This window comes from Pinus tabuliformis, chromosome 2_1, assembly GCF_031772625.1.
Source record: "Pinus tabuliformis cultivar Carrire ecotype Pingquan chromosome 2_1, CPIR1, whole genome shotgun sequence".
Classification (NCBI taxonomy): Eukaryota; Viridiplantae; Streptophyta; class Pinopsida; order Pinales; family Pinaceae; genus Pinus; species Pinus tabuliformis.
Genome location: NC_142299.1, coordinates 698,318,384 through 698,390,472, shown reverse-complemented (window position 1 = coordinate 698,390,472; position 72,089 = coordinate 698,318,384). Strand labels below are relative to the sequence as shown.

The following is a 72,089-nucleotide window of genomic DNA, read 5'->3' as shown; positions in this document are numbered from 1 at the left end:
GTGTTTGGATTTTCATTGGAATGCTTAATGTACCACATCAGTGCATGATCCTGCAGAGCGCTGACCAGCATTGCTTTCTTTATATTATCATCTGTGACTCCCTGCGCTTCCCATACAGCCTTTACCACAAACCAAAACTGGTTCGAATCTTCGTTCCCTACTCCTTTGAACACCGAAAAAGTTATTGCGCTCGCCATATTGAACTGTGGTGGTGGCAGAGGTGGTGTGGGTGAAGATGGGGGTGAAGATGGTGAAACTGGTGGTGGTGTAGGTGGGGGTGGTATGCACAGAATTCATTGCTTTATCAAACTGATCACACTTCTTGGTCAAACTTTCGCGAGCTCTTCCTTGCTTTCCCGCAGAGGTGAAATCAAGGGGCTAGACTCTAGTTCTACGCTACCTTCATTTCTGTAGATCCTCCCACTCCGCATAGCCCCAAATATCAATTTATTTGCATAACCAACTTTCACACAGTAGCATTTTAATCCAAGTGTTCAAAGATTTAACGTACTTACCTCGTGGTCCTTTAAGGAAGCGTCATTCTGCCTCACTATAGCTGACTGAAGTACCTACTGTGAACTCCGTGATAAACCCTCTTATAATTCGATCGAGCCAATGGTCCATAACATGTGCGATCTTATCTTCCAATGCTTCTAGTCTGCGCACCAACTCTGGAGTCCACACAATAGGTTTGTCGAGCCTGCACCTTCCTTGACTGTCTGCTAGCTTCGTGATCCACTTGTACAACTCAGAAGGGAAGGATGCAAAGAAAATTTCATGGATTTCTGTATACAAGTAGCAATCTAACCACTCTTCCTTTGATAACCATAGATTCCTATTTTCCTGTGTTGCGAACTCGTGAATCTTTCTGTCCAACCACTCTTCAATTCCTTTCTTTGTCGAATTCCTGTGATACGACATCCGACATCTCTTATGCAGATCTCAATCCGGGAAAGGGAACCATTTGTTGACTTATTGGGGCCTAACCCAGACTCAAAGTTGAGTTAGCCAAACAAATCCCAGTACTACTGGCCCTTTTGGCAATAGTCTGTGAAGTGCAAATTGAGGTCTCACCTGAAGTAGTATGGAAGGGTGCTAGAACTAGGTTTCCACACCCTAGAGATGTCTGATGAGTTCAAGTGGTCTGTGATTTGACCCTGCATGCATGTTGCTTCATGCACTCTCCCATACCTCGCAGCCCGATATACTGCCTTCACGTAGCCCTACTTAGGGGCCGAATGCTATGCTTCTGCATTAATACCCAAGACCTTACTGGTATTTCAAGGTTACTTGATTAATTTATCCTACTTACTTTCTTTAAGTTATACTTAACAACATAAACCATTCATACAGGTGCGCACAATAAATAAACAATATACATGCAAATTATATCAAACATGCATTAACCCAAGAACAGATACACATAATTATGATAAAAAATATCTTTATTAATTCCTTCTTTGGTTACAAACTCAACTTCGCCTTGTGCACTCAGCTGCAGGGGTCCACGCACTCAGCTATGAACTACTAGGCCTCTGCACACTCAGCTGCAGAGCCTTCTCCTACTCTATGACCCAAAGACACACTTCACTCAGTCACTTAGACTCTCTTCCTATCTCTCTACTACTCTATCTTACTTTACACTTAGAGCCTCGCTCTATTTATACAATCCCATGGTCCGCGGACCATGGGTAGGTCTATCCAGCTAACATTGCATTACAAAACTAGGGCGGACAACCCTGTGACTCTATCATAATTTTTGCGCTCCGCGCCCGCAATTCGCGAAGCTTTACAAAAAGATTGAGTAAAAAATTGGGCTTTGAGCCCCAAAACATGTCTTGGGTGGGATTACATGCCCAACAATAGGGATTAAATGTTCCAATTCAAATCAGAGAGTAGCCTCAAACCAATGAAGAAATATGACCAAATCAAAGACATGGTGCTTCATTCATAAAAATTGCATGGTATATTTTAATTGAAAGGCATCAAGATCAACCTCACCAGATTAGTTGTGAAAGGCTTTACAGGAGTTCAAGTAACACCTTTCAGGACTTTACTTGACCAACTTTTAGAATGTTTCCTTCCAATTCAAAATCATTAAGCAACCTCACAAGTCAATGAAGAAATATGGCCAAATTAAAGGTGTTATCTTTCATTCCCAAAAATTATATAGTTTATCCTGACTAAAAGGAAATAATATTAAATTTATTAATTGGTTCTAAAAGGAATTACTCAAGTTCAAGAAATACATTTCAAGACTTTTCCTTACTACCTTCAAGATGGTTCTCTACAAAACACAATAAGGCCATTTTATAGCATGATTTTTTCTAGTCAAATCAACTATGGACAACCAAAAAAGATTGTTGAGTTTTGAGTACTACTATTATCAAAACTACTTGAACATAACATAAAATATGTTAAATGAAACAACAAAAATGACCATCCTCTATGTTATACCACTAACTGTTTTATATGCCATAACATATGAATGTCCATTTATGTACATAAGGTTGGGTAGAAACTTATGATATTCCTCTAACCAATGCAGGAGAAATTAATAAAGTTTATCAAGTTGTAGAGAAGTCTTCATATTCTAAAATTAGAAATTCATATATGCTTGTGATAGATTCATACTGTAAGACCTTTATGAGTAAAGTGTATGGATTTGAAATAATGTTCACATCTCTAGTTACATAGTCTTCTTTTGTATTGGAGTATGAAAATCCTGTCCTAAATAGAGAGTTGGGAATGATAATGCTAGACACATGCAACTGCAAAACATTTTAGGGTAGATATCTTAAATTCATTTCACATCTCATAACCAAACATAGTGTTTAAAGATAAAGCTTGCCAACTGTAAATGAAAAACCTTTCATTGTAGATATTAAAACTATTTTGTGTGCCACCATTGGAACAAATACACCAACATAAGAATATTTTGTTATGTACAATGGATTGGATATAAGCATGAAATATTCCTCTAACAACTTCAGGAGAGATTAATAAACCTTATTAAGTTGTAAATAAGTCTTCAAATTCTGAAACAAGAGATTCAAATATGTGTGTGATAGACTTGGAGTGTAGGACCTTTATGATGTAAGAACTTTATGAGGAAAGCATATAAATTCAAAATTTTCTTAACATCTCCAATTACATAGTCTTCTGTTGTATTGGAGTATGGAAATCATGTCCCCACTAGAGAGTCGAAAAAGATAATTCTTGACACATGCAAATGCCAAACATTTCGTAGTAGATATGGTAAATTAATTTCACATTTCATGACCAATATTAGTCTTCAAGGAGAATTCTTTCCAAATGCAAATGCAAAGTATTTCAGAATAGATATTAGAAATTCATTTCACATCTCATGACCAAAAATTAGTCTTCAAAGGATTGTGTAAGATTTACTCAAGTTTCTTTATGGAGGAATAGGGTAAGGCTAAAACTTTTACAATAAGTGTCACTTAAAGATGACCATAAATATGTAGATTTCATGCCAGACATAAGTAAATGACTCTTACTCTTTGCGTGCTCAAAATAATAATGGTCAGTGAAAAGTTGCTTTCATGGGCAGAAAGCCTCAAAATTGAGAAGGAACTTATGGTATACACAAATCAATAAAGAATAACTATTTAAAGAAATAAGATTCTCTCTCCATGATCAAGAAGCATACTAGTATATCACTTAAGAAAAAACTGACCATAAGGACTATTCCAACCAATATATTCATAAAAATGGTGTCTGTTGACTATTTATAGTAATTTCCTGCGTCATTTGGGCCCCCATTACCCCATTCCTTCTTTACAACAACTTCAACTGTGACTTTAAGGTGAGAGACCATATACTATAATACAAGGAAATCCAAACTAGTTAATAATGGGAATTGACTTGAATGGATTAAATGGCTTAATAAAAACTTAAATAACAACTATATGTGTATATATATATATATATATATATATATATATATATATATAGCATCTATACATATGCATATATATAAGTTATGCATATGCATATATATCAAAAAGGTAAGATGCAACTCTACTCTCTCGAAAGTAATTTATTAAAAAACTTTTGTCTATACCTTATCATTGCATTGAAATGTTCCAATTCTCGGGAATCACCACGTACAATTACTCTCAAGATAAGATGGATACTACAAATCTCTTGCAATGTCCATTCCCACTTGAATTTTTGTATTATCATGGACATATTACACCCATGTTAGACAGATTTTTATTTATAGGTTCAAATCATGAACTTACTTTGACATAAAAAAAAAGAATGCAACTCAAACAACTCCCGAGTAGATATATAGAAGGGTTTATGTAGTGACCGAGACTATATTTTTCAATAATCTTCACAATTACCACCGAGGAATTTCTAACGAAAACTTTGAAAAAATATCATTACCAATGTTTTTCTACTAATTATTGATGTAAGGACATTTCAAAAAACATATTGCATACAATTTAACATGAAACCCTCATTTAACAGTAAGAAAAAGCTACAAACCCAACCTTATTATATTAAATATGAATATGAATATACATGAGAACTTTTTAAGACACCATCAAGATGGAACAAATGGATTAATATATAAATGGATGACAAAGACCTCTCCAATTTATTTGTTAATTCCCTAATGAGCAACTTGGATGGCTTCTCGTTATAGCAGTTAATATTAAATCCATGAATTGACCTAGTGAGGAGTATGAGCAGTTCCTCCTTCAAGACTATCTAGGGTAGAGTCTCTCACTACCTAATACTAATTATTTTTATAAATTGAGGTGGGTTATTACTCCACTGAAGAAGATCATGCTTAGTGTTATAAACCCTCAAGCAAGATCCAAGAGCCAAAGTAAACAATCCATCAAATATCTATGCATTCCTAATGAATGATTCCGAGCCCCCATTTATAATATTTGTCCAACCCAAAACCATGGGTAAGTATTCCATGGATACAAATACCACAGGAAAATAATCCATGGGCACCAATACCATGGGAAAGTAAATACCTAATAATGTGACTTTATAAAATTTTCCCTTGTTCTCTTGACCACATTTTAATCTAATTAAATCAATCATTTTCCCCACAGTGATCACTTAAAAAAGGGACATGACAGTCCTCCATCCTCAATATTACTTGTCCTCAAGTAATTCCATAACTTGCATATGAATACCTAGGTCCCAAATGTGTCGCTATGTCACTCCATACCACTGAACTATCCAACCATTAATAAATCCCTTGATACATAGGTCAAAAATATACCATTATATGATTCGTCCACAAGTGGAGGCATAGTAATCTGAACCATCCCTCATAATCATCCCCAGTAAATATGAAGGGCATATCTCTTGATCTGCCAATGGGAGTGTCACTCTTGCGCAAATTATTTGCTCTCCTGGAACTAAACGCACCAAATGGAGAGCATCATCACCATACCATGATCGACATTATGCCATTCCAATGTGATCCCACCTAAAAATATCTTTCCCATGCATAGTAGAGATCCTGCTATCTTGGTCATTGAGTGTATACCTATACATCTAATGAGGCTTGCACACTTCCTTACCAAACAATCATGTCCCCTGGGTCATCCTGTACTCCGATGCAATCATGAAAGGACATGAAAACTTTGTCACCTGGTCAAATATGCTATCAATGTAACCACACCTCACACCTATGGTAAACCTACTATAAGGCCCACATATACATTCTCAAATTCTGGATGTATATTAGGAAAGTCCTATAATTAGCTTGCTAAATAATCATGCTTTGATTTTTCTTGTCAACAAATTCATACACTCTATATCATTACTCGACGTAACACCTTTGACACCCTCCCCATAGAACATATCTTTGACATGAGTGTAACTGTGGGAATCCTTGAAAAGTCTTGTCCTTGAGTGTGGGATTAGGGACTAAGCAAATGTTATTTTTCTCTACTGTATAATCGTCATCCTGTAGGGGTCCATCCCTTAACTTAGAGGAAAAATTATTCTCTGAATGTTGATCCTAGACCACCCTGCTCCACAAAAAGTTAATGGGGTGGAACTAGGAGTATCATAACCTTATCATCGCTACCACTCGCCACCGTAACCAATGCACATTATAACTTGGAGTAGGTGTTCCAAGAAATTTTCGAACAATCCAACCATAATTTTGCCACAAAAACTTGTTGCCACCCACTGCCTACCACCAAGAGTGATGTGAGGAGATTGTAATTTGAGGACACCAGTGGAGTGGGGCTGACCAACCTTGGTTCCCTTTTGGGAACCCTTTACCGCTTACTGCTACCCTCTCCTTATTTGATATTGAATGTCATGGGTGGCAATGACCAAAATGGTGTGACATGAGCCTAATGGTAGGACCCGCCAAAATAACTTGTTGGAGCTACATGGAGGCCACATGGTCATGTTGTTGACATGGCCTCTCCTAATAGGATGAATTTTAAATGAGTTTAATTTTGATCCAGGAATCGAATCAAGGTAACTCTGGTATCGCCGAATTTTTTTTGATGAACCAAATGCAACAATGATATTAGAAGTTAATTATGTAACCTTTGGAAGAGAAAGATTTTTGTAACCCTATCTTCATAATGAAATTTGGACATTAGGTAGTTCGAAAAGTAACATCCCTCACAACCTAAGAAAGCACAAGGGGGTGAGAGGGAGTGTTACACCTACTGATATGGTCAAATAAGGTGGACATGTGGTGGTACAATGTTGATGTGACCTTTGAAAGGAATTTTTTTAAATGGGAATAACTTCTTTCCCAAAGCTCAATTTTTAGTAAATTTTATATCGTTGGAAAGGTCTCAAAAAGCAAAAGATAATTTTGATCTCATAAATGAGTTTTAGGGTGATTTAAAGAAAATGAAAATTGATAGTTTCATCTCCTTAAGGTAACTTAGCAAATCAATTTTGGATACCCCACAAACTTAATCATGTATTAAGGGGTTGGATATGTTATAGAATGTATCATTATAGTCCACTCCCTCTCTCTACGATAACCTTGTCACCCCAAACCCCACTTTGGATACTCAATGTTTCCATTTTTAGCATGCTTGAACATACTCTCCACCATCCTTCAATGACTGAATGAGCCATCAAGGTATATTAACAAAAGTGGAAGGGGCTACTATCTCTCCCTCTTCACTAAAGGCTATTGTAGTTCTCTAGCTATCATTGGTGATATAAGATCAACCTTTGGAGATTCTTGCTCTTCATTCTCCATCACTAGGTGTTGGGAATAGGATCTCCAAGAACAATTTTGGGGCTAAAATCCCATGTTTTGGGTCGAATTTTGTAATAAAGTTGTAAAGACTCCACATTTTGTGGTTGGGGAGTGTGAAGGTGTCATGAGTCATAAAGGGTTGTCCTCCCTTATTTTTTAAAGTAAAGTCGGCTGTAAAAGATCTACCCATGGTCCGTGGACCATGGGATTGTATAATAGGAGCTAAGTAGTCTTAATGAGTAATAAGTTGTACAAGAAGTATTGAGTGATAAGAAGAGAAGTTTAAGTCTCAGGTCACAACGTAGGTAGAGGCTCTGCAGCTAAGTGTGCAAAGGCCTAGGGTAGAAGTCCACAGTTGACTGTGTGGACCATTACAGCTGTATGTGCAGGGCGGATAGAGTTTGTAATCATATGAAGATATCAATAAAGAGAAGCACTTTAAAAATTATGTCTTTGTTTCCTGTTAATGCATCTTGTCATATTATGTATGAATTTCATTTATAATGCTTATATGATGTGTGAATATATGTAATTATGTTGGATAATTGAACACAAGTAAGAATATTTGTTTACGCGATGCTCACTATGATCATTTAATAAGATATGTAAGACACTTAAGATAATTTGGGAATCTATATGCTACGCTACTCTAATAGCGGAAAAGTACCTTAGCCACAGGTTAGGGCTGCGCATGTTGAAAATTGGCAACAATAAATTGCTAAAAATAGAAGTGCTAAAAATAGCAGTCTGGGCATCAGTGTTGGATTGGGGAACAAGGAATGAAAAATGGAAGTGCTAAAAATAGAAGTTCTATTTTTAGCACTTCAAGTTGGATTCCTATTTTTTGACAGGCCCTGGTCTAAAATAGGAAGTAAAATTCGAATTTGGTCTTACCAATAGTTTGAATATTAATTAATTAATTCTCCATGAGTTAATTAGTTAAGGAAAATCAAACTTGAAGTCTTTGTGAGAACATGCAAAATTTCTCTACTGATTGGGGAATGTGTCCTTGATTTTCTCCACTAATTGAGGAATTAAGTATGAGTTCTATATTGAGAGGATCAGTTGACTTAGTTTAACTTAGTCAAGTTTAGTTAGATTAATTTAACAAGTTGTTAAATTAATGAGATACAGTTTGTTGATGCTTGCATGCATGTGGCAACTGTTATTTTCATATAACTGAGTATTCTCTCATGGATAACTGATGCATGTCAGTTCGAACAGAGACCCTTGATATCAGAGAAAGGACAATGTACTATCAGTTGGATGAATATCTTTCCTATAAAGGAAGCTCATCCATGATGACGATTTATCTCCTTCAAGTTTGTGCAGTTAGATCAGAGGTTAGTGAGTGTCTGAAGAGGCCAATTCACACAGGTGGCAGCACTGGACCTCAAGGAAACTGCACAAGGAAATAGGAGGCTTGGAGGGTAGAGGAGAAGGTTTTTGAGAAGCTTTTGACTGTCTATGAGAAGCAGAGGGATTGTACTAAGAGCTAGATAGCTTCCGAGCTAAGGCTTTGTGTAATCCAAACTATATGTCCACTTGTATGATAATACAGAGATGGGGTTTTAGGCAGGTGTTTTCCCTGGGTAAATTCTTATGTGTTATGTGTGATTGATTCCTTCTTATCAGTTATATGTGTTCTTATTGATGTTTCTCATGGATGATTAAGCTTCCGCTAAATTTTTTGTAGAAGTAGATCAAGTGTTTTGCTTTAGTACATTGCATTACCAGGTTGATCTACAGTGGGAATTTCGAAATGGTATCAGAGCTAGTTGATTTGTAGAAAAGGTTCTACATGGTATCAAAGCTAGCTGATTTGTAGGAAAAATTATACAAAATTTCTACATGGTATCAGAGCATAGGTGATCAAGGAAGAACAATATACTGAGAGGAGATTTCAAGTTTTGAGTTTTGGGCCGAGAGTTTGTCGAGCAGATCTAAAAATTTTTGTACAAAACTTTTAGAAATAAATAGAAAATATGGATTCCTTGCGGACAAATACCCAAAAAGAAAATAAAAAATCGGCTGAATCGGAGTTCGGATGAGGGAGATATCGCTGATATAAAATCAACTCTTTTTCTAGAAAATTTCGTGACGGCGAGAAAGTGGAAATAGATTTGTGTGCTAGCCAAGAGCATGTATGCACTTGAGGTACAAGATGCATGAAAATCCTTGAGGAGCAAGGCAAAGGTTAGATACTTGGTGGTTGAGAGGGAGAGTAAATTGTCTCTCAACATGCAAAACCAGAAGAGGTCTCAGACAATTGTGGAGGAGCCACGATTGGTGCAGCAGCTTCAGGAGGTTGTGGAGCCGCCACAACAGGGGAAGCTGAGAGGAGATCAAGTAGAGACATCTACTCATGCAAAGACTTCCAGTAAGGGGAAACTTCGAGCCAGGTGGGTAGAGGGATCACATGCAGCCATACTTCCAGGTATGAGGTGGGGCGATGTGGAGTGATCGTCCCAAGGAGGAGGGGTTGGATCCTTGAGGTGCCCAAACTCTTTGATTCAACTTTGCTACAGGAGCCCCGAAGTGGGGTAGCAAGAACTGACTGATTGGGTAGAGATAGATGTAGATGGAGTGGCAGAGAGAGCTAGAGTGCAGAGAATCCTAGGACAACGCAAAGCATGTAGGCTGCAGCAATGCGAGAGGCACAAGTGTGTTACACTGTACAAGGTAGCACAAAGAAGGGTGAAACGATGTGAGATGCATGGAGATGTTGCAGTAGCACAGAGGTTGGAGAGGGAGCACTTGTCAGCAATAGGTAGAGCTTCAGCATCAGAGTATGTTTCTAGCCCAACAGAGTGGTCAGTTGGGAGTTTTTTTGTTCCGAGAGTTGTTGGAGCAACCACACTTGGTAGATGTGTTGCATGCAGAACATTTCAGAGGTATAGGATCGGGTTCGAGAGGAAGCCTTTCTTGTTGAGAGGGAGTGTTGAAAATTGGCAACAAGAAATTTCTAAAAATAGAAGTGTTAAAAATAGCACTGCTAAAAATAGCAGTTTGGGCATCAGTGCTAGATTGGGCAACAAGGAATGAAAAATGGAAGTGCTAAAAAAGTTCTATTTTTAGCAGTTCAAGTTGGATTCCTATTTTTAGATAGTCCCTGCTCTAAAATAAGAAGTAAAATTCGAGTTTGGTCTTACCAGCAGTTTGAATATTAATTAATTAATTCTCCATGAGTTAATTAGTTAAGGAAAATCAAACTTGAAGTCTTTGTGAGAACATGCAATAATTTCTCCACTGATTGGGGAATGTGCCTTGATTTTCTCCACTGATTGAGGAATTAAGGATGAGTTCTATATTGAGAGGATCTGTTGACTTAGTTTAACTTAGTCAAGTTCAATTAGATTAATTTAACAAGTTGTTAAATTAATGAGATACAGTTTGTTGATGCTTACATGCATGTGACAACTGTTATTTTCAGATAACTGAGTATTCTCTCATGGATAACTGATGCATGTCAGTTCAGACAGAGACCCAGTTGAGATCAGAGAAGGGAAAGTGTACTATCAGTTGGATGAATATTTTTCCTATAAATGAAGCTCATCCATGATGAGGATTTATCTCCTTCAATTTTGTGCAGTTAGATCAGAGGTTAGTGAGTGTGTGAAGAGGCTAATTCACACAAGTGGCAGCACTGGACCTCAAGGAAACTGCACAAGGAAATAGGAGGCTTGGAGGGTAGAAGAGAAGGTTTGTGAGAAGCCTTTGATTGTTTATGAGTAGCAGAGGGATTGTATTGAGAGCTGGATAGCTTCCGAGCTAAGGCTTTGTGTAATCCGGACTATATTTCCACTTGTATGATAATACAGAGATGGGGTTTTAGGCAGGTGATTTCCCCAGGTAAATTCTTATGTGTTATGTGTGATTGATTCCTTCTTATCAGTTATATGTGTTCTTATTGATGTTTCTCATGGTTGATTAAGCTTCCACTAAATTGTTTGTATAAGTAGATCAAGTGTTTTGCCTTAGTACATTGCATTACCAGGTTGATCTACAGTGGGAATTTCTACATGGTATCAGAGCTAGCTGATTTGTAGAAAAATTTCTACATGGTATCAAAGCTAGTTGATTTGTAGGAAAAATTCTACAAATTTTCTACAGTGCGAAGGCCAATCGTACCCCTTCGCAGAGGTATTGAAGGGCGGAATAAAGGGCTAGACTAACAGGGCCCTAGAACTTAACAACTTGCACAAGAGCAGGAATAAAAGGAATAAATTGACATCACGACCATCTCAGGGTGAAGAAACTTGGTTCCAACATCCCCCCATATTGCTTCGAGTGAGACTTCGGTCCGTACTCTGCGGGCTGATGCCGAAAATGCCAATAGTGTAGGGATTTGTTTGGCTCACTAACACTGAACCTGGGTCAGGCCCCACCAAGCCAACAAATGGTTCCGTTGTCGGGATCGAAATCTTCATACGAGATGTGTGATGTCGTATCATTGGAATCCAACTAAGAAAGAGATTGGAGATTGGTTGGATAGGAAGATCCATAAATTTGCAATGCAGGACAATAGAAAACTACGACTGACAAAGGAATAGTGGCTGGATAGGTACCTATATACAGAGATCCATGAGATATTTTTTTGTTCCTTTCAGGTTGAGCTATACGAGTGGATTGCAAAGCTAGCGAATAGCCAAGGAAGGTGGAGACTTGATGGTCCTATTGTTTGGACCCCGAAGTTAGTAGAGAGATTGGAAGCCTCTGAGGATAAGATCACCCGCGCTATTGATCATTGGCTCGATCGCATCATAGGAGGATTTGTTATTGAATTCGCGATCGATACCTCAGTCAGCTACAACGAGGTAGAGCGATGCTTTTTCAAGGGTCCATGAGGAAAGTATTTGAAGTCTTTGAATACTTGGATTAAAATGTTATTGTGCCAAAAACGGGTTATGCAATTACCTTGATGTTTGAAGCTACGTGAAGTGAAAAAAATTGCATTAATGAAGGAAGAAAGGGTCCTGAATATAGTCCATTGATTTCACCTCCATTGGGTGATGAAGAGGGAGTAGCGTAGGCTTCTCCATGGAGTGCTATCTAGTAAATAAGACAAGTATTCCCTCGATTGGCACCTCCACCCACACCACCTCCAACTTCACCACCATCACCTGCGACTTCACCCGTACCACCTCCACCTCCACTGCCATTCAACAAGGCAAATTTAGTGAAGCTACCTCTGTTTAAAGGCTTGGGAAATGAGGACGCGGACCAATTATGGTTCGTCGTGAAATTTGTATGGGAAGCTCAGGGCGTCACAGATGATCACTTGAAGGAGGCAACCCTGGTTAGTGCTTTGCAGGATCGCACGCTAACTTGGTACATTAAATATTCTAATGATAACCCAAAAGATGGAGTGACAGACATCCAGACCATGTTGAATAAAGAGTTTAGCAGGCCTAAATCTTAGGCACAGTCAATTGTGGGGTTCAAGGAAATCACGATGAAACCAAGCGAGACACCTTGGGAATTAGATCAGAGGTTGAAGTGTAAAATCCATGGAGCTAATATGAACTTAAAAAATGGACACCACAACGAATGGTTCATGGCTTCACTCTTGCGACACCAAAGGGTTGCACTGTCACAACAAAAGATAACATCTTGGGTAGAGGCCTTAGAGATTGCAATAAGACTGCACGAAACACCGATGTAGGATTTGAATCTAGGGGTTTAGCCAATCCATTTGTAGTTGCAGAATCTTTGCATTGAAATGAAAATCTTGAAGTAGGAAAGGACAGTTCAATCGAAGGTGTGAGAAGAGATATGGTGCTTGAAATGCAAGGGTCCGAGGCATGGCAAGGACCATTGCCTGATCTTTGCGAACTACATTGCAGGAGGGTGATCAATGCCTTTGAGGCTGAAAGCTCAAGCAAGACCAAGCACGGGGCCTGCGTTGTGGTGTGCTATATGGCAGGTAGTAGGAAAACATACCACGAATAACTATCATTTGCTGCAAAAGTTTGTACAAAAACTGCAACAATTGTTCTGCAATTTCTATAGGTAAGTAGGGCATGATGAGCGCAACTGCAGGAGTTATGAATTAATGATGGATAGAACACCCACCTATAAGGTTCAGGTGGAAACATGGTCCCCTGACCAGAGTGCAAGGATGGCATGTACAAGCTTTCAGGGGCACAGACGAGGCCGAGGTAGAGAAGGACTAGGTAGAGGTTGTGGACAACTAATTTGCTACAATTACGGAGGACCAGGACATTATGCCTACGATTGCACTAACCCAACACGTCCATTGTGCAAATATTGCACTCTGTTTGATCATGAGATAGAAGACTTTCCTACGTTGATAGCAAGGATACATGACAAAGGGACTCTACCACCTCAGTCGACTCAGAACTTGCAGATGATGAGGTTTGAGCCTCGTGAAGAGGATCTAAATGTGAATATAGTGGTCTGAAGTGGAATTGCAACAGGGGATGATAAGGGGAACAACCCAAAGACAACGCACGGGTTCGCAAAACTCTGGTGAGGGAGGAAGAAATTTGATTTGGAGTGCGCATGCGAAACATTCATGGAATCGAATAAGAGCTTCGCCAAGTCCTCCACCTCAGGGAGCAAGGATAATCATGATCAGAAAATGGACCCTTCTATGCTTACGACCTTTCTGGAAACTCGCATGAAGTTGATGCGCGATATCAAAGTTGTGAAGGGATTACAGCAGCTTATAAATAGATGTGTTGGAAACACTCCAGGTGAACTGTGTGTGGTACGAAATATTGGTAAGCATAAAACAAGGATAGGATGGGAGATGAGACTGACTGTGCAGATAGGAGAGTATGAAATGGGTCAAATTATTTTGGATTTGGGGTTAGATGCAAACATCCTACTAAAACAGACTTGGGAATGGATGGGAAGACCCACACTGTAGTGGTCTCTGATTCAGTTAAGGATGGGAAATCGGCAGAAGATCATCCCCATGGGGCGACTACAAGGGGTGACTATAGATATTGAAGGCTCAAGTGCGTTGGCTGACTTTGAGGTAATAGAAATTGTGGATGATAGCAACACCTATCCTATGCTCCTTGGAATTGATTGGGCTACTGATATGAATGGGGTAATCAACCTAAAGAAGCATAAGATGATATTTGAAAAGAAATCACTTCGTATAATAGTACCCCTAGATCTTGCTGAAGGATCGCGCTATACTGAACCAGTGCGCGATTATGAGAGCAATGACGATCTGGACTGTATCTATAAGATAACAGAACGAGACCAATATTGGGTGAATCCAACAGCGGATGGATGAATTACATGGGATCGTGATAGTTCTTGCACCTTGGACTCTGATGAAGAATTAGAGCGCTGGAAGAATCGGTTACATGAAGTAACCACGCTAAGTTCTAACATGATGACCCGGTCGCTACACTGTGTATCGTGATAGGTAATAGATCTACCCATTTATGATGGCTTGAATGATGTAGATATATTTTTGGATGCATTCGAGAGGGAGGTACCAGAGAAGCATCGCTTCCAGGCTTTGGACTGGGCACTGCGCACTACGCCCGCAAGGTGGTGGGGTACGCACAAGCTTAGCTTTGATGATTGGAATGAGTGTAGAAAGATGATGAGAACACGCTTTGGGAAGCTAAAGATATGAATGACAGAAAAGTATGATGGGAAGGATGATCCATGTGCACACTTAGCCATATGGGCCGAGGCTTATGGAGCGAAGCCCCAACCTGAATGGGTGCACTTTTTCTGTCACACCTTGGATGTCATCCCCATGAACTAGTAGTTAGACATGGAGCTCCGACATGGTATAGGTGAATGGGATATTCTGCGTGAAGGATTCATAATGAGATTCAGCTTTGAAGATGGGTTTGATTGTATTGACGAGGAGCTACAAGAAGTGAAAGCAACAATCTTTAGGATATCACAATATCCTTTGGACATGATTCAGCTTGATTGGACTACTTAGCTAAGTCACGCGCTAGAATGCTATAACGTAATCACTGAAGAAGAATATGAGGATCCATGAAAGATTAACATCCCTGAAATAGAAGGTCATCGTGAGGTTGGAGGACCGCAGATTGAGAATCCTAATATAACCACGCCACTGAAAATGAAACAGGTAAATATTGGTACGGAGGCAGAGCCCAAATTCGCAAAGATTGGAGATTACTAGGATGATGCATGGTGGATAAGGTCACTGAATTGCTCCGCGAATACCAAGATTTATTCCCTACCAAGTTTACAGATCTCAAAGGGATAATCAGGGACCTCGATGTTATGAAGATCACGTTGAAGCCCGACGTGAAACCGGTTAAGCAAAGACCTTATCGTCTCAATCCGAAGTATAAGGAGAAAGTTCGCTGTCAGCTAGACAAGATGCTTGCTATAGGCATCATTGAGCTCGTATAAGAATCTGATTAGGTAAGCCCAATGGTGGTACAACAAAAGAAGCATAAGGATGAAATAAGGATATGCATAGATCTTAGGAAGTTGAATGACGCTTGTGTACATTATCCTTTCCCGACTCCGTTCATTGATGAAGTGTTGGACAATGTGGGTGGACAAGAAGCTTATTCCTTCACTAATGGGTTCTCTGGGTACCATCAGATCAAAATCGCACCGGAGGATAGGAGCAAGACAACCTTCGAGACTGAGTGGGGATGTTTTCAGTACACTGTGATGCCTTTCGGATTGAAGAATGCACCTTTGATTTTTTCACGCATAGTCATTGCAGTGTTTAAGGAATTTATTCACAAGTTCTTGGAAGTATACTTTGATGAATGGACTATGTTTGGGCTAGTGAAATGCCATGTAGCAAGCTTGTGCCTAATGCTAGATACCTATCGAACATACCAGATCGTGCTCAATCTAAAGAATTGCATGTTTTGTGTTCCTTTTAGGACCCTGGTGGGTCATGTGGTTTGTAGACAGGGACTAATGGTAGATCCCATGAAGATTGTAGTGATACTTAACATAGAAGTGCCAAGGAGTGTGAAACAGTTGTGCACTACCCTAGGGCATACTAGATACTACAGGAAGTTTATCGAGGGCTATGCCTAGATCACTGCGCCTATGGAGAAGTTGTTGAAAAAGGATGTCACGTTCTTTTGGAACGAGGACTATAAGAAAATCTTGGATGTATTGAAAGAAAAGATGGTTACTATACCGATTTTAGTCTTCTCGGATTGGAAGAAGGAGTTTCATGTACATGTCGATGTGTCATGTATAGAGCTGGGAGCAGTACTGACATAGGTTGGCAGAGAAGAATTGGACCATCCTATATCGTTCGCAAACAGAAGGTTATCCAAGGCGAAGAAGAACTATTCCACCACTGAGCGCAAAGGGTTAACCATGGTATATGTGCTCCAGAAGTTTAGACACCATTTGCTGGGTAGCCATTTTAAGATGTATATGGATCATTCCACGTTGAAATACCTAGTCAATAAGCCTGTGTTGGGGGGTAGAATCTACAGGTGGTTTTTACTGTTCCAGGAGTATTATTTTGAAGTTATTTGGAAGCCTGGATGACTGAACGCGGGACCAGACCATCTGGCGCACATCGAAACAGGGGAAGATCCCACTAATTTAGAGGAGGGATTGCCTGACGCATAGTTATTTACAGTACACATCACGAATAGTCATTTTGAAGATATCATACACTTCCTAACGACAAGAACTGCCCTGGAAGGATACACCATCCATTAGGAGTTAGTGGTGTGCGCGACGAACTTTTTTGTCATTGTTGGGCATCTGTACAAAATGGGGTTTGATGAAATATTGTGACGATATGTACCAAAATTTGAAAGGAGTAGTGTCCTCACAGATGCTCATGGGGGCGCCATGGGAGGACATTATGCAGGGGGAGCGACTGCGCAGAAGATTCTACGTGCAGGGTTGTGGTGGCCAACCCTCCATCAGGACTTAAAAGCATATTGCAAAGCATGTGATGTGTGTCAAAGGACTAGAAGACCCTCACAAAGGGATGAGATTCCTTTGAACCCACAGAAGACATTGCAACCCTAAATGGGTGATAGATTTTGTGGGACCTATTCAACCCCAAGGGAAGAAGATGGGAGCACGATACATTATCACCGCGACTAAGTATTTGGCTCAATGGGCAGTGGCACAGCCTATAAAGGATTGTACGGGCATGGACTGCGAAGCTCCTCTTTGAGTATGTACTGACGTGATTAGGGTGTCTAAAGATTTTTATGAGTTATCGCGGTATGCACTTTCTGAATGAGACGATCAACGCGCTGATGGAGGAATTTCATGTATATCACCAGAAGATCACGCCTTATCACCCATAAGCTAACGAGATGGTGGAAGCATTCAATAAAGTGCTAGAAAATGTGTTGACCATGATTTGCAACACTCAGCAAAGTGATTGGGACCTGTGCATACCTGTAGTACTATGGGCCTACTGGAAAAACACCCTTTAGGATTGTATATGGTGTGGAAGCGTAATGCCCATGGAATACATAGTGCCTGGTTTGTGCATAGTGGCATTCACAGGTATGACGGATCGTGGAGCCCTGGAAGAGAGGCTCGTGCATCTGGCTGAGCATGAGGAAGAAGGATTTCTAGCTGGATTTCACCAATAGGTCCAAAAGCAGCGCGAAAAAGCATGGCATGATCGGAACATTAAGCTGTGCACCTTTAAGGTAAATGACCTAGTTTTGTTATATGATAAGAAGTTTGATAAATTTCTAGGTAAATTCAGAATGCACTGGTTAGGGCCCTATGTCATTAAGGAGATTACCGATGGAGTAGCGGTTCAATTGGCCAAATTTAATGGAGGTCCCTTCCCAGGAAAGGTGAACAGGAGTCGCTTGAAGACATACACCGGTGGTAAGGCCATGTGACTATATGAAAGTAGCATAGTCTTATCACTCCAGGCAGCTGAAAGGAGGCACGAGATTATAAAATACAATGCCCAAGTTGGGGAGCTGCGTGATTGGATGATTGTGCGAAGTAAGGAAGTGTCACAAGGTTCACGGAAGCATGAAGGGAGCTGCACTACCCAGGAAGAAATTGCGCAGGTCAATCGGAAAGTGACCATTCAAGTCACTGTTCATGATTTGACTATAGAAATGCGACCAAATAGAGCGGGCAGCCAACATTTAAGACAGAATTTATGGATCATATCCTTGAAAATTTGTCGCCAATCTGGTATTAATGAACCAAATTTGGGGGGGAACCGTCGAATTTGAATTCAAAATGCCCTATAAATTACAAGTATTTTTCCAATGAAAAACACTTGGCATTTCAAGAATTGAGTTGTTGAGTTCTGAAGCGCACATGAACCGCGAGCACTTTGAATTTCTGATAGCTAGTTCAGTATTTGAGACATTGTCGAAGGAGACAGGGGAGTTATTGCAGAACATCATGTTGGCACCCATAGAAGCTATAGATACCGAAGCAGAGGAGTCGGTGACGCAAATTGATATGGAGGCCGAAGAAGTTGCTCCCGAGGTTGCCGAAGTATTAGCAGAAGTCCCCAAATCACCAAGGATGCTGAGACCAAAGACCACCCCAACCAAGGAAAGTGCAAAGTATAATAAGGGCAGGCATCTTTCGATACCAATACACGCATTGCCAAGAAGAAACCCATTGAAGCCTACGGCATAGGAGAAGGGCAAAGCCATCAATTTGGAGCCAGAGGAGGAAGAAATCGAAGACATCCCTATGGATGATGAGGATGTGGGAATATATGTGGAGGCATTTGAAGCCCAGGGTGATGACCCTATCACCTGGTTGCCTGAGTACATCCCTTCGTGCAAGTGCAAGGCTAAGGTACTGAAGGATATCGATGAGAGCAAGGTACCCTTGCAAAACCCCTCTGTTATTGGATGAAATTGTTTTTGAAGGACCGCACTTGGGGTGGGTTCCTCTGTTAAAACTTGAAGACTGGGACTTGGATAACCATGAGAAATTCCCACGCCTGGTGACCGAGTAGCTGATGCGTCCCATTATCGATACAACCACTTGAATGACCGCATTGGAGCTGCGGAAGTGGCTCAAAAGAGTAGACAAGGTAGGGTTACTCAATATGCTTTACGTGTCGCACTACAACAACACCCCGATTATAGTAGCAGTCATCAAGTAGCTACAATGCTTGGTGCATGATGGGTGTTTGTGGCTGGAGGAGCCAATACCCATTACTGATAGATTGATCTACAAGATCACGTAGTCTCCCTACATAGGAGAAAATCTAGCCATGATATTTGGCAGAAAAGGTGTTGAGCAGGCCCTCGTGGAGGCCATGAAAGAGAAGTTTAAGTTGGTAAAGAAGCTGTGTGGATATGTCATATCCAGCATTTGTGACCCTATTGTAAAGGTAGCTACATAGATTCTAATAGGGAAGGTGATGAAGAAGTGTTGTGCCAGTGAGGTGTTGGTGCCTGTCGTCACGCTACCAGCCTAGTGCGCTGAAGGAGTTTAGTTCAATTGGGAATACTATCTCCGCGGTGAGTTCCTTGCGAACTACTGCGAAGCACAGGAGCTCAACAAGACATTCCACTACGCGTGGCTCTTGCTATTGATTATGCTGGTAACATGGGAGATGCTAGAGGACAGCCAATTCCATTCGGTCACACTAGAACTACTAGAAGCAGCGAAGTACGCTTTGATGTGGGTGACCAAGGATGCGCAACGAATCAAGGATAGCAAGATCTTCTGGATCTTGATGGAGATGAACATCTGCATGGCCACTAATCGCAAACATAGTTGTTGCCTACGATGTTTTCCAACCTACAGCGCTATGTAGAGTTCAAAGCAGATTTTCACCATGTGACCATTACGGCGTGGGAGGACCCTACACAGAAATGGTATGACCCTCCTTATCTGGCAACGGATGATGCCATTAATGCAATACTTAATCGATGGTCGGTAGAGAGGCGCACTACAATAGACTTAAAGGTGGGAGGGGTCAAGTCTGTCGGATAGAGAAAGAAGGAGGAGACCAAGCTAAAGATGACACAACTGGCCTAAAAGAGAAAGAAGGAGGCCGTTGAAGCCACTTAGCAGACAGAGAAGCAAACATGTGGAACAGAGCAAGGCTCTGACAAAGGTGCAAGGTCGCCTTCACCTGAGACAGAGGAGGAGACAAACAAGCAAACAAAAGGCATAGACCCATAGGCGACATCTGCCCGCATCAAGCGTCTAAGGGAGTAAGAGAAAGGAGGGTCCATGAAGAAATCCAAGGCTACTAAGACATCACTGGACCTAATCACCCTCACAGAGGGCGACTTGCATGACATTGGTGACACAATGCAGGATGTCAACATGGAGGCCCTACAACAGTTTGAGTAGTAGCAAAAAATAATCTTGGGGGCTATCCAGACAGGTTTGCAGGAGCACAATGCCACTTAGCAGACAGAGAAGCAAACATGTGGAACAGAGCGAGGCTCTGACAAAGGTGCAAGGTCGCCTTCACCTGAGACAGAGGAGGAGACAAACAAGCAAACAAAAGGCGTAGACCCATAGGCGACATCTGCCCGCATCAAGCGTCTAAGGGAGTAAGAGAAAGGAGGGTCCATGAAGAAATCCAAGGCTACTAAGACATCATTGGACCTAATCAACCTCACAGAGGGCAACTTGCATGACATTGGTGACACAATGCAGGATGTCAACATGGAGGCCCTACAACAGTTTGAGTAGTAGCAAAAAATAATCTTGGGGGCTATCCAGACAGGTTTGCAGGAGCTGCAGACCCGCACGTCACAAGCTAGCACGGTGTCTACCAGCCTTACTATTGGCACTTCAGAAGCTGCTAAGATGTTGCACGTGAAGGCCTCCAGCACGATAGGGCTCCCTAATGGAGCACTGACCATGGAAAATGAAGTTGATAGGCCCACTATCAGCACCCTCAAAGGAGTAGGGTTGAATTTGGTAGCGCTCCCTGGTGAAGCGCTCCACCTTTTGCATGATGGAGTGATTGCGGAGATGAGGGCCCATGAGCACCATGCCCTCTAGGTGATTAGTGAGCAGGATATTAACAATGAGCATATGGAACTACAGCGAGACCTTGTCATCGCCGTTGTGACCGAGGTGACCAATCAGAACAAGCACATAATGCAAGTCATCAAGGAGGAATGCCGAAAGGTCCTAGAGTTGGCCATTCTTGAGAAAGAACCAGCCGAGGTGTGTGTCCACAAGCTGGCCACGGGGGTGTGTGAAATTTGTACAGAAATGGCTAGGGTTCAGTTGGAGTTGAACTTGCAGATCATAAAGTTGTAATTGAAGGCCCAACCTTTAGCTCCACCAAAAGTAAGGGAGCAGCGGGTGACCACTGTCACAAAAGTAGTAGTGGCGGTTGACAGCACAGTAGCAGACTTCATGCAAATGTTTGAGCATCGTTCGAGGTCCTGACAAGATTGCAAGAGGACCCTAATGTACAGTGACTGGAGACAGAAGCGTGCGAGATGCAACAATGCTATGATGAATTCAAAGGCACAACACGAACTGTCACACTCACATAGAGACTAGCAAAGATGCAGGAGGCCAAGTAGTTGAAGGAACAGGTGGATACAGCGCTGCACAAGGAAGCAGTGCTAAAGGGACGACTGAAGCCTTGGCTGGATGAGGCTTACACAGTGACAAACTCGAAGGAAAGATTACTACTTTGCAAGCAACTCAGTAAAAGCTGTAGGCCGATAGTTTAGTAGCAGTGACCGAGAATATGGTTAAAGACGCAAAGCAAGCGGCTGCACAGTGCACTGCTGAGGTTTTAGTCATAAGGGTAGAGCTGGGAGGTCTTCGCGCTAAGATCTCCACGCCTGCCAAGTGACTTGAGAGGGAGTCACGATGTTTGTGTTGGGGGCCTGTTGGGAATGGGATCCCCCAAGGACAGTTTTCTGGCTAAAAGCCCATGTTTTGGGCCGAATTTTGTAATAAAGTTTTAAAGACTTTGCATTTTGTGGTTGCAGAGTGCGAAGGTGTCATGAGTCATAAAGGGTTATCCGCTCTTATTTTGTAAAGTAAAGTTGGCTATAAAAGATCTACCCATGGTCCATAGACCATGGGATTTTATAAAAAGAGCTAAGTAAGCTCTAAGTAGTCTTAACGAGTAATAAGTTGTAGAAGAATTCTTGAGTGATAAGGAGAGAAGTCTAGGTCTCGGGTCGTAGCGTAGGTAGAGGCTCTACATCTGAGTGCACAGAGGCCTAGCGTAGAAGTCCGCAGCTGAGTGCACGGACACTTGCAGCTGTGTGCACAGGGCGGATAAAGTCTGTAATCATCTGAAGATATCAATAAAGATAAGCATTTTACAAATTCCGTGTCTTTGTTTCCTATTAATTCATCTTGTCATATTGTGTATGAATTTCATTTATAATGCTTATATGATACATGAATGTATGTAATTACACTGGATAATTGAACGCACGTAAGAATATCTATTTATGTGGCGCTAACTATGTTCGTTTAATAAGATAAGTAAGACGCTTAAGATAATTTGGGAATCTACACGCTATGTTGCCCTAGTAGCGCAAAAGTATCTTAACCGCAGGTTAGGGTTGAGTGAAGGCCAATCGTACCCCTTCGCGGAGGTACCGAAGTGCAGAATAAAGGGCTAGAATGACAGGGCCCTAGAACTTAACAAACTACGTGAGAGTAGGAATAGAAGGAATAAATTTACATCACGACCATCTCAGGGTGCGGAAACTTGGTTCCAGCATCCCCCCATATTGCTTCGGGTGAGACTTCGGTCCACGCTCCGTGGGCTGATTCCGAAAGGGACAATAGTGTAGGGATTTGTTTGGCTAACTAACATTGAACCTGAGTCAAGCCCCACCAAGCCAACACTAGGTCTAGAATCTCCTTGGACCTATAATCACGACTTGGGATAGTAGTCTTGACATGCTTGCGAAGTGTGCACCTTTTGCATATAGCTTGTTGCTCAATATTGAACTATAGAAGACTCATGGCTATCTCCCTCAGAATAAGTAATGCCCTATGATGCAACTACCCCATCCAATTATGCCACAACTTTTCAGTGCTATGCACTAAGGCTCAAATAGGTTCACCCTACAACATATATGAATGACCTTCTCTAATACCTATTACCTGAGTATCAAGGCTATAATCATTTATCCTAATGAGAAATAGTTAGTTTCTAATATCAACTGTAAATCCCTTATCCTCCATGATGGCGGTTAAAGGAAAATTCTTCTTGAGAAATGGTACAAACAAGGCATCATCAAAATATAAATAATTACTTGACTCGAACTAGAAGGGAATAGTACCAATTCCTACTATTGGGTGCTTGGCATCATCACCAAGATCAACCTATTCTTTTGTGTCTGAATTATTCAAATTATGAAATAATTGATGGGCTAATGTCATATGTCAAGATGCCTCACTATCCACATACCATGCACACTTTAGAATTATGTTGGTATAAGGGAAAAATATCATCAAAAAATCCTTCTTGAACAACATTAATTCATTCAACTATATTTGTGTAGAGGCTACTACCTTCTTCTAATATCGCTCCCCTTTACCCTTATTTTTCTCTAGATGCGGTGATACATAATAACTATGCTTATGACAAATAGAATAATTGGTTTTATTCAAGTTCTTCTTTCCTAGATATGAGGTCGAGTCCTCACTCTTTCCCTTGCCATTTTCAACTTTTTTACCTTTGTCATTATTTGAATAACCAAATAGAGCTAATTTGTCTTCACCATATTTCTTGCTAGTTTTTGACTCCATTTGAGTCTCCTCTTGGATATAATCATCATAAAGGCTCTCAAAATCAAGAAGGTTTACCCAAGTGAAAATAACTTTGAAAAATGTCTCCACTAAAGTTAGGAATCCATTCAATGCCATGTTCACTAGCCATGCATCTTCAATATTATCTCCAAAAGTTGTAAGATGATTAGAAATCTGTGTGACATTCATAAGGTAATTGCTTATTGTGTCTCGTTTTGTGATAACTATGGATGTGAGTTTTTTCCACAATATCATCTTCCTTTTTATGTTCTAACTACGGAAAAAACCAATGAGGGCATCAAACATATCCTTCAACATCTTCTTCTTAGATACATGAGAGATTAGATGATACTTTTTGGCATCCAAGATAATCTACTTAGCCTTCCCTTTCTTTTTGTTATGAGTTGCCAAATGTTGTAGATCTCTAGGAAAAGTCACAACATCCTTGACAATATCCAAAAGATCATTATCTTTTAGTAAGAGTGTAACTTCACCTTCCATGTTAAGAAATTCAAGGAACCATAAAATACGTCCTCAAACGTGAGGCATGTTGTTTCCGTCTATATGAAATCCACTCCACAAACTCTCAATTTTAAAAACAAAAATGTGAAACTTTCCAATTGCAATCCCTTCTTCTTGATACATGATTTCTTGTTGCAAATCCTTGAGAATCTTAATCAGAGAATTTAGGATGATACCATACAAAAAATTTCCAAACCTAGGTCAGTAAAATCCTTATCATCTCAATCAACCTCGTCATTGTTAAATTTCATTATCATCTCAATCAACCTCGTCATTGTTAAATTTCATTAAGGTTGAAATTGCATTTTATACCATGGCATCAATCACACAATAATGAGAATTTAAATAACGGAAACATGAAATCAATTTTACACGCACACGAGTAATTTCTCTTTTAAAATCAACATTTTATTCTTTTTAAAAACTTACAAAGACACATCAACAAGCTACAAAACAACACTACGTAGTTAATGAAATCACCATACAATTTATTAAGAGTGTGGCTTATTATAAGTTGTATGACATGCCTATACGAATTGTATGACCCCCTTATGGAAAAATGCTTAAATTTTTTTCTAAAGGTTATTATTAAAAGGAGCTCCATTAAAAATGAATATTCAAGCATTTAAACAAATTTATTTAACATGGTCCTATATAAAATAGGTTAATATAAAATAAACACAATTTAATCTAAAAATAAAAAATAAGATATCATCTAATAAACTTGGAACTCAAGTCATATGGTTCAGGTTTGGCAACGATTAGGATTAGTTTGAATTTCAAGTTTTTAATGACGATTAGGATCAGTTTGAATTTGAAGTTTTTAATGAGGTTCTGATGATGTTGCATGACATTGCATTAGATTTGTCCATATATAAAATTTAAAATGAAATATAAGAAATTAATATCAATTAACATAAAAATGTTATCATGGATTTGGAATTTGTAAGGATAGATTGCAAGCTTGAGTTGTAACATAAAATTATGGGTTTCCATATATTAATTTGGTCAATGGTTATGAGAGAACCTTAAATTTATTTTTTTAGGTTCACTAAATTTCAAACCTCAAGGTTGAAATTCAATGTACCTTCTGATATAGCTTGTAACATAGCGCACACTTTATGGAATATTAAATAATACCCCTCATTTCACTTGGTATTGATAAATACCTCCCACATAATTTTTGAACCCCATTCTAATACATCTTTCCAATAAAACAACCCCTTGTTTTGACTACATACCTTCTTTTATACCTCTCCACACTTATAAACCCCCTAATACCTAAACTCCCCCCTAATACTTACAATATATTGACTTTGATTTTCACGTTTTTAAAACCCCTCTTATAAATGAAAGTGGTTAGATAATAGTTAACAAGGTGAAAATCCATAATTAAATAATGAAAAAAAAAATAAAAAAATCTTACTTACCAAAAATAATGATAATATAAAAAATTTATTACATGTAATTAAAAAAAAAAAATTGTTATAAAGAAGTTAGCAACCAAAATCTAAAATTGTTACAAAGAAGATAGCAACCAGAATCTAAAAAAAAGTTCTGGATTAAAATTTGTACCCCTAAATCTTCTCCTGTATTTCATTCCATAATTGTATAAACCACCTAACAACTATATATACAAACAAATGACAAGTAAATATAACATAAATCTAATGGTAAGTTTTTATTTAAAAAAACTAAATCATAATGGTATAAACATTTAAATATTGATTGAATATGAAAGAAATATTATAGTATTTGTAAAATGAAATATTAAATCAAATAATAACAAGTGTTACATAGTAGCTAGTATCATTTAATTTAAATATAGCTAAATTGAAGTAAGAAAACAATAAATAACTAAAATTACATTTTGCAAAGAGATAAAGTGTGAGAGATATCATCTTGTATAAATATTTATAATTTTTTATTAATAATATATTTATTTTTAAAATAATAAAAATAATTAAAAATATTTTTTCCATCTCTTTAATTTATTATAACTCAAATTTAATTAAATAATTTTTATATAATTATATTTTTAAATTAATAAATCTTTTATATATGATTAAAACATATTTTGAATACTAAGATAAAATATCTATTAAGTGATCCAAAAAATAATATTCTTTGATATTTATTTAATAAATATCAAAAATATATTTTTACTTTTGGAAAAAAAATACTAAAAATAATATTTCTATTTAGAAAATAAATTTAAATTAGAAATAAAATTTATCACTTAACAATTTTTCATTTAACTCCAAATATGAAAAGAAATAATTTTAAAAATATATATTATTAATATATTTATTTTTAAAATAATACAAAAATTATAAAAATAATTAAAATTTATTTTTCAATTTCTATAATAAATTTAATTAATATTTTTATATAATTATATTTTCAATTTAATAATTTTTTTTGTATGACTAAAGCATAAACATACATTGGTAAGTATGTAAATGGAAGGGTACAAATGAACATATGCATTTGAGAGCTAAGACCTAGATAAGAAAAATCTAATGATACAAGAAAATCAACTAGCAATTGTAAATTACTTGGTCCCAATGGTGGTTTTCTTCACTGTTCTAGGTTCCTTTGATTTTTTCGCTGCACTAGCTTAACTTATATGCTTAGACACTGTAGAGCATATACAACATGTAATTTTAATTTATAATAAAATTACCATTTTTCCTTCAAGAAAAATATGTGTAAACACTAAATATTACAATTCTATAAAAAAATTGAAAATATGTTTAAAAGTGTGTAAAAGCACTTTCCATTATAAGATTTGAAATCCAAACATTTTGTGTCACGACCTTAATCTCATAGCATAAATGTCATAGTAAATTTTTTTTTTATATATATCCATACATATATCCTACATACAATAACATAACCATATTAGCAATGGTTCATAGAACATGGCTGCTTGTCTATCAAATAGACAGCCATCCCACCTTGCGTTTATCATTATTACAGAACTGTAACTTTATTGAAAGACCCTACAACTTATTATACGGGTTACCAAGTTTACGTTGAGTGGTATAAGGTTATGACCCATGGTCTTTTCACCGCACTAACCCTTACCCACCCTAGGGTACTGTGGCATTGAATGGCGCAGGTTTTGACTGTCCAGCTACAGTCACTTCTGATGCCAGCTCCTACCGAGACTTAATGCAAATTGACACAGGTGGCAAGGTCCGTTCACCAGACCATGTGACACCTTGAACCCGGTGTCCTCGGCCTTATCAACTCGTTTTCCCGCCGTGTATGGGCGGTCACGATTCAGGCTGACAGATGGAGGGTCAGGATGGTTTGCGAGGTTTTGGGTGGATACTTAAACTCCCAGTGAAGCCTTGGCGTTCACTTGTTACCCATTTCATTCCGCACTGCTGGGAGTTTCCATACAGGCTCGAGGCCCGTATCTGCAGTTTCAACCTGCAACTCCTCTGAGAGTCCGAACACACCAGACACAACTTCAACAGGTAATCACATTTGATACCAGTTATATTGATTGTTTGATTACGGTTTATGCTGCAACAAAGTGCTCTGAGGTTAATCCTTCTTCTTTGACAGTGTGCAGGTGGTTTATGCGACTGCGGCTTCGATGGATTGGAGGTGACTCCCCTTTGCTACTCAGCTCTCTTCAGCGGCAAAGGTAGGCTCTCGTCCCCTACCGCAGATTCTCATGCTTATAAACAAGCCTGCGCGTTTGGTATGGTTATTTATGTTGTTTCCTTTCCATGCAGCCCGCCATTTCACTTGGGTTTTCCGGGCTATCTTTGATGAGGAACTCTCCCCAACCGGAAACCCTCTCAATTACATTTCTCTATTTTAATGTTTGATTGATAACATCTCCGACCTGGTGAGTGTTTGTACTCGGCGGAGCTTCAGAATAGATTAGTCTTTCAGGGTTTTTAATGTATAGCTTTTGAGCCCTATTCAGACTTAAATCCACAGATTCTACTGTGCGATATTTAAATTTGATTGTAACAGTAATGTTGTTCGGGCTGCCACTCCAGACCCTATTTATTTGAGATTGTAGTTAATATTCATGCAGCTATGCGGTTTACTTTTCAGGGCTATGATACTGTCAATATTTATGTTTATCATATCTGGACATTATACTTTGTTGTTGTTCTCAGTTATGATTTATAGTTAACGGTTGATAAAATTCGAAGTTTGTATGCTTAGCAATTTTGCTTTCCGTGCATGTTTAGCTACAGACATATTTCGCTTAATGGGTATTCCAAACCCTTCTTTAATATCTTGTATAATAGTCACTCGTCCTCAGCGACGGCTGGCTCATCAAGTTTATTCGACTGTATGACGGTCTTGTGCCTTTTAATGTCAATGTTCATGTGATTTGTTGCCTTAATACAACTTTTACAAGATTAAATGACTTCACGGTGCAACGCTGTTCTTATGAACGCGGAAGCACTTACTCATTAGAGTTTCAGAAGTTATAACTTGACATACACAGGTTCTTGTTCTGATTTCGGTTCATTTCCTTATTGTAACTCATGGAGTCTGGTTTATGCATCCTGTGTTTACGACTATTATGTATTGTAACACTGAGATCTTTGTATATGATATACGTACCTACAGATAGCCTGCATAATAGTTTCATATCCAGATCTGTCCGCTGGTTTATATTTAGACTCGTCCGTTGAATCCAATACTTTTACAGTTACCCTATACTTTACTAAGGGTTTCCTGTTTTCCAGCACAGAGGGTTTGAGTCCGCCATATTATAGTGTTTTTCTCCATGGCACTGAGGTTTCCGACTCATTTTTTAACTGTAGAGTCTATGTAAAGTTTGACTAATAAATTGTCTCGTTAAGCTTTCTTTTATGGACATATCTCCGTACGTATTACAAGTCTGTTGATTATGCGTTTTTTTTTTCAGAACCATTCCTCTGTTCTGTGACTGTTTTTAAGGCGTAAAACTCTTTCCGCCAACATGATTTCATTTTACTACTGTTAACAGTGTAACATTTCCATAGCAGATTTAGTCTTAAATCTTATAGTCGACTAGTGTTCTTACTGAGTCCTACACATAGGCATTCATACAGTCACTATATCATTGACTAACATTCTATTCTGAATTTAGTCCTGCTCATGACAGTATATAAATACTGAGATATTGTCTAATACTCAGTCCTGAATGTAACTTTCTCTTTAATAGTGTGTCAACACTATGAGAGTCTCTTAAGAGATGTAGCACAGTTCTGGTTAACTACTGTATTTTCTGTAACTAATCTTTAACTAAAAAGGTCTCTGGTTTGAATCCATACCTGGTCCACTAGAGTCAATAGGTACTCGCGCAAGTCACCTGTGCTTCGATTCTGCTCTTCCTCCCATCCGTGAGATTCCTTCATACAATGGAGATCTCCCCCCGAGCCATCTTGCAAGCCTACAACCCTCAACAAGATCTGTGCACTATTGTGCCTGGTTATCTGGTCCTTACCAGACTTAACCAGATGTCTGTTCTTTCTTTTCTTCCAGTCTTTCCCACAGGAAAACCTCTTCTGTCTGTCCCCACAGCACCGCATTCTCCATCCACCTTCCCTTCTCCCCCTGTTAGGGTGCTCGCTGATCCATTTAACCAATGCCAAGAATTAGTTGTAACTGATATGTAATTTAAAATTACTTTTACGCAGGTTTGATTAACTGATTGGTAATTTAAAATTACTTTACGTGGGGTTAATCAAAATAGGTATATTACATACTCCCCCCCTTAACAGGAACACCGTCCTCGGTGTTCATCTTTCGTCAGAACTCGATATTTTACTCGTGGTTTTACCATCTAATCCACACAAAATGTGATCCTTTCTCTTTGAAATCAACGACTTCATTCCAAGAAAAGATGACAAACAAAATAGTAATGATATAGTCATAAGAAATATCATTAGTTATAAGCATCAATAGTCATAATAATTCGTAATTGCAAAAATATGCAACTTCTAATCGCTACCACCTGGCCCTTATTCATTCATAATAAACAATTCTCTGTGTCAACTTACCATAACTTACCATCTTATGCTTGAAAATAATGAATACTTTCATGTAAGCCTTTTAATAGAGGTTGGACAATTCTTCAACCTTCCATGGTAAGTAGTTCCTGCAATATATGACTAACAAATTCAACCACATTAGTCACTATATTTTGAGTCAGATGAGACACTTTTGACTAGCAATCAATTGTGCAATGTTAGATGCTTTCTAAATCACAGTACTTTTACAAGTACTTAAAGAGCACTAACACTAATCATCAAATGATAAATCACTGCTCACGTGCATACTGAACGAATTCTCACTAAAGACATCCGTAAAGTACTTCAAGAAGCACCAAAAGAGCACCTAGCTCGCTAATCATCAAAACAGTCAATCACTGCATCAAGCAAGAATTGTCTTAGCTCCCACTAAGATGTTCACAACATTAATAACACAATAAAGGAATTAAAATTTCCATTTATTCTTTATTGAGCACTAAGCTCATTTCTTATTAAATGTGCATAACATATAACTATATGTAAAATTCATTTTTAACATAACATATGGCTGATTAGTTAATTCCTTTAGCCATGAGTCCACAATGGACTAAAGAATTTCCAACCCATGGAAACTGGTTCTCACAACCAAATCGAGTCATTTTCACATCCAGACAGTTTCTTTGATAGAGACCTTACCAGGTCTAATATGGAATTCCACTGGCCAGCCAGCTCAAGAATTCCAGGGAGAGGAAATCTGGGCAGACAAGTACCATCAACCCCTCCGGGCAGGTAACTGCCATCAACCCAAGGCATTCAAGCCTTTCACAATCCGGGCAGACAAGTACCATCAACCCCTCCGGGCAGGTAATGGTCATCAACCCAAGGCATTCAAGCCTTTCACAATCCGGGCAGACAAGTACCATCAACCCCTCCGGGCAGGTAACTGTCATCAACCCAACTATCCGCAACTATCTGGCATGTTAAATTTCTCTTTTATTACTCTTTCTCAAGTAATTTACACAATGAACCATATGAACATTATCATTAGCACAACAAACATGCATGTATACCATGCATTTACACTTAACCCCCAACATGGGTCCACAACATCAAGATTGATGGGAAACATATCCATCATACACGTTGTATGCATGCAAATTTTCCAAATAACATAATTCATGCATATCATATAATATCATTCTTTCTCATTTATAATTGCATTTCACATTGCAGCAATTTATGTGATGAGTTTTCTTGTTGTCATTAAGCTACCACTACTTAATCCCATCAACAACGTTAGTTATAAATATGCACATATTCCATTTCCAAGAATGTTCATGGATACAATATTGTCATGTATAAAAGCATATGCAAATACTCATTAATGTATAAATGTCAACAACATTTGAGTTAATACTCTCAGCATTCCCAATTTTGCCATAGTCTATTGTTCCAATTCAAATCATCATTAATGAAGTATTATCTTACGTTTACTATGGCTACCTTGGGTCATGCATCGTTAGTGTAATTAAACATAATTTCTCTAACATACAAGAACATAACCCTTATGTCACAATGACTAATCTTTGTGCATACTATTGCTTATCATATAAGCCCTTCTTTAATGTATGCAACACTTATTCCCTTCACTAGAAGACCACCATCATTTCATACGACAAACCAAATACCTCTTTCTTAAAGGAAGTCATCTTAATCCTCATTTCTCTATCTTCCGATGTGAGGATTTCTCAAGATTCCCTTTCAAAAAATTATTAAAGAGGTCTATCTTTCGGCATAAAAACCAAGATACAAAAATAGGGTTTACTTATCTCTTATGCATCAAATCAAGCAATCAACACAGCTCTTCCAACAAGACAATCTCTCCAAGAGATTATTATTTTCAAGGAAGCTATCATGACCACTTCCTCTAAGTACGCACAGTCTCATAATTCCAAAGTCAAAATAGCTACCAATATGCAACATGTGTTCTCCTAACACCATTACTTTACTTTAATGCACATAGTTCTTTTCATGAAACAAGTAAGGATTTTGGTTCTTGTATGAACACTATTCTAATGTGTCTTTAAGGAAAGAACCTCTATTTTTATTTTCAAGAAAATTCTCATAAAATCCTGCATCTTCATACATGAAGTATGCATACTCTTAGGATGAGACTATATTTATGTATATATGTAATATACTCTTTCCTCAAGAAATTAGGGATGAATATCTATGTGCCTAGAAGCACATCCTTAGTTATCTTTTATCATGCATGTAATGCATAATCATTTCACTAGAACTTAGAAACTAACTAGAATCATAATGCAATTAGCATATATATATATATATATATATATATATATATATTTTCCAAGAAGCTTTTATCAAATAAAGATACATATTTTAATTCAAGCAAACTTGGCCACCTTCCATGCTATGTCCTCAGGACATTTATATACCTCATCCTCTTCCCTCAAGAAGATACTTTGGCTATATTTATCAAGGATTTTATAGACAAGAGACAAGCATTTCACACACAAGACTCACATGGAGTCTTTCTAATAGGAACTATCTATTTGCTTTATTAAGAAAGCATACAAAATAATCAATCTGTAACTGCATGCGTTATCACATTTTCTTTACCAAGAAAATCTATAAAAGAACCATTCTTTTATTGCATGCATTCAAATACTTTCTCTACTAAGAAATCATATAAAGCATTCATACGTTTTCTTCAAGTAATTGAACAAGACACTCATCTTATCCTTGGATCAACATGCATAACTAACAAGTTAAACCACCCTTACCGGAAGCAATTGCTCTACTTATGCAATTAGAAGCATAATCTCCTAAGTGTCACACATGCACTAGAGCTACCATTTGGTGCTATATGCAACAACTATCATAACACTACTATGTGACCATTTCAGAATAATGAGTTCAAGGAGACATTATGAAAATCATTAACATCAACACTCTATAGTTATCATTTTCCAACTCCTTAAGCATGGTCAAAGGAATACTCACATGCACATCGAGCGCTTATCTAGTCATCCCAAGACTTAGAGTCTTCCGCAAGATTCTAACACTCAAAGCTTGCTTTATCTGGTCATCACCAAACTTAGCGAGTTCTTTTTCCCATCTCCGTCTGTCTCTACAGCACGGTCTTCTTCCTTCTCCTTGCTTCCTTTTCCTTTGGAAGCATCTATAGTTGGGGAAGGTAATTAGAGTTTACTGACAACTGTATTAACACAGGTAGTCTATTTATGAATAATTATCACATGTAATTATACCATGAATGGGTCCTAGAAATGTTACCCACTGAACATGCCTCTACCCTTAACTTCACACTGGAATGCAACATGCATAAGAAATCCATCATTCCCATAGTAGAGATAAATTCAACCATCATTTAATCGAGGCTCCAATGGTTTTTTTTTTTATCTCCCAACAAGTAATGATTAACATCAGCACATACCATGCTAATGGATTTCAGTTAATTAGAAGGTAATCATCATTAAAACTATTAGGACATAAGCATATACTATTCATCATGCATTCTCATGGTGAATAAAATTAAGACTCTTCTCATAAACAACTAGAACTATAGCACAGAGAGAGTAAGAATCTTCACACACACATTCCATGCATGTGTCATCAATCAACTTTACTTGTTTACGAATTGTAGCAATCTTAGTCCAATTCAATTAATGCATATAAATTCTATGGGTTAGTCATACAACACTAACCAATCTCAACTACCAATCATCTTCATGCATCCATGACAAGGCTAAATCAAAAGTTAGTTATGACACTCAAGTCTCGCTGCTTGACCCATTGCATGTTTTTTCAATATCTAAAGGGGTTCTTCTAATGTCTTTTTTAAAACAATTTTTCATCCTATTCAAGGATGTTCCCCCTGATTTATATTCATGCATTGGTCTATTAAGTTTCGTTCATTGTAATTTCAATCTAGTTCAATATATGCATTGTTGTTATTGCCATATGTGCAAATCAAAGTTGGTAGTTGATCGTCACTTCCTCAATGAGTGTTCAATATTGTTCTTAAGTGCGACAAAAGTTTCATTGTCTTTTATCCTCATCAGGAATCCAACGTTATGAACGTAGTTATGCAACAACCTATTACCTACTTCTCAAAGAAGTTATAAACATGAATCACACCTGTCATGCCAAAAGTAGCGTACGACATAAATGAATATGTGAATGATTAAACTCATACCTGAGTTAATGCCTACTGATGGCGTACTTCAATATCCTTTCCGCTTACCAATTCCCAAAGGCGCCAGTGTTGCAACCTTTGGCTCTGATACCAATTTGTCACGACCTTAATCTCATAGCATAAATGTCATAGTAAATTTTTTTATATATATATCCATACATATATCCTACATACAATAACATAACCATATTAGCAATGGTTCATAGAACGTGGCTGCTTGTCTATCAAATAGACAGCCATCCCACCTTGCATTTAACATTATTACACAACTGTAACTTTATTGAAAGACCCTACAACTTATTACACGGGTTACCAAGTTTACGTTGAGTGGTATAAGGTTATGACCCATGGTCTTTTCACCGCACTAACCCTTACCCACCCCAGGGTACTGTGGCATTGAATGGCGCGGGTTTTGACGGTCCGGCTACAGTCACTTCTGGTGCCAGCTCCTACCGAGACTTAATGCAAATTGACACAGGTGGCAAGGTCCGTTCACCAGACCATGTGACACCTTGAACCCGGTGTCCTCGGCCTTATCAACTCGTTTTCTCGCCGTGTATGGGCGGTCACGATTCAGGCTGACAGATGGAGGGTCAGGATGGTTTGCGAGGTTTTGGGTGGATACTTAAACTCCCAGTGAAGCCTTGGCATTCACTTGTTACCCATTTCATTCCGCACTGCCGGGAGTTTCCATACAGGCTCGAGGCCCGTATCTGCAGTTTCAACCTGCAACTCCTCTGAGAGTCCGAACACACCAGACACAACTTCCACAGGTAATCACATTTGATACCAGTTATATTGATTGTTTGATTACGGTTTATGCTACAACAAAGTGCTCTGAGGTTAATCCTTCTTCTGTGTCAGTGTGCAGGTGGTTTATGCGACTGCGGCTTCGATGGACTGGAGGTGACTCCCCTTTGCTACTCAGCTCTCTTCAGCGGCAAAGGTAGGCTCTCGTCCCCTATCGCGGATTCTCATGCTTATAAACAAGCCATCGCGTTTGGTATGGTTATTTATGTTGTTTCCTTTCCATGCAGCCCGCCATTTCACTTGGGTTTTCCGGGCTATCTTTGATGAGGAACTCTCCCCAACCGGAAACCCTCTCAATTACGTTTCTCTATTTTAATGTTTGGTTGATAACATCTCCGGCCTGGTGAGTGTTTGTACTCGGCGGAGCTTCAGAATACATTAGTCTTTCAGGGTTTTTAATGTATAGCTTTTGAGCCCTATTCAGACTTAAATCCACAGATTCTACTGTGCGATATTTAAATTTGATTGTAACAGTAATGTTGTTCGGGCTGCCACTCCAGACCCTATTTATTTGAGATTGTAGTTAATATTCATGCAGCTATGCGGTTTACTTTTCAGTGCTATGATACTGTCAATATTTATGTTTATCATATCTGGACATTATACTTTGTCGTTGTTCTCAGTTATGATTTATAGTTAACGGTTGATAAAATTCCAAGTTTGTATGCTTAGCAATTTTGCTTGCCGTGCATGTTTAGCTACAGACATATTTCGCTTAATGGGTATTCCAAACCCTTCTTTAATATCTTGTATAATAGTCACTCGTCCTCAGCGACGGCTGGCTCATCAAGTTTATTCGACTGTATGATGGTCTTGTGCCTTTTAATGTCAATGTTCATGTGATTCGTTGCCTTAATACAACTTTTACAAGATTAAATGACTTCACGGTGCAGCGCTGTTCTTATGAATGCGGAAGCACTTACTCATTAGAGTTTCAGAAGTTATAACTTGACATACACAGGTTCTTGTTCTGAGTTCGGTTTATTTCCTTATTGTAACTCATGGAGTCTGGTTTATGCATCCTGTGTTTACGACTATTATGCATTGTAACACTGAGATCTTTGTATATGATATACGTACCTACAGATAGCCTGCATAATAGTTTCATATCTAGATCTGTCCGCTGGTTTATATTTAGACTCGTCCGCTGAATCCAATACTTTTACAGTTACCCTATACTTTACTAAGGGTTTCCTGTTTTCCAGCACAGAGGGTTTGAGTCCGCCATATTATAGTGTTTTTCTCCACGGCACTGAGGTTTCCGACTCATTTGTTAACTGTAGAGTCTATGTAAAGTTTGACTAATAAATTGTCTCGTTAAGCTTTCTTTTATGGACATATCTCCGTACGTCTTACAAGTCTGTTGATTATGCGTTTTTTTTTTCTTCAGAACCATTCCTCTGTTCTGTGACTGTTTTTAAGGCCTAAAACTCTTTCCGCCAACAGGATTTCATTTTACTACTGTTAACAGTGTAACATTTCCATAGCAGATTTAGTCTTAAATCTTATAGTCGACTAGTGTTCTTACTGAGTCCTACACATAGGCATTCATACAGTCACTATATCATTGACTAACATTCTATTCTGAATTTAGTCCTGCTCATGACAGTATATAAATACTGAGATATTGTCTAATACTCAGTCCTGAATGTAACTTTCTCTTTAACAGTGTGTCAACACTATGACAGTCTCTTAAGAGATGTAGCACAGTTCTGGTTAACTACTGTATTTTCTGTAACTACTCTTTAACTAAAAAGGTCTCTGGTTTGAATCCATACCTGGTTCACCAGAGTCAATAGGTACTCGAGCAAGTCACCTGTGCTTCGAGTCTGCTCTTCCTCCCATCCGTGAGATTCCTTCATACAATGGAGATCTCCCCCCGAGCCATCTTGCAGGCCTACAGCCCTCAACAAGATCTGTGCACTATTGTGCCTGGTTATCTGGTCCTTACCAGACTTAACCAGATGTCTGTTCTTTCTTTTCTTCCAGTCTTTCCCACAGGAAAATCTCTTCTGTCTATCCCCACAGCACCGCATTCTCCATCCACCTTCCCTTCTCCCCCTGTTAGGGTGCTCGCTGATCCATTTAACCAATGCCAAGAATTAGTTGTAACTGATATGTAATTTAAAATTACTTTTACGCAGGTTTGATTAACTGATTGGTAATTTAAAATTACTTTACGTGGGGTTAATCACAATAGGTATATTACATTTTGTATATATATATATACTCTATGAACTCATAAACCTCATTGTTTTGAGAAAACGTAACAAACCAAAAATAAGTAAAACTTTAATACTAATGAATAACACATTTATAAAATATATGTTGTATATTAATTTTCCATTATTCTAATTTTTATTTCTTTAGAATTTTATTAAAAAATTAAAATAACACTGAAGTTACTTGTTTTTGCCGTAGTCTTTAACGCGACTTTTTGAAAGCCTTTCCGGCGATTTTTTCCGGTGAAAATCCGGCAGTAATTTATTGAAATCCAAGTTTGATAACTAGTTTCTGCACAATGAAAGCGTCCCAGGGTTTTTCAGGGTGTTGAATCCGAATATGCAGTTAAAAAACCATTTTAACTGCAACAAATCATGATTTCATCTCAATTTCTTCCGCCGGATTCGTCACCGGAATCTCAAAAAGTCGCATTATAGACAACTCCCTTGTTTTTAGTATTATTATGGTAAAAAGCTAATCAAGGGTCATGCAAACAAACTAATCCATTTATGTGGGAGACAACACAATCATGCATTTTCAAAAAGCTAATCAAGAATCATGCACAAAAACTAATCCACTTATGTGTTGGACATTGCACACACATGCATTTTAAAATATGTAAGACTCTCAATACAAAATAAAAATTTAAGATAATACCAATTTCAAGTTTGTGTTGTTTCAGTATTATTATGGTAAAAATATAATACGTAAAAAAAAGTAATAGTAGTTTGAAGTTTGTGTTGTTTTAGTATTAACATGGTAAAAGGCTAATACCTAAAAAATTAGATATTTTGCAACTCTAAAAATTTGAAAAAATCAAGGTAATACCGATATTAAAATTTGTATACCAATATTAAAATTTGTATTTCTTTCAATATTATTATTGTAAAAATCTAATCAATGTTCATGAACAAAACCTAACAACATGTTTAAAACTTCTATATCTTTAAACTTAAATACAAAATTATCCTATTACTCTTTCGCATTTTGTATAAAAATATTTTAAAATAACTTTAGATTTTAAAATTTGAAAGACAAAATTGCACACTTAAATTTAAAGATAAGTAAAAATAATTCTAGTTGAAAAAATCAACTAAATCTCATATACAATGTGGCTACTCTTTTATAAAAAATGTGTTGAAAACTATAATTTACATAAAAACTTGCTAACTACGTCAAAAAAAATTAAAAAAATATAGGTAGCTAAAAAAAACTTTGTTTCTCTAAGATACAGACGGTAACACCAATCAAATATTAAGCTTTCACATTTTCTAAATACATGCTTTGATTAAATTATTGCATGTTTACTGTGAAATTGAAAATAAAACTCATCACCATATAAAATGAATAATTATTATTGACTAAAAGCAACAACAAGCAAGAAGAGATGTTCTCATCCAAATCATCTCCACTGAGATACTTCATTTATTCCATCCAAAACTATTTTTGAAACAAAGTTGCTCCCCATCCATTATTTAAATTAAAACTTTGATGAGTAATCACGACTAAATTTCTACAATACTTTTACAAAAACACCACCTATTAATGGGATTTGGGCAACACAATAGTGGTTGGGCACAAGTTTCTTTGTCACTGCATGGGACATTACTGCACTTGGGGATAGTCATCCATGTGAATAGTCATCAGTGTGAAAATCTGTAGTTGTTAGAGTTCACTGAGAGACCTGAAAATAATAAGAAATAATGATTGATTGAAATCTGCAATTTAACAATATCGAAATAAATAAATGAAAATTACAAAGATTGTCAATTTCAATTTCACAAATTGTCATTTTCCAAATCTGTAATATTTGAATGCTTGCAATAATGGCAATAGGTATTTAAGATTTGAAGTAGGATGAAGAATGAGATGTACATATGGAGAAAATTACACTTAAAGTTTGTTTAAAATTTATTAATTTCTTATTTTTAGAATTTTTTTTTACTAATTTAATTATATCATTGAAATGGAAGTTTTATTGTATAGTTGTTACTTCGAAAATTATAGAAAGGTGAAAGGAAAAAAATAAAGTCAAATTAAAAATTAACTAGAAAAAAACTATGATTAAAGGAATTGATATTGAAAATAGAGAAAAAATAAAAGGCCAAAGAAAAAGACAAAAAAAACTATAAAAAAATTATTTCAAAATGTTTTTTAAATATTTTTTCCTCTTTAAATTTTGTCATAAAATATGAAGAAAGAAAATATGGGAAATGGAAATAATAGACAAAAATGAAAAAATGAAAAAATAAAAAAGAAATAAAACTAAAAAGAAAACAAAAAATCGTAATTAATAGAAAAAAAATAAATAAATATTTTAAGTCATTTTAAATCAAAAATATGCTGGAAATTTTATAATTCATGAAAATAGAAATAATAGAAAAAAAAATAAAAAAATGAAAAAAAGTTAAATAAAATGGAAATAAAACTTAAAACAAAAAATTAGTAACCAATAGAAATAGAAGTTACTAAAACCCTTAATAAGACTTCAACCAATCAGATTACAAATAAATACATTTAAATAATAACAAAAAATGAATTCATAATGTTAAACTATGGATATATACCATAAATTTTTTGTGCAAGACAAACTAATACCCAGTCAAAGGAAAAATGGTTATACCATACCTCCCGGAGGTATAATAATAATAAAACATAATATCAATTTAATTTAAAAAATAAAAAATAATAATAAATTAATCTAATTCAATTTGTTATAAGTATAATTTTGTTTTTATTGATAAAATTATAGATAATAGAGTTTAGGCTTCTGTGATCCATATCAAGTTAGAGAAAGATTCTTCGACGAAAATCACATGGAATCTCATTTGTCGACGCGTTTCGAACCAACTAGTGTGGTTCATCGTCAGGACAAGTTGAAGAAACAGATCTAGCTCATCATGCTAAATAGTCTTAGCGGAGCCTCCAACAGCTATCATTTCTAACGGCTAGTTTGACTCAAGGACAGGGGTCATTCGTAAAAATAAATAAATTATTATTAAGGTAAATGGTATGAGACCTAATAATTAAAAATTATAAGTTAATTAATAATAAGTCAAATAAATGACCTTGAAATGCCTAAAAAATATAAATAATTTTATTTAAAAGTATTAAAAATAAAAGGTAATAAAGAAAAACAAAGTTAATAATTAAAAATTATAATTTAATTAATAATTTAAAAGGAAAATTAGTTAATTAAATGACCTAATGGATGAATAAAAAATTATATTTGGCATGAGACCTAATAAATAAATATTTTTACTGGCGAGATAGCGATGGCAGGATTTCTTGAGTTTAGGGTTTCAGTAGACAGGTTTGATGCCGCCGCCGCCCCCAGACAACTTCTGAATACTGAAACGGCTCTGAGCCCAGCAGCGGGAGTCACAGAGCTCGAGGCTACCCACGGGATCTGGTCTGGTTTACCTGATGAAAAGAAGAAAATGGATTCGAACCAAGGCAAACGATACTGGAGGGCTTCCCCCCACACTGGTCTAGGATCATTATCCACAGGATGGCCCTGGCCCCTCTTCAATGTCCGGGGATATATTTCTCAAAATAACCAATCCACACTGTTACATATGGATGCGTCCTCCTACGCGGATGTTTGGCCCTGCGTCTGCGAAAATGGGGAACAGAACCCTGTACTTCTGCCCCAAACAGATATACCGCACCCTATGATCGGCACCAGTTTCTTGAGCAAAGGAGCGTCCTTCAGCAAAAATGGCGCTTACGGGAAGGAAAAACGCAGCATGTATTCAAGAGATCGATCCTGTAGAGAGACGATGGCGAACCCTAGCTCCGCCGTCTCATTGCCCTTGGCCGCCGTCGGCTACTGGATCGCTCTGAGCATGAATAAGTTCGAAGGATCGGGGCACAGACCAAAGGGCTGTCTCTTAACAGCAGATCCGCATCCGCCCCTGCTCCTGAGACAAATACAGGATTCGAAAACATATCAGGACATTGGCCCACCCTCTCCACAGATCGAATGGGGAAAAAGGCATACAGAATCTTCCCCATCTTCCACATCATTCGAGATTCAAATCAGACTCCTTAGCGGCAAAACCATGCTACAATGGGTAAGAATGACGGATCTAGTGCTAGACCTCAAGCAGGCTCTGGAGATCAAGTTGGGGACTCCCTCTGCAGCATATCGACTTCTCCACGCAGGTAAACAGCTTGAGGATCTCAACCCCCTGTCTTTTTACAACATCCAGAGAAATTCCTCCATAGAACTCATCCTGCGTTTAAGAGGAGGCGCTGCAGGACAGTCATCCTCAGCTAAGGCTTTTTCTTACAAGGATGTTGTCCATGCTAAGACTCCAAAGAAAACAGATCCACCTGCTCAAGCTCCTAAGCCTTTCCTGGTGGACAAACTGGAGGAAACCCCCTCCATAGAAATAAAGCATCCATCGCTGGATGAGCAAACCCAACATTTTGCGGATCAAGGCCTTATATGCAGGTTTAATGGGCTATGGCCCCGCACAGCAGACCTCTACCAATGGATCCACTCTAACTGGACCAATAACTGCAAGGTTCTGCTATGCTCAAAAGGATTTTTTATCGTAGTGTTTGCCTTTGAGACGGATTATCAAAAAGCCTTAACTGGTGGCCCATGGTTTTGGGGTACCGCTGGCTTATTCCTCACTCCTTGGTTCCAAGAGTTCGATCCATCCATAGCAGTCATCACCAAGCTTCCCATCTGGGTCAGACTTCCAAACCTCCCAGCAAATCTTTGGCATTTTGCAGTACTTCAAGGTATCGGCAACACTCTAGGCAGGCTTTTAGACACTGACGTCTATAGAGGGGAAAAGGGATTATACACTTATGCCAGGATATGTGTAGAAATAGATATCAGCAAAGGTCTCCCGGACCAGATCAATCTCAAAATAGGAGATTTCCACTGGACTCAGACTCTGGACTACGAGAACACAGCGTTCCGATGCCGCAACTGCCATCTTACAGGCCACCTTCAGAGTTCTTGTCCCACGATGCCAGCCCAAAAGAAGAAAGCCAACACTAAGCAGAAATCCAAAAGCTGGAAGCCTCATGATCCTCCTCCCATGGATGATTTTGATTTCAGCTCAGATGAAGAGGAAGAGATCAAGGAAGGTGAGACAGCTGCGCCGGAACCGGATCCGTCCTTGGCTGATCCAACAGTTGCGTCCGTCACACCAGCCTCTCAGAAAAGGATCCATGAAACCTCATCCTCGGACTCGGACAAGGAGACATCTCCGTCGGCGCATCTCAGCTTGCAAATCACGCCAGCTCAGCAAAACCCCCCTGAGTGGGTCAAAGTTGGCAAAAAGAAAGGGAAAAAATGCAGAATAGTGGATTCTGCACATGATGGGTAGATTCCTCTGCTCTGTTCCTGCTCCTCTGTTCCTTCTGTTTCTTCATGTTCAGCATTATTCTCTACTCTTTCTCTCTTAGGAGCCGAGGTGGACAACCAATCCTTTCCGGCTGCCTTTGTTCTTGTTTCTCCTGGTTGTAATCCCGCATTGTACCATACGTTTTCTTAATAGAATTAGTTTTTTACCGAGAAAAAAAAAATAAATAAATATTTTTATAAGATAGATAATAATTTAAAAAGGAAAATTGGTTAAATGAAGAATAAAAATATAATCTTATTTAAAAGTATTATTAAAATTGTGTGTTAAATAAAAATAATAAAAGAATCAAGGCTAATAAAAAAATTATAAGTTAGTTAGTAATTTAAAGGAAAATTAGTAAATTAAATGACCTTGTAATAAAGGATAGAGTAATATATAAATTAATTTTATATAAAAGTATTATTAAAAATGTATGTTAAATAATAACATACATTATTAGTAATAAAGGTAATAAAGAAAAGCAACAGTAATAAAGAAAAAAAAGTTAATAATTAAAAATTATAATTTAATTAATAATTTAAAAGGAAAATTAGTTAATTAAATGACCTAATGGATGAATAAAAATTATATTTGGCATTAGACCTAATAAATAAAATATTTTATAAGTTAAATAATAATTTAAAAAGGAAATTGGTTAAATGAAGAATAAAAATATAATCTTATTAAAATTGTATGTTAATTAAAATAATAAAAATAATAAAAGGTAATAAAGAGAATCAAGGTTAATAAAAATTATAAGTTAGTTAATAATTTAACAGGAAAATTAGTAAAATTAAATGAGTAATAAGGATAGAGTAATATATAAATTAATTTTATATAAAAGTATTATTAAAAATGTATGTTAAATAATAAAATGTATGTTAAATAATAATTTTTTATTTATTAGGTCTCATGCCAAATATAATTTTTTATTCATCCATTAGGTCATTTAATTAACTAATTTTCCTTTTAAATTATTAATTAAATTATAATTTTTAATTATTAACTTTGTTTTTCTTTATTACCTTTTATTTTTAATACTTTTAAATAAAATTATTTATATTTTTTAGGCATTTCAAGGTCATTTATTTGACTTATTATTAATTAACTTATAATTTTTAATTATTAGGTCTCGTACCATTTACCTTAATAATAATTTATTTATTTTTATGAATTAAACTATTATAATAATTTTGACCCCTGTCCTTGAGTCAAACTAGCCGTTAGAAATGATAGCTGTTGGAGGCTTCGCTCAGACTATTTAGCATGATGAGCTAGATCTGTTTCTTCAACTTGTCTTGACGATGAACCACACTAGTTGGTTCGAAACGCATCGACAAATGAGATTCCATGTGATTTTCGCCGAAGAATCTTTCTCTAAAATTATAGATATTTTTTTTCCAAAAACACACAAGATACAAATCATATTAAAATAAGTTAAAATAATGATTATTCATATTTGTAATCATGACTATTTCAGATTCAAATTTAACTAATAAACATATAAAAATTATATTTACAATAAAAAAATTTCCAAACTATATATTAGATGATTTATTTTTGTAAATTATATATATTACATCTCTTTTTCTTCATTAAAACAAAAAATAATCCCTCCCTTCCACGGCTCATAGGAAACACATTTATTATTTTTATTTAAAAAACATATGTGAATTAGTTATTTATTTAGACACAGGGATATTTTTCATAGTAGCATTTGGAGTTGGAATTTCAAAAGAGACCTACTTATTAAATTTAATGTTTTTCACAATTCCTGACCTGTTGTCATAGTTTCAAGCCAAAATTTTGAGAGTTTTGTAATTTTTTAAACAGTGTTTGATAGACAAATTACCTCATAACACACAATTTACCCGTCAAATTCCAACTCTGGTAACATTGATCAGACCCTAATCTTTAAAAAGTGCCCACATGCATGGTATGCAGAATCTGAAAATTGTACAAATGCTGATATTGTGAGCGATATGGGAACTGTACACTTGATTTACAACCTGCCAAAAGGATTGTCAGTGCATTGTTATAATTGTACAGATGTTGATATTCTGAGCGATTTGGGAACTCTACACTTGATTTACAACCTGCGAAAAGGATTGCCAGTGCATTGTTATAATTGTTTACCCATGCGCAGAGGTGTGTGGGTAAACGTTAAGTCCTTTAATGGAAAATGCCGAGTGAATGCACTCTTTGCCTGTTATGGAAACTGCAGTGATCGAGGTTTATGGTACACTTCGGAGTCCTTCCCTAAGAGTCTTTCCTTAAGAGTCCTTGCTCCTTAGTGTATCATGAAAATTGCTATAATTTATTTATTATATAATTTGGAGGATTTTTGTTCAGAATTTGGTAAAAATTTGTTGAATTACAAATTTGAGTTCTGAATTTTCCATAATCTGAATATATGAGGTTTTTTAGGGTGTTAAATTCATTTATATAATAAAAAACATATTTTAAATAAAAAAAAGTCTAGATTTAACCAAAATTTTATTCACCAAATTCCAATAAAAATGTGATAACCTCGGGAAAATGTAAATATTTAAAATCTTACTGTGGTGAAAGACAGAATTAAGATAACAATGGAAGACTGTTTGTTTTTAAAAGAAAAACCTTAATAGTATTTCTTTCTATTTTTATATGTGCATTAAAAATATTCCAATAAAGAAATACTTATGATAGTGTTGGCAACTCCCAAGAGGGAATTGGAAAAGAAAGTCAGTTATCAAAACTGCATATAACCACCTTCCCTAACTGGAAAGGTCTCCAGGGAAAAAGGGAAGGGGGTTGGCAAAAATCTGCGCTGTAGAGACAGGCAGAGAGAGAAAGAGAAAAAGAAAAAGGAACACGAAAAGACTAAGTCTGGTAAGGACCAGATAGTCGAGCACGAAGTGCAACCTTGCTGAGGATAGTGATCCGGCAAGAGAAAGCTTGGGGGGAGACTCTGGTCTTGAAGGACAAGTCTCATGGATGGGCGGTTAAACAGATATGCACAGAATCTGCAGGTGATCTACTAAGGGATTAAAGAGCTGGCAGCGACCAGGTAAGTAAACTAAACCCTTAAGCATCTGCAAGTTATCTGTATGTTATATAAGTTATTTGTTTCCTTGAAAGATACAAATGTTACTTCCTATTGCTGCACTAGAAGGTCTGCAAACGGTAGTTGTTTGGGTACAGTAAACTGTATTTCTTGTACCCTGAACAGGGATAAGAGATAAGAAACAGTGCTGGACAGAAACCTGGATGGTTGAGATTTACAGTCTCGTTGTCAACGCACACAAGAACAAAGATAAGACTAAAACACCAACTGTGCACAGGATGGTTGAAACTGTTTCCTGAGTAGTTTAGAAGAGAGTCTTGTCAGAATTAAGAAAAACTGTCGATAATAGCACGGTGGAGCAGAATGATAATAACAATAACTCAAACTTATTACATGAAAAGATAGTATCTTCCCGAGATTTGTACCGAGCTCAGGATACAAGATAAGTCTAGAAAGTAAGAAATAAAACATAACCCTTAGAGCCGGGTAAACTCCTGTGGTACAGAACAGTTCCGCAATCATATTGTGAATGATGAGTACCTAAAGATGTAGTGAACACCTGAAATACGACCGCACACCCCGGCAACCCGAAATCTCATGGAGCTGGAATCGGTACTATATTTAGGCCATCATCTAAGCAAATCTTGAAACAAGTCGAGTAGCAGTTGGACTATTAACACAAAGAATTATTTAAAAAAACAATGATATAAAACAAGCTATGGAACCGAGAAACCATCCAGGCTCGTTGGTATGAACAAAAATGATCAGTCACTCACTTATACACAGTAGGCATAAGGTCAAAATGACCGAGATCATTACTTTACCGTGAAGCATCCATAAATACTCATACAAAAAAATGTAATGAGAGCCCTTGCTGAACGAGTATATACGATCATACATAAATCTCTACCAAACACCAGAAGAATAACCAATACGTTTCCCGAACAATGAACTTTATTGCAAATTTGTGCAGTATTCGGCTGACAGAACCCATACAATTCTTTAAAAAAAAAAACTTGCAAACTGACATGAGAATAAATACAGAGATTTAAAGCCAAAATAGAAATGGCCGTAAGGCTGTAACAATCCGGTTACCGGAAGCAAATGGGTTTGGAACCCAACGACTGTAACCAATAGAGTCGCATTCGGAATTAACTCAAAAGATACATATGCATTATAACAGTTCAAATCTACAACGATTTAAAGATTGAACTACAGCTCTTATAATCTAATAAGCTTTCCAACCCAGAAACCATTGGAAGCGTTAGGGTTTCTCTGGAACCCATATCACGAAACAGAGAAGACATGGAGCAGGTCAATGAAGAGCCTCCCGTCGCCATCTGCGTCCAACCATGGAAGAGTAAGGTTGGGCTACGGCCAGGCACAGGGGAGACCCTCTGCCAGCAGATAGAAGAACAAAAACGAGGGGAAAACATTAACCCAGATCTAAATACATGCAACAAAAAAAACTGAGAAGGGTCGCACCTGATGAATCGTCGGTATACCATAGCCCTTGAAAGAGGACCTCCTTGCCCTGAATCGAACTCGGAAGCGGACAGCTGCATTCATGCATTAACACGGCAGAGGATAATCATTAGCACTGTTTCCTAAGGGAGAAATCATGAGAACCGAGAACGATAAACTCAAAAGGAACAAAACTCATATGTTAACGACTGCAACCTTACCTCCAGAATTCGTCACGAATGTATATAATACACAGAACGGACGCTCGGCGATGAGGATGCGCGCTCGGCGGAGGGGGTGTTCGCTCGGCGCAAGATCTTCAATCAATCCACTGGCTGTGGCGTGGTGGAGCGGAGAATAGCAGGGTCGCCGAGCTATGCCGAAAACTCGAAGAATCGAGAAGAGAAATGACTATATAGCATCGATCTCCGGAAGTGATGTCAGGGGGCATCACCACCCTCGGATCCACTCTGGATCATCCTCACCGTTGAATGAGGCGGCAAAATTAGGCGGTAATTTCTAACACCAGACCACACCCCTTCACGTGAACAGGCCGGCGGAAATAAATGCCGCGTCCATATGTTCACTGCTGATGGTGCCAGCGATGCTGTCAGTCAGAGCTGTCTCGGGTTGCTAATCCGGCAACACTTAGGTTTATATGGTGGGTCTCATATATGGATTGGAGCGGAACATTAAGTCAAACGAATATAACATACATAAACATTATCAGTCCATGAATATATCACATGACCCATATCGGTCCATGCTAACCGAGAACCATAACAGCAAATGGTGTTGTAACTTTTATCGTAATTTTTTTTTTTTTTTTTTTTTTATGGGTTCGGGTATGTGACAAATTGGTATCAGAGCAGAGGTTTCCATACTGTGACCTCTGGGACAAGTCTGAACATGTTAAATTGTGGAAGAAAACACAACATTTTTTTTCTTTCCCTTTCGGGTACTAAGATGTACAAATAACTAATAGTGTCAAATATTTTACTGACTTTATTTTAGGCAAAAAAAAGAAGAACAACAGCGAGACGCTAGATAAGTGGCAGTAAGTATGCAGAGAGCTAGCAGTGCTCCGCACAGAAAGATAGCAGGCCAGGAACCTGCAACAAATCCTAGGGATAACCCAGAGCTGTGGGTACAGCTTGGCGAAGAGACACGGAGCACAAACTTAGCCATATTAGAAACAGTCCAGGAACTGAAAAATGAGATGGCTCGGTTGCGAGAGGATAATGCGCGATTGACAATGGAGCAAGAAAGAATTTTAAAGAGTTTGTCTGAAAGGCAGAACCCGCCATTAGCCAATCCCAGTGCAGAACAGCAGAGAATGACGGAGGAGCAACATTATCAAGCAGAACCTGAAAAATTGGAAGAAGGAGAGGATCAATCTGATAATGCATCCGAACAGCAGACCTCAAAACGTCAAAGGGTGGAGTTACAGGGAGAATTTCGGAAGATTAAACCCCCACACTTTGATGGGGAACAAGAGGAAGCGGCTGAAGCATGGCTAATTAACATGAACAAATATTTCCAGCTGTATGAATACGACCATAACCTGAAGGCATGATTGGCTATCTTTCAGTTACAAGGGAAAGCAACCCTGTGGTGGGAAGAGGTCAAAATCGTCAAGGGGGTAAGCGAACGAACCATAACGTGGGAAAAGTTTCAGAAATACTTCAAAGAAAGATATCTGACCGAGTGCTTTTATGATGAAAAGGCAAAGGAATTCCACGATTTGTGGTTGGGACAACAGACTATGGACGAGTTTATTAATCGTTTTACCTCCCTGCTTCGTTATTTCCCCTACCTTAAGGAAGAAAAAGCCAAGGTGCAAAGATTTGTTAGTAGTTTACCCATGTATATACGAGAAAGGATTGAGTTTGACAATCCTAGGACGATGGATGAAGTGATTCGCAAGGCCAGAATCTGTTATCAGCAGAACAAACAGAAAGGGGACGCTTCAAATAGAAAATGGAATGAAAAAAGGGGTAGTAAAACTGTTGGAAACAGTAAAGGAAGTCGCAGCGGTGGAGTTAAGGGAGGAAGTAAAGGGCAGAACAGCCGGACTGTACAAAGAGGTTCGTTCAGATCCAAGACAATCGGTGAATCCAGAATGAGCGAACAGTCTGCCAAGCTGGAGGGCGAAGGAATAACCAGACCTCCAGTACAGTGCTGGGGTTGTGGAGGACCGCACTACGTCAAAAACTGCCCGCAACGGAAGGGAACCGATCAAATATCCCAGATTCACGAGGCATCAACCGTTGGTGATGTGGGATGCAGCGTGCCTAGGATTAACGTAGCCCTGGATGACCGTCTGGCGGAGTACTAACCCACCATGGTGGAATTTGAAGGTAAAATTTCAGACCTTTCTATAGCTGTTCTAATTGATCCAGGAGCTACTTTAAGTTATATTAGCCCAAAGATAGTAGAACAATGTAAGTTACAGCCTGAAAAATTCAAGAATTCATGGCTGGTACAGCTAGCTACAGGGGCTAAAAGACGAGTGTTGGCAAAGATTAATAGTTTCCCTCTAACAATAGCAGGACAACCAGTGGTAGCAGATCTGAATGTGCTTCCACTTGGCTCATACGATGTTCTGATTGGGATGGACTGGCTAGAGAAGCACTGGGCGTTAGTAAACTGCAAGACGAAAACCATTTGCTACAAAGATGACCTTGGAAAGGAACAAGTGATGCAAGGGATAAAACGACCAGTGTAGGTCCGGCCAATCACTGCATCTCAGCTAGCTAGGTGTATCAGAAGAGGATGCCAGATCTATGCCATTCAGGTAGGATATGCAGATTCCAAGGATAAAACGGCCACGCTGGACAACCTTCCGGTAATAAAAGAATTCGCGGATGTGTTTCCAGAAGAGATACCTGGGCTACCCCCAAAAAGGGATGTAGACTTCACCATTGAATTGGTTCCAGGGGCAGCACCAGTATCGTGGGAACCTTACAGAATGACTGTACCCGAGTTGACTGAATTAAAAATGCAACTACAGGAATTGCTAGACAAAAATTATATCCGACCCAGCGTATCTCCATGGGGAGCCCCGGTGTTATTTTTCAGGAAGAAAGATGGAACCCTTCGAATGTGTATAGATTATCGACAGCTGAACAAGCTCACGATCAAAAATAAATATCCCCTACCTCGGATCGATGAAATTTTTGATCAAGTCAAGGGTGCCACAGTATTTTCTAAGATCGATTTGCGATCAGGTTACCATCAGATCAGAATTAAGGAGGAGGACATCGCTAAAACAGCTTTCAGAACACGATATGGGCACTACGAATTTGTAGTGCTACCTTTCGGGCTGACTAATGCACCCGCCACTTTTATGTGTTTAATGAATAGTGTATTCCATCGATTTCTGGATAAATTTGTACTGATATTTATCGATGATATTCTGATTTACTCCCGTACTAAGGAGGAGCACGAGGAACATCTCAGGTTGGTACTGCAAACTCTTCGAGAGCACCAACTGTATACTAAATTCAGCAAGTGTGATTTCTTCAAAGAGGAGATACAGTATTTAGGCCATGTAATCACAAAGGAAGGGATTGCAGTAGACCCTGAAAAAATAAGGACCATAATGGAATGGCCCGTACCTAAGGATGTGGCAGATATCAGGTCTTTCATGGGATTAGCCGGTTATTATAGAAGATTTGTGGAGGGCTTCTCAAGGGTAGCATATCCTATTACTTCCTTGCAAAAGAAAGGAAGGGCATTCAAATGGACTTCAGAATGTCAGCAAAGCTTTGAGCAACTTAAGCGTTTGCTCACCTCTGCTCCCATCTTGAGTATAGCTGATCCTAATAAGGATTACGTGGTATGTACCGATGCAAGCCGAGAAGGCATGGGCGGTGTGTTAATGCAAGAGGGAAAAGTGATCGCCTATGAATCAAGAAAGCTAAAGGAGCATGAGCAGAAATATTCTGCCTACGACTTAGAATTAGCAGCCGTCATACATGCACTAAAAATGTGGCGGCATTATCTACTGGGAAGGAAATTTCTGTTGTTAACAGATCATCACAGTTTGACAAATTACTTCAGTCAACCCACCCTGAATACAAGGCAAGCCCGTTGGGCAGATTTCTTAAGTGGATTTGATTTTGATATTAAGCATTTGAAAGGAAAGGAAAACCGCGTGGCTGACGCGCTGAGTCGGAAGGTGCAATGTTTATATGAAATTTCGTCCAGTAAATGGAAGAATCCCTTGCAAGAAATGATAAAAACAGCCGCAGATCAAGATGCCGAATACCAGCAAATAAAACAGCAGATACAACTTTCCAGCAAAGAAAATCAGCAGGGGTATGAGATAGATGAGGATGGAATGCTGCTCTATAAAAAGAGGTTGTATGTACCTAATAAAAACAGTCTTAAAAATCTGATTTTGGACGAGTTTCATATCAGCCACTACGCAGGTCATCCTGGATACCAGAAGATGCTCACTGCACTTCGGAAAGAATACTATTGGCCTGGAATGAAAAATAATGTAGCTAAATATTTAGCGCGGTGTTTGGAATGTCAGCAGATCAAAGCAGAACATCTACATCCGGCGGGGTTATTGCAACCTTTGCCCATTCCAGAATGGAAATGGGAAACCATATCCATGGATTTCATAACTGGGCTGCCTAGGACAAAGAAGCACAATGATTCTATTATGGTCGTAGTAGACAAATTAAGTAAGGCAGCGCACTTTATACCAGTGCAATCTACCTATAGAGCTGTGCAAATTGCACACATTTTTATGCAGAATATGTTCAAACTGCATGGGCTCCCGAAGACAATAATATCCGATCGAGATGTAAAATTCACGTCAACCTTCTGGAAAGCATTGTTTACCGAACTGGGTACACAGCTGAATTTCAGTACAGCTTATCATCCCCAAACTGATGCACAGACTGAACGAGTGAATCAAGTAGTAGAAGACATGTTAAGAGCATGCGTGATGCAGAAACCGACTCAATGGGAAGAATATTTACATTTGGTTGAATTCACATATAACAACGGATATCACACATCATTACAAATGACTCCCTTTGAGGTCTTGTACGGACGGAAATGCCGTACACCCTCAAGTTGGAGTGGCCCTGAGGACAAATTAAGATTGGGGCCAGAAATGCTCAAAGAAATGGAGGACATGGTAAAAAGGGTGCAGACTAATTTAAAGGTTGCTCAAGACTGACAAAAGAGCTTTGCGGATCGGAAAAGAAGGTTCAAAGAGTACCAGGTTGGCGACCATGTTTACGTAAGAATTCAAGCCAGGAAAAGTACCCTGCAATGGAGCGGTTGCGCCAAACTTGCACCCCGCTATTTTGGACCTTTCCAGGTCTTGGCAAGAGTTGGGTCGGTAGCCTACCAGCTCGCCCTGCCAAGCCACATTAGGATCCATAATGTCTTCCATGTTTCCATGCTTAAAAAATACATTTACGACCCTAAGCATGTGATCAAATGGCAAGATATACGGGTAAGAACTGATTTCAGTTGAACTAATTGAAAATGTGTTTTGGAGATAAATGACTGGTACTGTTGATGGTTGCAGGTCGAACCAGAAGGAGAGGTCCTGGTCGAGCTGCTGAGCATTCTTGACCGGAGAGAAGTACAGCTGCAAAAGCGAGTTATTATCCAAGTTAAAGTGCAGTGGTAGCACTATAGGCCTGACGAGGCCACTTGGGAAGATGAAGAGCTTCTTAAGCAAGCTTATCCGGGGCTGTTTGAGAACATCAGACATCGGGACGATGTCCAATCTCAGGAGGGGGAGATGTGATGACCCCGGGAAAATGTAAATATTTAAATCTTACTGTGGTAAAAGACAGAATTAAGATAACAATGGAAGACTGTTTGTTTTTAAAAGAAAAACCTTAATAGTATTTCTTTCTATTTTATATGTGCATTAAAAATATTCCAATAAAGAAATACTTATGATAGTGTTGGCAACTCCCGAGAGGGAATTGGAAAAGAAAGTCAGTTATCAAAACTGCATATAACCACCTTCCCTAACTGGAAAGGTCTCCAGGGAAAAAGGGAAGGGGGTTGGCAAAAATCTGCGCTGTAGAGACAAGCAGAGAGAGGAAGAGAAAAAGAAAAAGGAACACGAAAAGACTAAGTCTGGTAAGGACCAGATAGTCGAGCACGAAGTGCAACCTTGCTGAGGATAGTGATCCGGCAAGAGAAAGCTTGGGGGGAGACTCTGGTCTTGAAGGACAAGTCTCATGGATGGGCGGTTAAACAGATATGCACAGAATCTGCAGGTGATCTACTAAGGGATTAAAGAGCTGGAAGCGACCAGGTAAGTAAACTAAACCCTTAAGCATCTGCAAGTTATTTTTGGCATTATGATTCTGGTATGGCTCTATGTTACAGATGTTGTACTTGATGGCAACACCCTCAAGTGGCAATGCTCTGATCAGGCTCTCAAAATGTTGGAAATTAAGAGGTACGTAGGTGAATGATTCAAAAGATGCGTATCCGCAGGTACTCCGGCCAAAAAGTGCATTCATACACGCAAGTCACCCGTTCATGTGGTGCGTACCCCCAGTTCGCTCACTTCAAGGCAGAGAAGCGCGCTCACGTGGGGTTTCTTATGTTTGGCCCGTGGTATTTAGCCCGCCGTTCTTGATTCTATGGTTTTGGCCCGTGGTATTGTTTTATATTATTATTATTATTATTGAGCCCCATGTTTTGGTTATCTATGGTATTGATCCATGATTTTAGGAAGAGCTTGCCTATATAAAGCAAAGGAGATCACTTGGCCAAGCATCCTTTTGCAAATTGAATATCTTAAGATCTGAAATATTGGGTTATCGGTTTAAAAGCTTGATCTATATAAAAGTGAAGTTGAAGGTGAATCCATGAAGGGTGATCTCTCGGGCGCATGATCAGATCTGGGCATCTGACTATTTGTGGCACACTGGGGACTGCCAATTCGGCCCTAACCAGAAGTACGCAGGTGATTAACAATGCAAGTGCGTGGGTACGCACAACAGAAGAAGACGCACTGCGTGGGTACGCAGAGCAGAAGAAGGAGCAGTGTGTGTGTATGCAGAGCAGAAGAAGGCGCAGTGCGTGGGTACGCAGCGCGACAGAGGTTCAGGTGTGTAGGCACAGTGAAAGTACGCGGCGCTTCAGAAGCCGCAGGTGCGTAAGTACACAGCGCGATAGCATCTGTGGGTGCGTGGCTACAGTAGAAGTACGCGGCGCGATAGCATCTGTGGGTGCGTGGCTACAGTAGCAGTACGCGGTGTGATTAACGAAATGGTGCATGGGTATGTGGTGCAGTAGAAGGCTCTCTGCGGGTATACGCAGGGGAGTAAAAGGTGAATTGCGGAGCCACGCTGGCCAGAGAAAGAAAAATTGCGTATCTGTATTAAGGAATTTATTTGACTGACTTTCCTCTGTTGATAAGGTGTTATGGGTTTAGTTTACTGTTACTATTGATCTGGTTACTGCAGTTGACTGGGCGATTTACTTGTACTTGATGATCATTTGATATTCTTGGATCCAGTTTGAAAATTTATGAAAAGTGGTCCTTGAAAGAAAAAGGGGGTTGTAGCTCCCTTCCAGGAGAGACTGGAAAACGAGAGAGAGTTGTAGCTCTCTGCAGGTTGCAGCCTGCGTACTGGTAAAGGACTGCACCAGTACAAAACCATTGTAAAAGGAGTTTCTAATTTGAAAGAAGATAAAGACATATTGCAGTAGGTGGTTTTCACCCACATTGGGTTTCCACCTTATATCTGGTGTTCTTTGGTGTGACTATCTATTTTTCTTGTTCATGCTCATTATTTTATGGTACTGACATGCAAAATAATTCAAAGTATAAATAAGGAAGATTTATTAAAAGAACTTGATAATACTGATTCACCCCCCCTCTTAGTATTATTTCCAACAATTAGTATCAGAGCAGGTCCTTCAGAGAAGCTTGATCGCTTGAAGGAAGATCAGTCATCATGAGAAATTATGAGAGGGAAGCACCAATCAGGCCACCAATTTTTGATGGGACAAACTTCAATTATTGGAAGGTAAGAGTTACTGCCTATCTTCAATCTCTTGGTACAGAAGTTTGGGATATCATAGAAACAGGCTACACTTTTCCTTCAGCTACTCCTACAGATTCGGCCGAGAAGAAGAAATATGAAACAAATGCTAAAGCAGTCAATACTCTGCTGGGATGTTTATCTAAAATAGAATTCGTAAAGGTTATGCAATATAAATCCGCAAAGGAAATATGGGACAAGATTGTCTTGAGCTACGAAGGAGATGAACAGGTAAAGCGTGCTAAACTTCAAACCCTCAGGATTCAGTATGAGAATCTCAGAATGTATAATGATGAAAGTGTGGCTAATTATTTTCTTCGGGTAGACGAGATTGTTAATTGCATGAAAAACTTGGGTGAAGAAATAAAAGAGGCTATTGTGGTTGAAAAAGTTTTGAGATCATTGTCACCCAAGTTTGAATCTAAAGTGTCTGCTATAGAAGAAAAGGAAAATCTATGAATTCTTACTATGTCTCAACTACACGGAATTCTAACTCCTTATGAAATGAGAAAGGGAGGTCCATCAGATAGGAGAGAAGCTGCTTTCAAGGCTTCAGGCAAAGGAGACTACTATGAAGCAAGTCACGTGCCAGAAGAAGAAGAAGAATCAAATTTTGTCAGAAATCTTCAACGGGGTACTGGAAGGTTCAGAGGTAAGTTACCTTTTAAATGTTTTTCTTGTGGAAGAGTAGGTCATTATGCTGCGAAATGTCCGCATAAGGACAAGATTGAGAAAGGAAAGGAACCTGCTAGATGGAACAAGAAACAGAATGCAAATAAGAAAAGCTACTACACTCATGAAGATAGTGATGGTCTATCAAATAGTGATGAAGATGAACGAGGTAATGACTATAAACTTTTAATGGCATTTGAAGATGATGATTACATGGATGCTATAGATGTGGATAGCTTTCATGAAGAAATTTCTAGACTCAAGACATGTATAGAAGAAAAGAATATGATCATTGATACTCTACAATTTCAGATTGATGAAAAAGAAAAATATCTTGAAAAGTTGGAAGGTGAAATTGTTGGTCTTAGAAAAGAGATTGAGAAAACAAAGGCTATTAATCTTAAGTTTGTCAAAGGATCTGAAACTCCGGATGAGATCATCAATGTACAGCGTTCTCCACTAAACAAGACAGGTCTGGGGTATAATGGAGAAACTTCTCAAGCATCCACCTCAAAGAGTTATCTTGATGCAGCAAGAAGGAATGAGCAAAAGCACAATGGAGATCACCAGGTAAAGCAGGGACCAATTACATCAAGAACAAACAAATACTATCAGGTAAACCAGGGGCAATCCATCTTAAGGATGAACAAAAGCTACACCCAGCCACAGGTAAAATCTTCTCAATTTGCTTCAAGAATGAATGACAATAGAAATTACAATCATTTGGCCAGAAGATTTGATAACTGCAGAAGTTTCTTCAATGGACAATGCTTCTCTTGCCATAACTTTGGTCACAAAGCAGCTCAATGTGTTGCATATAAAACAATCATGACTAGAGAAGCTCAAAAACAAAGAAGTATGACCGGGATTACAAAAAGGACCTATAACAACTTTTCGGCTCTTGAAAATGAAGTTGAATGTTCTATTTGCAATAACTTTGGTCATGAAGATTTTGAATGCAGGAGCAGATTTCAGCAGACAAAGGAACAAGCCTCAAGCACCAAAACATGGAGAATAAAGGAACCACAAACAGAAAGATGTGGGATAGCATTTTATGCAGAGGGACAGGAAAATCTATGGTACATTGACAGTGGATGTTCGAAGCATATGACAGGTGATAAAGAAAAACTTGAATCATATTCTACTTTATAAAAGGGAAAGAAAGTTTCTTTTGGAAATGATACTCTTGCAGCTATAAAAGGAAAAGGCACTGCTCAGTTAAAAGAAAAGGTCAAAGCTGGAAATGTCTTGTATGTTGATGGATTGAAGCATAATCTTCTGAGTGTTAGCCAGATGTGTGATCAAGGAACCGAGATGATATTTAGATCAAATGGATGTCTTGTTCGTGATCTTGATACAGGTAAAACGGTGATCAAAGGTAAAAGAACTCCAAATAATCTATACATATTTGAAGAAGGACAACAACAATGCTATCTAAGCAAGGATGATGAACACTGGTTATGGCACCGGAGGTTGGGGCATCTAAGCTTTTCACAAATAAGGAAAGCATGCAAATATCAAGCAGTTCGCGGTCTTCCAGATATCAAAATTCCAGACAACACCATATGCAAATCATGTCAGTTTGGAAAGCAAACCAGAACTAACTTTCCAGAGAAGGAAGGATCAGCTAGCATGCCTCTTGAGCTTGTACACACAGATGTATGTGGACCATTCAGGAAAAGGACACCTCGAGGAGAAGAATACTTGATATTATTCATTGACGATTTCTCCAGGTTTGTCTGGTTAGGACTTATGCAGCACAAAGATGAAGCATTCGAAAAATTCAAATCCTTTAAAGCCTTAGTTGAAAATGAATCAAGATACAAAATTAAGTGCCTCAGATCCGATAGAGGTGGGGAATTTACCTCAAATGAATTTTTCGATTTCTGTGAAGAACATGGGATAAGAAGAGAATTCTCTACAGCTATAACTCCTCAGCAAAATGGAGTGGTGGAAAGAATGAACAGAACAGTCCAACAAATGGCTCGTGCAATGCTTGATGAGTCTGGAACTCCCGCAACTTTCTGGGGTGAAGCTGCATATGCTGCGGTTGTTATTCTCAACAAAACAAATGTTTGGGTGAACAGCACTCAAACACCTCATGAGCTCTGGTATGGTGAGACTCCTTCGGTAAAGCACTTCAAAATCTTTGGGAGCAAATGCTATATTAAGAATACTGATGAGCAACTTGGCAAACTTGAACCTAGAGCAGATGAAGGCATTCTTCTTGGTTATTCTCCACACAGCAAAGCATACAAGTGCTACAATAAAAGACTTGGAAAAATTGTTGACAGCATTGATGTAGTGGTTGATGAGAAGGGATACATTCCTAGGCAAGTAAATCATGAAGATATCGAAGAAGATGAAGACTACCCTCAAAGACAAAATGATGAAGAAAAAGAACCTCAAGAAGAACCAGAGGAGCAGATAAGGATAGAAGAGAAGACTCCATCCAGATATGTTCAGAAGAATCATCCAGAATCTCCGATTTTGGGGCAGAAAGAAGCAGGTGTACAAAAGAGAAGAACAATTGCAGAAGCTTCAAGCTATTTGGCATTACTCTCTTCCACTGAACCACAAAATGTGAAAGAGGCATGCAAAGACGAATGTTGGGTCAAAGCAATGGATGAAGAACTTGAGCAGATTGAAAAGAACAACACTTGGGAGCTGGTTCCTAGACCAAAGGATAAGAATGTTATAGGGACAAAATGGGTTTTCAAAAATAAATTGAATGAAAATGGAGAAGTAATTAGAAACAAGGCCAGACTTGTTTGTAAAGGGTATGCGCAGCAAGAAGGAATAGATTTTGAAGAAAATTTTGCTCCTGTTGCAAGACTTGAGGCCATCCGAATGTTCCTAGCTCTCTCAAGCTTTCAAAACTTCAAAGTATTTCAAATGGACGTGAAATCAGCCTTTCTGAATGGAGACTTGGAAGAAGAAGTATATATTGAGTAGCCAGATGGTTTCATTCTTGGAAATGATCCAAATCTTGTATGCAGATTGAAAAAGGCTCTCTATGGTCTCAAACAAGCTCCAAGGGCTTGGTACTATCATTTGGACAAATATCTTCATCAACAAGGATTTTCAAAAGGATCAGCAGATAGCAATCTTTATATAAAAGTTGAAAATGATAAATTGCTAATACTTGTTGTATATGTAGATGACATTATCTTTGGTAGCAATGAAGAAGCTATGAGTCAAAGCTTTGCCTTGGTAATGCAGAAAGAATTCGAAATGTCCTTGCTGGGAGAACTAACATATTTTCTTGGTTTGCAAATCCAACAAAAAGAAGGAGGGATCTTTTTGTCTCAAACCAAGTATCTCAAGCAGATTTTGAAGAAATATGGCATGGAAGATGCAAAACCAGTATGTACACCCATGGTCACAGGATGTAGCCTCAGTGCAAATGATGAATCAGCAGCAGTGCATCAACCAACCTACAGATCTATGATTGGAAGTCTACTTTATTTGACAGGTACCCGACCAGACATAATGCATGCAGTAGGAATAGTTGGAAGATTTTAGGCAAATCCAAAGGAAACTCATCTTCAGGCAGTAAAGAGAATCTTCAAATATCTTCAAGGGACTCAAAAATATGGCTTATGGTATCCTAGAGATACAGATCTCACACTTCATGCTTATACAGATGCAGATTAGGCCAGAAGCGTGGATGACAGGAAGAGCACAAGTGGTGGTGCATTCTTTATGGGTTCCAGATTAGTATCTTGGTTCAGCAAGAAACAGAGTTCGATTGCCTTGTCTATAGCTGAAGCGGAATATGTTGCTGCTGCATCTTGCTGCACTCAACTCCTTTGGATGATGCAGACCTTGCAGGATTTTCAAATCACTTGTATACCACCCATCTCCATCTTATGTGATAATACAAGTGCAATCAGCATTTCAAAGAACCCAGTCATGCATTCAAAGACCAAGCACATACCAATCAAGTATCACTTTCTCCGGGAACAAGTGCTTGAACAAAAGGTTAAGTTGGAGTATGTTCCTTCTAAGGAACAAGTTGCTGATATACTTACCAAACCATTGCCCAGGGAGACTTTTGAATACCTCAGGCAAAAGCTGGGGGTTGTTGATGCATCATCATGTTGTTGAATCTCTTCTGATGGTTGGATGTACGCAAGGCTTATCTGGGGCATATGCGTACATGTGATGAATTGCGGATTGGTCGAAGATCAAATGACACAGGTTCAGGGGGAGCATATAATGCATTGTTGGCATTATGGAGCAAGTACAGAAGGAGATCATGGATGCTGGTCTGAATATTGCTGCAATATGTCTCTATCTCTTTCATGGTCATTTATGGTGTTTGGTGGATTATGGTTCTTATTTGTAGATCTGGTTTATAGTAAGGGGGAGCATGTTCTTAGGGGGAGCATAACCCTTTGCCCTTGATGTCAAAGGGGGAGAATGACGTTGAAGGTCTTGAGGTTGCCATCAGGTCTAAAGGGGGAGATTGTTGGCATTATGATTCTGGTATGGCTCTATGTTACAGATGTTGTACTTGATGGAAACACCCTCAAGTGGCAATGCTCTGATCAGGCTCTCAAAATGTTGGAAATTAAGAGCTACGCAGGTGAATGATTCAAAAGATGCGTACCCACAGGTACTCCGGCTAGAAAGTGCGTTCATACACGCAGGTCACCCGTTCATGTGGTGCGTACCCCCAGTTCACTCACTTCAAGGCAGAGAAGCGCGCTCACGTGGGGTTTCTTATGTTTGGCCTGTGGTATTTAGCCCGCCATTCTTGATTCTATGGTTTTGGCCTGTGGTATTGTTTTATATTATTATTATTATTATTGAGCCCCATGTTTTGGTTATCTATGGTATTGATCCATGATTTTAGGAAGAGCTTGCCTATATAAAGCAAAGGAGATCACTTGGCCAAGCATCTTTTTGCAAATTGAATATCTTAAGATCTGAAATATTGGGTTATCAGTTAAAAGCTTGATCTATATAAAAGTGAAGTTGAAGGTGAATCCATGAAGGGTGATCTCTCGGGCGCATGATCAAATCTGGGCATCTGACTATTTGTGGCACACTGGGGGACTGCCAATTCGGCCCTAACCAGAAGTACGCAGGTGATTAACAGTGCAAGTGCGTGGGTATGCACAGCAGAAGAAGGTGCACTGCGTGGGTATGCAGAGCAGAAGAAGGAGCAGTGCGTGGGTACGCAGAGCAGAAGAAGGTGCAGTGCGTGGGTACACAGCGTGACAGAGGTTCAGGTGCGTAGGCACAGTGAAAGTACGCGGCGCTTCAGAAGCCGCAGGTGCGTAAGTACGTAGCGCGATAGCATCTGTGGGTGCGTGGCTACAGTAGAAGTATGTGGCGCGATAGCATCTGTGGGTGCGTGGCTACAGTAGCAGTACGTGGCGTGATTAAAGAAATAGTGCGTGGGTACATGGTGCAGCAGAAGGCTCTCTGCGGGTATACGCAGGGGAGCAAAAGGTGAATTGCAGAGCCCCACTGGCCAGAGAAAGAAAAATTACGTATCTGTATTAAGGCATTTATTTGACTGAATTTCCTCTGTTGATAAGGTGTTCTGGGTTTAGTTTACTGTTACTATTGATCTGGTTACTGCAGTTGACTGGGTGATTTACTTGTACTTGATGATCATTTGATATTCTTGGATCCAGTTTGAAAATTTATGAAAAGTGGTCCTTGAAAGAAAAAGGGGGTTGTAGCTCCCTTCCAGGAGAGACGAGAAAACGAGAGAGAGTTGTAGCTCTCTACAGGTTGCAGCCTGTGTACTGGTAAAGGACTGCACCAGTACAAAACCATTGTAAAAGGAGTTTCTAATTTGAAAGAAGATAGAGACATATTGCAGCAGGTGGTTTTCACCCACATTGGGTTTCCACCTTATATCTGGTGTTCTTTGGTGTGACTATCTGTTTTTCTTGTTCATTCTCATTATTTTATGGTACTGACATGCAAAATAATTCAAAGTATAAATAAGGAAGATTTATTAAAAGAACTTGATAATACTGATTCACCCCCCCTCTCAGTATTATTTCCAACAGTTATCTGTATGTTATATAAGTTATTTGTTTCCTTGAAAGATACAAATGTTACTTCCTATTGCTGCACTAGAAGGTCTGCAAACGATAGTTGTTTGGGCACAGTAAACTGTATTCTTGTACCCTGTACAGGGATAAGGGATAAGAAACAGTGCTGGACAGAAACCTGGACGGTTGAGATTTACAGTCTCGTTGTCAACGCACACAGGAACAAAGATAAGACTAAAACACCGACTGTGAACAGGATGGTTGAAACTGTTTCCTGAGTAGTTTAGAAGAGAGTCTTGTCAGAATTAAGAAAAACTATCGATAATAGCACAGTGGAGCGGAATGATAATAACAATAACTCAAACTTATTACATGAAAAGATAGTATCTTCCCGAGATTTGTACCGAGCTCAGGATACAAGATAAGTCTAGAAAGTAAGAAATAAAACATAACCCTTAGAGCCGGGTAAACTCCTGTGGTACAGAACAGTTCCGCAATCATATTGTGAATGATGAGTACCTAAATATGTAGTGAACACCTGAAATACGACCGCACACCCCGGCAACCCGAAATCTCATGGAGCAGGAATCAGAACTATATTTAGGCCATCATCTAAGCAAATCTTGAAACAAGCCGAGTAGCAGTTAGACTATTAACACAAAGAATTATTTAAAAAAAACAGTGATATAAAACGAGCTATGGAACCGAGAAACCATCCAGGCTCGTTGGCATGAACAAAAATGATCAGTCACTCACTTATACACAGTAGGCATAAGGTCAAAACGACCGAGATCATTACTTTACCGTGAAGCATCCATAAATACTCATACAAAAAAAAGTAATGAGAGCCCTTGCTGAACGAGTATATACGATCATACATAAATCTCTACCAAACACCAGAAGAATAACCAATACGTTTCCCGAACAGTGAGCTTTATTGCAAATTTGTGCAGTATTCGGGTGACAGAACCCATACAATTCTTTTAAAAAAAAAAACTCACAAACTGACATGAGAATAAATACAGAGATTTAAAGCCAAAATAGAAACGGCCGCAAGGCTGTAACAATCCGGTTACCGGAAGCAAATGGGTCTGGAACCCAACAACTGTAACCAATAGAGTCGCATTCGGAATTAACTCAAAAGATACATATGCATTATAATAGTTCAAATCTACAACGATTTAAAGATTGAACTACAGCTCTTATAATCTAATAAGCTTTCCAACCCAGAAACCATTGGAAGCGTTAGGGTTTCTCTGGAACCCATATCACGAAACAGAGAAGACATGGAGCAGGTCAATGAAGAGCCTCCCGTCGCCATCTGCGTCCAACCATGGAAGAGTAAGGTTGGGCTATGGCCAGGCACAGGGGAGACCCTCTGCCGGCAGATAGAAGAACAAAAACGAGGGGAAAACATTAACCCAGATCTAAATACATGCAACAAAAAAAACTGAGAAGGGTCGCACCTGATGAATCGTCAGTATACCATAGCCCTTGAAAGAGGACCTCCTTGCCCTGAATCGAACTCGGAAGTAGACAGCTGCGTTCATGCATTAACACGGCAGAGGATAATCATTAGCCCTGTTTCCTAAGGGAGAAATCATGAGAACCGAGAACGATAAACTCAAAAAGAACAAAACTCATATGTTAACGACTGCAACCCATACCTCCATAATTCGTCACGAATGTATATAATACACAGAACGGACGCTTGGCGATGAGGATGCGCGCTCGGCGGAGGGGGTGTTCGCTCGGTGCAAGATCTTCAATCAATCCACTGGCTGTGGCGTGGTGGAGCGGAGAATAGTAGGGTCGCTGAGCTATGCCGAAAACTCGAAGAATCGAGAAGAGAAATGACTATATAGCATCGATCTCCGGAAGTGATGTCGGGGGGGCATCACCACTCTCGGATCCACTCTAGATCATCCTCACCGTTGAATGAGGCGGCAAAATTAGGCGGTAATTTCTAACACCAGACAACACCCCTTCACGTGAACAGGCCGGCGGAAATAAATGCCGCGTCCATATGTTCACTGCTGATGGTGCCAGCGATGCTGTCAGTCAGAGATGTCTCGGGTTGCTAATCTGACAACACTTAGGTTTATATGGTGGGTCTCATATATGGATTGGAGCGGAACATTAAGACAAACTAATATAACATACATAAACATTATCAGTCCATGAATATATCACATGACCCATATCGGTCCATGCTAACCGAGAACCATAACAGCAAATGGTGTTGTAACCTTTATCGTAATTTTTTTATTTATTTATATTTTATGGGTTCGGGTATGTGACAAAAAAACTCTAAAACATATAATGTTTAGATAAAACAATAAAAAAATATATGGTGTCAACACCAGTCCTTGCATCATTTCCTCTGTTAAGAATTGGAATTTTGTACCATCAAGGTAACGGAAAGATGATTAAGAATAATTTAATGTTTTTCAAATAATCCATAAATTTTTTTGGAAAATTAAAATGCCAACCTAACATCATATTAGAGAATTAAAAGGCCAAGCTAAAAAAGTTTACTCAACCAATAGTGTATTGCTAATTCAATAATTTAATTGAAATTAGATTAATAAAAAAAATTATTAAAATTGATTTTTCTTGATCCAACTAATATAGATTTATTTTAACATGATAAACTTAAATTTGAGAGTTAGAGTGAATCGATTCTATATATTAATTCAATAATTTAATTAATGTTTTGTTATAATAAAAAAATACTGCACTTGATTTTTCTCAATAAAATTAAAATTACTACAAAGTTATTTAATTTTGGATAACAAAAATATTTAAAAATAAAAAGGAAAAATTGAAGTATGTTTGGAAATAGTGTAAGGTGGGGACTTTTTGGTGCCTCCTGTGACTCTTTCTGATGGGGCTTTTGGAAGATATCATTTTCACCCTCGAAAAGTTAGACTCCTGTGCACATAGTACGTCTATCACAAGGTGTCATAGACCTTAGTTAGACTCTACCACACCTCTAAGTATCAAATAAAGAAGCCAACAATGTAAGAAAACATCATTCAACTCAAGAACAAAGACTAACATAAAGGGTAACAGGTGCTTTTTCTTATGCCCTGCTATCTACTCTATCTCACACTTAGACTCTGCCACACCTCTAAGTATTCAAGATGGAAGACAGCAAGGTAACAAAACATCATCCAACTCAAGAACAAAGATTGACAGAAAGGGGAATTGGTGCTTCTGGCTATTCCCTGCTAGTTGCTCTAGTGTGCATGTCGAGGGGAGAGTAAAGCAAAGCCAACCTTTACCTCCCTATGCTAGTCTTTAGCCAACCATAAGAACAGATAACCAAACATTTCCAGGGAGGTCCTTAAGAACATCAACAACATCCCCAGTTGGGTATAGATCACATCAAACAAATCCATCACAGTCGAAAGGTTGAGCTTCTCCTTAACAAACAATATGGTAATCTAATATACATTTGATTTACTTCTGCATATTTACAGGTCATTTTATCTTTATTAGTTGCGAGAATAACAGTGTTGGATGAAATATGGGGTTGGTAGGTGTGGGTTTCACATCAAAGGGTTCGCAATAATATTGTTCGATATTCACGATATGTGTTTTATCCGACGTTACTAGTCGAGGAGCACCAAATATCATGTTTCATTGATTTTTTTGGGTAAATAATATCTCAGAATTTTTCAAATTTTTGATTTATTTTTCATGTCTAGTAGTTGCCACAAGCCTTTTTTGTTCTTCTAATAGTTGCTCGAGGAATCTATAGCTCTTCTGAAGGGCCTTTGAGAAGGTATTCTTTAAGATACATTTTAAATTATTTGATATAAAAAAGCCTTCCAAGTGATTCTAATGCAATCTCACCAAGGTCATCAATGTAGATAATGATTTAAATTTTTTAATCTAAAACAAGGATCATTTTTAAATGTAGATGAAGTAGGGCACATTTTTGAACAAATTGTTAGAGATGGGTATTTAGAAACATATGTAGAGTTTTTGAAGAAGGAAGTCGGTAATGACATTGTTTGTGTACATGCTTTGATTATAGATGGTAACTTAGTGGTTTTGGATGTTGGGGATTGTCGAGCAATTATTAGCAGAAATGGTGCTTCTGAAGCCTTTACATATGACCATCTAGCTAGCAGGGAGGATGAGTGACAACAGAGAGAGAACTTGGGTGGAATTGTGGACTCGACTAGCTATATCAAGGGCAATAGGCAATTCTCACATGAAAGAATGGATAATGGTTGAACTAGAGACTAGAAAGATAAAAATAACATCAAATTGAAAGTTTTTAATTTTGGCATCAAATGGACTATAGGATATAGTCAGTTATCAAGAAATAATGGATTCACCAAACCTTTTTGTGCTGAGAAGCAGCCTAATTTGACATTGTTATTATCCAATCCTATAGCTACTTGCTAAAGGCTTTTAGAGCGGGCAGTAATAAGAAAATCACAAGACAATGCTAGTGTGATGATAATACAATTGGGACATTTTGCAAGAAAAAACATTTTTCTTTTCAATTATCGTAGATTGTGGGTTAAAAAAATGGTTAGAATTATTATAAGTCCCATCATTCGTTGGTTTGAATTTCCAAAATTTTCTTATATTAGACTATATGAGTTTAGAGGAATTCTTTTAAAGTTACCATGATATGTAAGTCATAACCTATCTTAAATACAAATGATTAATAATACTAAGGTAATACCAAAGAGGTGAATGTTTATTAAGGAGATTATAAATATAAGGCTATATCAGATGATAGATGGTTAATTATTATTATTAGGCAAATAATGAAATGACTATCAGAACCCAAGAGAATTAAGAGGAAGTAAATGTAATGATATTGCAAAGGCAATCAAACTTGTAAAAATAAAAGCAACATGAACCGGTTGATCGTAATTTGGACATACTTAGGTACAAATAGTTTGGTATTCGATCCGAAATTCCAAAACATGGATAGCAAACCACTAGGGCAAGAGGGAGTACATCAAGAAAAATGTATTGGAGTGCAAGACCAGATGCTTAAGCAGAGTCCTATGAAGGTAGAATGGATAGTTCTTATCAACTATCTTGTACAACAACTAAATCAAGATTACACAAGAAAATTAAGGAGAAGGATATAAAGAACATATGACCTGAATAATTCAAGAAAGAAAATGTAACACCCTCCTCCCACATTTACCCAAGTTAAGTGACCTATCGAGGTAAACATGTGATGAAGAGTTACTATGATATGACTCAACCTCGTAGATCACCATAAGGAAGTGGAATCAACAACCCCAAAACCTTATTGACTTCCCTTAGGTGCTATAGGAACCCCAAGGGCTAAACCAACCTTTCAGGTGCCCAAACCCTAAGCTAACTTTATTTTTCAATGTCCTGAACTCCCAGTCGCATGCACAAGCTTGAATCCATGCAACTAAAAGCCTCTATTCACATGCATAAGCCTGTAAGGGAGCTACTTCAGTCTCAATTTCACAGTTCTAGGCATGCTACCACGAAATATGTGCCACATTTTTAGGGCCATACTCCAAGTCACTACCTAGAACTTGATGAAACTCTCAGAAATGATAAATGACACAGGGACAAAGCCTTCCATATAAAACTTAGACAATAACTTGACCTAACCAAGCCTAACCATGACATACATTCCGTAAAACACATCATGAACATGTAATTTACATGTCATAAATACACATCTAAACATAAGGGTCTCATACTTATCTAAGAATCATTAAGAAGGTTTGACGTCTTCTCACCACAGATGCATTATCATCTATTAGGTCATATATTAATTATTCATTCATTTACCAATCAAAACATGATGAAATCCATGACTAAGATCTGTCATAAAACCATGCTTATAACCAACAAATTAACAATGATAGAACAACCATTAAAATCACATAATAACCAAGCACATTTACTCATAAAACTCAAGAGGAAATATTCTTATTATTTATATGAAAACGCCAACCAAGTTAGGACTTCCACATACCACCCGGACATAGATTGGGCTAAATCAAATCTTTCTTTCAGCCCATCACCCCCATGCCATATTCTAAGCATGAATGTGGGACTCATAACAAAACCAACCATGGATTCTTCAAGATTTACCATGTATCCCACCATTACCATCAAGGGATTCCTAGGTCCAAAACCCTCATTTATATAACTAGGCTTTATTGTGTATCCCTCCATATATGGGTCAAGGGATTCCTAGGCCCAAACAATAAACCTACGCTATCAGGATTTACCACAATCCCACCATATATTGGTCAATGGATCACTAGGCCCAAAACAAGAATGGTTGCCTCTGGATCTATCCACCTAAACCATGAGGATTTTTCCCATCTCCACCCTTAGGCTTTACCAGTCAAGGGATTCCTAAGCCTTTGGGAATTTTCCTCATACCACCCCACTCAGTTTCAAAACCATCCAACAATCCATCTCAACCAAGAAAAAGAATCCCAACACACTATGGTTATCTGGAAATGGAAAGGCAAGGTTGAAAACCACTGTCACACCTAGCAAAACCCATTCCAATGACAACAAGAGAACCAAATACACACATGCATGTGTCATTCATCCATGAAATGAGTAGGAAATCACACATTCAACCTATTACTTGCAATTATTCCCATTGTAGTTGCTTGATCCAAACTTTTCCTTGCTTGATCCTTTATTTCCTTTACTTTCTTGCCCTTCCTTTGCTTTCCTTTCTCCAATGCGAGAGTGTTCCAAGAATGCTCTAAGTGTATGACAATATGAGAGAGAGGAAGAGAATAGAGAGAGCTCTAAGCTAAAACTGAAAAAGTTTGTGAAATGATCGTCATAAGACTTTTTATTATTAAGGACTCTAATTTCTTCATTTTCCTTTATTTTCCTTCAATTTCCTTCTCATGCAAATTTGTGACCTTTCACCTTCCCTTTCTCCTATGTTCCATTATTTTCATAAATAAATGCCAATTAATGCCTCTTTCCTTTTCAAATCCTTTATCAATTTCCCCTTAGCCATAATAAACCAAATGAACACCCACTAAGATGTTTTGCCCAACATTCAACTTGGAATACATGTCTCATGACCTTGGTCTTATTTTTCCTTTATTAACTTTATTACATGGATTGTTAACCCGTGGTTGATACAAACCCCTCCCCCTTAGGGACACCGTCCTCAGTGTTAAATGACACCTACAACTAGAAAAACTATTGAAAACCAAAAAATACTACCCATGGAGCTTTATAACTCAACTCGTTGCAATATTTACAATGACCAACCTACTGAAAACATGACAATCATATTTATACTGGAGCTTTTATAACACAACTCATGGTATTTACAATAAAAACCATACATAAATATGTACATATACCAAAACTCCTTTGCCTAAACCAACAAACAATGAAGGATACGTAGCCCGCATCAGCAACAAGGGAATCTAGAGGCTCACATATCCACCCTCAAAGTAATACTAGGATTCACCTCCTTCCCAAGAAGTGTAAAATCCAATGCCAAAGTCAAATCTGCATCCAATGTCTAGCGCTACAATCCTTGCACTACCGATTCCCTCAATGAATAGTTACCGACTCATTGTTCTAGGGCACACTCCCAATGTGCATCTGATTCCATCTGGAAATTCTAGTGACCAAAACCAATTCCATACGTTGTCCTTCCCTTCTCCGCTACACATTCCCTCAAGAAATCTGGTAACCCCCTTCCATGCAATCACTCACCTTCCAATTTCCCCGACATCCCCTTTCCCGAGTGATCCATCCCATGGCAAGGTTTCCTCGCATCAGGAAGGTCCAAAACCAAGGTATATACCTGTCTCAAAACCATCATACTAGTCATAGCATGTTCATGCAAATCAATGAACACTATTAGGTACTAGTGTCCCATAATGGCCCGCCTCCTAAATGCATTACCAACATACTGATTTATGTTCCAAATCCTTTCATTGTTGTTGCTAATAGTATAGTCAGTTCCAACCACCCAACCAGGCATTCTCGTGCTTTCCTGTACCAAGCACATAATTGTTATTAGATTCAAAATGAATTGAAATGAAATTCAAATCATACCTCACCGCTAGCTCGTCAATAAGGTACACTTAGGATTTTATTCACTTCCTGTCACAACAAGTTAACTCTTTCTTTGATCAAATCATCATGAATAAACATATCACATCTAGTTAGCTCAAAAATCGACCATCATAAATAAGATTCATATATCACATGAATAATTAAAAACTAAAATAAAATATTGATACTTATCCTTTAATTGGTCATTTTCTTCTACTTTGGTTTTTTCTCTTTTCTAGACATGCATCAGATCGGTTGCCACATCTGGAAAGCACCTAGCGCTTCTCTTCTCTTCAACCACGTACACATACATACAGTGTACATCACATTCATACACCCACACACAACTTACAACAACACACAATACATACACCTACACTTGATGTACAACACAACACATACACCTACATCCATCATACAACACAACATATACACCTACACCAGGTGTACAACACAACACATACACCTATAGTCGGTGTATACAACACAATACATACACCTACACCCAATGTACAATTTAATACATATACATACAAAAAGTATAATGCAATGAATACATGTCACGATACCATGACTACACAATGTGCATACACAGTACCACATGTGCACAACACAACATGTACATGCACACAATACCACATGTATAACATGTACGCAACATCACCTGCTCACAGCACCACATACACAATGTGTACACAACATCACTTGTACACGACACCACCTACACAACATGTACATATAACCACATGTACACAACACCACCTGCACAACGTGTGCACAACACTACATGTACACAACACCACATGCATGAAGTGTACACAACACGACATGTACACAACACCACATGCACGACATATACACAACACTACCTGCACACAACAACCCATCTACAACATGTACACAACACCACCTGCACGCAACAACCCATGTACAACATGTACACAACACCACCTACACACAACAACACATGTACAACATGTACACAACACCAGATGCACATAACACCACATGTACAATCATGCACACAACACCACATGTACATAACATCATATGTACAACATGCACACTAGGCCATATGTACACAACACCATATATGAAACATGTACAAAGAACCATATTTACACAACATCGCATATCCGACATACGCACAACACCATCTGTACACAACACTGCATAAAAAACATGTACACAACATTGCATAACCAACATGTACACAACACCAGCAGGGATACTCTTCCCACTTGATTCCTCATAAAACTAGGAACCTCTTCATGCCATTCACTTGCATAAGCAATCATCCCTCCACAAGAATGATTCCTGATGGCCCTTTCAAACAATGACATACATACATACATATATAAATATAAACATCATCATAAAAAAATCACTATCCCTGACAACCCTATGAGACAACGACACACACACGCACACATATACATGTAAACACTATAATAAAATAATCATGATCCTTGACGACCCTGTTGGACAATGACACACACACACATATAATCATAATCACAACACAATTACTAGATATCATAAGGTCTAGGTTAAGAAGACTCCCTTTATCCGTGCACAACATGCACGACATTGAGAACAAGAGTTCCCAACTTAGCCAAGGAATATAATTCCTCAAGTCGATTTACTTTACCTTTC

At 38.3% G+C, this 72,089-nt stretch overlaps 2 long non-coding RNA genes across 2 annotated transcripts; both read left to right on the top strand.

Annotated features, from left to right (window-relative positions):
- Positions 1 to 28,027: 28,027 nt before the first annotated feature.
- Positions 28,028 to 28,548, top strand: LOC149202509 (uncharacterized). The gene is made up of 2 exons (XR_016253532.1): positions 28,028 to 28,121; positions 28,213 to 28,548. It is a non-coding gene; the product is annotated as an uncharacterized LOC149202509 (long non-coding RNA).
- Positions 28,549 to 34,822: 6,274 nt separating this feature from the next.
- On the top strand, positions 34,823 to 36,066 carry LOC149202508 (uncharacterized). Its single transcript, XR_016253691.1, has 4 exons — positions 34,823 to 34,830; positions 35,342 to 35,472; positions 35,564 to 35,645; positions 35,737 to 36,066. It is a non-coding gene; the product is annotated as an uncharacterized LOC149202508 (long non-coding RNA).
- Positions 36,067 to 72,089: the final 36,023 nt, after the last annotated feature.